The sequence below is a fragment of the Alnus glutinosa genome, chromosome 4 (genome assembly GCF_958979055.1).
Source record: "Alnus glutinosa chromosome 4, dhAlnGlut1.1, whole genome shotgun sequence".
NCBI lineage: Eukaryota > Viridiplantae > Streptophyta > Magnoliopsida > Fagales > Betulaceae > Alnus > Alnus glutinosa.
The window spans coordinates 18,167,948-18,240,036 of record NC_084889.1 but is presented as its reverse complement, the minus strand read 5'-3'; the positions used below and the strand labels follow the sequence as shown (position 1 = coordinate 18,240,036).

The following is a 72,089-nucleotide window of genomic DNA, read 5'->3' as shown; positions in this document are numbered from 1 at the left end:
TAGTAGAAAAACAAAATCAATCAAACAAAAACCAATTTTTGAACCGATTTCCCCGGCAACGGCGCTAAAAACTTCTTGTGAGTTTTAAAGAGTACTCGCAAGCGCACGAATCGTTTGCAATATAGTGTGTGCAAGTGCGAGGTCGAATCCACAGGGAAATGGTAAAAAATCAGTGTCTTGCTTAATCAACCTCATTCTAACCTAGTTCCAAGAGTTTGAGGGTTAAACATGCACCAAAAATGCTAAGTAAAGAGGAAGAAATGAAATATGTAAAAATGGACTAAGGCTAAGGAATTCACCAAACCATCTCCAACAACTCACACTCTTGGTTTCCACTTGAACATCGAAAGAACATTAAGTTTAGGGTGTCATTCAAGTCTCTTAACCATCTCCAACAACTCCAAAAGTTGGCACAGAACCTGCTGACAGCCACCAAGAAGCTGAACCCACCGCAAACGAGTTGGCCGATAGTCGCCAACCAACAACCGCCACCAAGAATCTCCAACATTAAGAAGGCCGAAAGTACACCCTTCATACGATATGAGAAGGGTATTTTTGGGTTTTTAGCCTTAAACGTCATGTGCCGTGCACATGTAATGTTTTTCATCCACTTAAACGGCATAAACTGACAGAGGGGGTCAAAAAACAAGCAATTGGTAGTTTAGGGGGCCGGACTGCAAGCACTGGTAGTTCGGGGGGCCATCCGGAGAACGAGTAGTAGTTGGGGGGGCTTTTTTGTATTTAACTCTTAAGAAGTATACACAGGAAGAAGCAAACCAGCCCACAAAAAGAAACCCAATAAATCTGCACGGACCTAAAGCCCTCAAGCCTGAAACCTGTATAAGATTTGCTGAATATTTGACCCACCATGAATAATGCTTATTTATGTTGATTTGATTACGTTGTAATAACTTTAATATTCATTTTCATAGAGGTATTTTTTATGTGATTTATCAATTTATAGTGTTAATTTTAATGAATTTGGGTTGGATTGTTGTGAATCAAAGAAGTTAGGAATTTGAGAAAATTCCAAATTTGGGTTGGGGTATATCCAGAAGCTGGGAATTTTGTGTCCCACGGGTTAAACGGAGGGGCAATAAAAAAATACCCATTCGCTGGACGGGCAAGCGGTTCCTGAATGCCATATGGTTTGCTATGGCTGGACTTTAAGATATTTGTGGTGGGTTTCTCGAATGCCATACGGTTGGCACCTGTACCACATACCTTGGCAAATATCATTCAACTGTGTATTGCTTATTTTGACTTACTTTTTTCACATCATTTTGTACTTGAGCATCATTTAGTCTCTTTCTTTTGGAACCTGTGTCAAAATCACATCATTATGTAGTAAAACCATACAACAGATTTCCCATTTCCTGTCCTGCTGTTGTCACATACATTTGAATTACTTTTGCATTGGTTTTCAAGACAAATGATCGCATAAATCCTATCTAGACCACATGATGCCCTATAGATTTTTAAGTTCGGTGAGCAATCTTTATATTTTTGGTCATATTTCAAGAAAGCACAGTATCTTCCTGATAGCCACTTCTCTCTGACGCTTGTTTCATATGAGGGAATGAATATTTTCTTTTTTCTTTTGGCTTGCAAGGGAAAGGATTTCTAGGTTGATTTTAGTCTCTAAAACGCAATGTTACAGCCCAAGACATTGACTCAAATTCTACAGCTTGCCCATGTATGCTACACCTAATTTGAATGAACTTATTTCTTTGTTATATTGGAGTGCAAAATTATGATGCATGTGACTTAATGGTGCATTATTTTAGTGGATATTAGCATCATGGTCTCATGAATATTGAGTTTGTCTGTCATTTTTGCAGGCGACATATTTGATGAGAATATGACAATAGATGATGAGATCATAAAGTCAAGCAGGTACAATGAAATTGAAGCATGTGATTTGAACTTGAAGTTACGTACGCTTTAGCTGAATCTAATCTGTTTTAGGCCCTATTGTGCATAGGTGGCCTTGTACCCGATCATACGCAGACCCACTGCAGGGTTTTGAAGACAAAAGCAACGGCGTTTCAGCTTATTCAGATGAATCCCCACCTAATGTCTCAAACCCCGTGAAGAAGAATGGCTGACGATTCAATTTGCTCACTCTTTTTTGCCTTACTCTCGGACCTACCTATATATCCCTACTGTATATCAATAAATAGCGTAGACCAACGAATTGTTACCGGAGGAAATGATCCAATTTTTTCAATTATCAATGCATTTGCATCCAGAGTCATCTCAGCCATCATAAACACTGTTGTTGGAGTGAAGGATGCAAACTGTTGGGAAAATGTCACGAATAATATTCAAGATAATGCGTAGGCACAAAAATGGGTACCCAGCTTAAGCAAAACATCTGGATGTGTCTTCTGATGGTCATAATGGCACGTAGGGGTATAAATGAGCCGATCTTGAGCGAGTATTGGCTGTTTAGGCTCGGCTCGTTTATGTAACAGTGAAGTTCAAGCTCGAGCTTGACACGAGCTTAAAATTCGTGTTCGAGCTTGGCTCACTTAGGAAAATTTACTAATCGAGCTCGAGGTCAGTCATTTTGGTTGATCTTTGAGCTAGGGTACTCGGCTTGAGCTCGGCATGTATCATATAATTTAAATTATTTATTTTAGCAATAAAAAATAATTAAATTACATTTATGATCATATAATATAAGTATTATCGCATGAATGTATGATCATATGATTCATACAATCAAATAATTCATATGATCTTAGATTTTGGATCACATGATGACGGTGATGTAATGATTCAGAAGTATCGAATGATAATACTTGTAAGTTATAACATTAGATGTAGTGGATTTTTACATGTCATATACTACAATGTTATATTATTATATGATCATATAGTCCTATTATATTACATAAATAATATAATATGAATCATATGATTAAATATCTGAATTGTTATTGTATTATATGATAGTAATTAACAATTAAGTATTGGTAGTATTCACTTTTATTATTTTATATACATATTTATATAACTAAACAAGTATAACCAATTAATATTTAATGACCATTTTTATTTGTTACTTAATTTATGCTTACATATAATATATTGTTTATTAATATACTATATTACAAAAATAAGTTATATATTAACAAATTTATATATAACTTATTTTTATAATATATATTACATATATACGAGTCGAGCCTTAATAAACAAGCCGATTCTTGTCCGAGCGGGTTCACGAATTTTAATTGAGTCAAGTCGAATTTATACGAGTTTGCATCGTTTAATAATCGAGTTTGATTTTGTGTTCACAAGTAATTTATTTAATAATCGATTTGAGCATGAGTCGAGCTTATTCGAACCGATCTCAAGTAAGCTCACGAGTAGTTCAGCTCATTTACACCTCTAATGGCATACACTGAACTCATATATAGTTGGCTAATTGTTCAAAATACCGATAGTGATGATGACAATTATGTCTTTTGAGAAACGAAAGGCAAAAATGGATTTTGAAGTTGTGTTCTTGATCTATTTTGAGCTATGAGTAGCTATCTTGGCAAATATAATGGTTTCGAACGCTCGAGCTGCCTAGAATTGTTTTGATTGGGAGTCAAGAATGAAAAGGCATGTAAATCTATATTTTATGTCTCAATTAGTAATTTGTGCGATGAATTTGCTAATCTTACATTTGTAATTCTCGTATGCAGATCGAGTACATCACATACCTTGCACATGCAATTGGTATTTCTGACTGATTTGGCAATGGGGTAATCTAAATATGAAGCAGATCACGGATGCAAATGTAATAGTTTTTGACACAAATACATGCACGGGATAATTATTCTTTAAATTTAGTATATAGTGTATATATATATATATATATATATATATATATATATATGTTAATCCCAAGTCTCTACTACAATGAAGTAATTAAGACATGCGAAACAACACTGCCTCTGGTATTGCAGTATCTGATATCAAACTGGATGATGAACACAACACTGCCCGGCCGGTGCTGTGGTTCCTTAATTCTTGATTCCTTCTCCTATCTCTAGAATATGTTGTAGGTATACAACGTTTGTTAATACTGATCAGTAAAGCAAACTGGTGGTGGAAGGAGTGGAAGTTTCAGCGGTAGGGCGATTGGCGTTGGATTTGCAAGTGACCTCGAGGAGTAATTGAAGGGAAGAGAGTTTTCCCTTTAGCTGAGCATTCTGTTTGAGGATCTGCTGGTTCCACTCCAACAGTTGGAAAAGCTTTTGGGAGAGCTGTTGATTGGCTGTTTGTGCCTGTTGAACCTGATACTGGAGGTCTTCCATTAGCTTCTTCTTCCGCATACGGGATCTCCGAGCAGATTCTCTGTTGGATATCATTCTCTTGAGCCTCCTCTCGTTGACGATGCCTTGGTGGAGCTGATCTTTTGCTTCGTCACAAGGGATTGTCGGAGAGAAGTCATGGAGTCGGCCGGGAAAGAATGCAGTGAAGGCAAATGGCAAGGAGTCGTTGGCTACAATAGTATGGTATCCTTGAGCTTCTTCGTCTGCCTGCTGCATGTTGAGGAGGCTTGAGATGGGGTTGTGTTTGTGGGTGTGAGAATGACCATGGAAATCATATTGTTGATGCAGAGCAGGGAATCCCTTCATCATCGATATCTCAGCATTTGGCTCCATGGCTTCAATAGTTTTCTATAGAATTTGTAATTAAGGAGCTTCTTAAATGGGAGTTGATCTGCTACTCGTCTTGCTTTCACAAATGAAATGATGCTTTTAGAGTTTGATCTGCTACTAGTGTCAATTATTAGGCACCTAAAATGTAATTAATTCCACCTTCAAACGCCTTGCGAATGAATTTGATATTTTAATGATATGTGCCTTCCCTTCACAAAGCTGGTACCAGGAGCTAAAAGGGCAATATATATATATATATATTACTTGCTCAAACATTAATTAATGAAGGAATCTGAGTGCTTGAAATCAATCCACCTAATTTACCTAAGCATTTAAGGAAGTAAAGCGACGTCAACCTGTGAAAGAAAGCTTAAATTTGATTAGCTACCTACATTCGTATTAGTTTGGTAATAAATATAAACTTGAAAAAGATTAATTTTGTGATTATTGCTAATCTCACAATTAATTAATACCTCCTCTCTACATACACAGTTACACACTTACCAAACCAAAAACAAAATATACGTAACTACGGCGGCACCACTTGGATAGTGGAGTGTTTACTAATTAGTAAGTAATTGGCGTCTAGATTTTTCCTTTTCTGTTTTAGGATTCCATCATAATTAGTAAGTAATTGGCGTTTAGATTTTTCCTTTTCTGTTTTAGGATTGAACAGAAATTTCTTACAAACCGGTTTGTAGGATATTTCCTATAACCCACATATAAGATTAACATGTGTTCATTGACATGTGAGAAACACAGTTATTTAAATAGCATGTACTTCTTACATCATTTTTTAATAACATTAATAAAAAAAAAACATGTGTTTCTCACATATTTAAATGATACATGTTCTTTTTATATGTGGGTTGTAAGAAATTTCCTACAAACCAGTTTGTAAGAAATTTATGTTATTTAGGATTCCATCATCGTGGTAAATGTAACTTATTTTTCCCTTTTAGATTTGGCTTCTTCCATCCATTATGAGCCCCCTCCCCCAAGGGGAAACGGACCTCTCCATTTCAAATGAAATGAAGAGAAGCCGGTCCTTATTTTATTAGAGGTAAAATAGTCATTTCACTAGGGGTAGGCGCGGGCCGGATTGGGTCAGATTTGCATGTTTCCCACAACCCGCCCCGCAGTGAACGGTTTTGAAAATCGAGATCCGCAACCCGCATAGTGAGTGGTCAACCCGTTGGGCCTCGGGTAACACGGATCGGGACAGGTTCATGCGGGTTCGGGTATTCTCTTTTTTTTTGGGGGGGGGGGGGGGGGGGGGTGGGGGCAAAACCAGAAAAATAATTCACAATCTTGCTAACCCAGTTCAAAATTCAACTGTAAATAACTTTTTTATTCTTTTCTGTATTGTATGTGTATGTGAGAATGTAGAGATGGAAGTGTATATGAGAATGGAATAAGAATAGAGATGGAATAGATAGTGCAGAACTGTATTGAATGAAATCAAAGGTACACAATCTGGGCAATTAATCGTGACTCTTATAATTTTTTTTGGAAAAAATTTGATGAAATCAAAGGCATACCCCTAGTTGTGACTCTTATAATTTTTTTGGGAAAAAATTTGATGGTATGAGTATAAAGGGATGTGGGGCGGGGTGAGTGTGCGGGTGGGAAAAAATTTAATACCGCAACCCGCCCCATAAATCACGGGTTGGCATATTTAGGGTCTGCATTTTTCTAGAAATGTTTTATACCCGTTATTGGTGGGGCGGGGCGGGTTCGCGGGTACGGGTGGAATCTGCACACCCTTACATTTCACCTTTTTGGAATATTTTACCCCTTATAAAATAAGGGATCGGCTCCTCTCCATTTCACTTCAAATGGAGAGGATCCTAATACCCCCTTACCAAAGGTATTTGGTTTATAATTTTTTAGGATATATTTGTAATTTAAAATAAGGAAAGATTACAATTTAACCTTCCAAACTACCAGCCATTTTACAAATAGCCTCCCGAACTACCAATGCTTGAACTTTGGCAACCAAACTACCAAAACGTTTGAAAAAGGCACAATATGCTCATAATACCATTGTCATATGTCATTTTCCAATTAAGAAATAATAAAAAAATAAAAAACTAAAATTTTATTTTATTATAATTTTTTTTTTAAAAAAAAATTAGAAAGTAGGTGTTTGGGGGTGGTTGCCACTTAGGGAGGGGGGTGGCCCGAAAGCCACCCCCGCACCACCTCTGGGGTGGCTCACGACCACCACCTAAGGCCGGGGGTAGCCCGAAACCCACCCCCAAGAGCTGGGGGTGGCCGTGCGGCCACCGATGAGACTACCCACGAGACTCCACTTGTCCAACCTCCCTTTACCGCCTTCGATGACGACCTCATAGACTAATGTCCACTGCTGCCATGGTAGCTCATTGAGCCTCCACCTGGGGTGCCTCACAAACACTCAGAAGTGGTTAAAACCCTTTACCACTATCCATTTCGTTCAATCTTCTCCCGTAACCTGAAGCCATTTTGAACTGCTCAATCTTCTCCCACTCTTCCTGGTCCATCGCTGCGCCAGGAGGAGGGCCCAAACTCGGCATACTTGTACCGGTGGAAGGGGTGGTGCAGATTAGGGTATTCTTTTTTCCATGAAACGGAGCACCTGGTCGTAGCCGAGGCCAATCTGCTAGAGCTCGTCGTTGGTGAAGTTGTCGGCCTGGTTTTGGCTATTTGGGTTCCTGTAGAGGCGGTAGAAGCGGGACTCGGTGAGCTTCTTGCTCTTGCGTAGCACCCCATCCTTCACGGCCCAGTGGAAATTGGCGCCGCCCTTGATGCGGCTTGACGATGCCCTTCTACCCTTCTTCTTCTTCTTCTTATTGCGCTCCACCATGCACCGGACACCATTTGGCCGCATAATCGGGGCTTTCGTGGGTTTGCGAAGGTGAGTTTGGCCATCCTGGGGGTGGCTTCAGGCCACCCTATAGGTGGCGCCGGCCACCCTGTCCTCCCCAAGGGGGGTGTAAAAAATAAAAAATAAAAAATTAAATTTTAGTTTTTTTAAGTTTTAAGTTTTTCTTAGTTTTTTAGTTTTATTATTTTTTTAATTGAAAAATGACATGTGAGAAGGGTATTATGGGCATATTTCCCCAAAATGGGCCATTTTCAAATGTTTTGGTAGTTTGGGAGGCCGAAGTCCAAGTGTTGGTAGTTTGAGAAGATATCCGTAGAATGGCTCGTAGTTTGAGAGGCTAAATTATAATTTTCTCTTAAAATAACTATGTCACATGGTGCGTACATTTGATAAGTGAGGTGGTGTCAAACAAGAATTGATTGGTTAATTAATTGGACGGTAGGTTGACAGAAGAACCTATTTGAAATCAAAGAAAAATTTAAGAACCTAATTATGAAATTAAAAATCCAAGAAGACAAAAAAAAAAATTGATTTTTCTCATAAGGAAACCTAGAGGATATATATATATATTGAAAGGAGATTTAAAATTTTCATTTGAAAAATAAAGACTCCTACTTAACGTTTGTGTGTGTGATCAATTGTTCAATAAAATATTAAATGCAGAATTTCAAAGAGACAAATATTTTGTTGATGAAGTGGAAACTCTTATCAAGAGAAAAATCACTCTGGGGCAGCCAAACCCAAGAAATCCACTATTCAGAAGACAAAGCTAGTTACAAGGCAGTAATACTCACATAACCTGATCCAGTAGTCGTACTTCTAACTCTAACACGTACTTTTACGTGAATGCTTCCCAACCAGACCTCCTATTTGAAGGGGTCTTCAATGGACTCCTTTAGTTTAGGGCTCCTCCATTGCTCAAGCCCTTTGGATGTGCACTCGAACTTTATTGTACTCGAGCCTACTTCATTCTGCGCTCGAGCCTAGATGATGTGCGCTCAAGTGTGTCTGGCAGTGCAAAATGCTGAATTGAATCTTGTGATGGATTTTAGCCTTTAAGTCTAAAAAATTGCTTTTTTTTTTTTTTTTTTTCCTTGGCTCTTGAGAGTACTACTAACATAAAAAACGTGCAAAACATCATATCACAATAAGACTAAGAGGCTAACATATGCGAGTTAAGAGCTTCAATGTGCAATATTCAATGCTCATCACATAGCAGCAAAAAAATTACTAAAAATTACATATGGAAACTATATACAACACACAGAGCCAAAAAATACTTCTATATGATTAAAGCTTGATCATTATATCTTTTACGTAACAAAAGTATAGCCATACAAAAGGTGTCACATACGACACAGTGCCATGAGTATACTAATGTATCTAAATACTAACAATAGATGCCAATACAAGAAGGGACTAAAGTTATAGCTTGACATTAGCTCCAATATCAAAAAATCTTAGTCTTGATAGCCCAAGTACGAGGCCACAGAGTCCTAATCTAAGCCCTCAACACCTGCATCAATAGCATGATCTGTGTGACCATAGTGATAACCACATTTATATAGGTAGATTAATAAATTCATTGTAACAACCCAAGGAAAAGCGCTAGCCACATCTACGCTATCACCCCAAAAGGACTAGTCAATTTAGAGCTTTCTTAGAATCCCTTATAAAGCCTAGTTTCACCTAGTAACTAGGCCATGTGGGACTTAGCACCCATGAGTATCTTTATAAACTATTCACTCTATGTGAGCTATTCATTTCTTCCCAATATAGGACCTAGGTGTTACAAACTCCCTCCCTTAAACCTCTGACGTCCTCGTCAAGGCCACGTCATGCGATGCTCTAGTATCACATGACTCGGCGTTACTAGGTGGCTCTGATACCATTTATAACGACTAAAGGAAAAGCGCTAGCCACATATGCGTTATCACCCCAAAAGGACTAGTTAATTTGGAGCTTTCCTAGAATCGCTTATAAAGCCATGTTTCATAGAAACTAAGCAATGTGGGACTTAACACTCATGAGTATCTTTATAAACTACTCACTCTATGTGAACTATTCATCTCTTCCCAATATGGGACTAGGGTTCTACATCCATAGTCTTAGTGAGTATAAAAATCACTAGGCTTTGCAATGAATCGACTTTTATTTTGTTTCATTTTTTAAAGGTTTCGTAGCTGATAAGGTAAACACTAGCTTCTCATAAATGCAAGGAATCATACTACTTAGTTGTAAATATATGTTTATGTTCCAGTCTTGAGCTTGGAAGTATATACATAAAAGCCCATCTATATCTAACATGTTTGTATATAATATATCTCAACTATATTCATATAGAAGCACTCCACGAATTTCAGGGAACACAAGCATGCATGTACATCTAAGCAAGAAATCATATAAATCATCATATGCAAACCAGCTGTAACGGTATACACATGCTCTGTTCCATTCAAACTCATGAGCATACCGATACATCTAACATGAAAATCCATATAAACCATATCATACATTATCATCATGCTATGCATGCTTTTCGTACGTTATCATCATATCATAGTTTCAAAGGGACTCTAACCCAAATGGTCTTGTTGCTTGATGTCAAAGGGACTTCAACCCAACAGGTCTTGCACGTGATGCCGATGGGACTCTCACTCAAACGGTCTTACTTGTGATGCTGATGGGACTTCACCCAAACGGTCTTGTTGCTTGATGCCGATGGGACTCTCACCTAAACAGTCTTACACATGGTGCCAATGGGACTCTCACCCAAACAATCTTAGTTCAGCGTTTCATGTTCTCGTTTTCGTTTCACATCATGCTTTATGCATTCATAAGACATACTTTTAAAGATCATAAGTCATCATCAAAATCATGTATCAACATAATTCAAGGTATTAAAAGCAACCTTAAATCACATAACATTAAAACATATTATCGGCTTGAAGCTAAAACATACTATTCTTGTAATTTCATTTAAAATCACAAAACATAGAATCTATTCTCAGTGAGTTAAATACTCACTTTATCCACTTGAGGAAAAGCTTGTGACGATAAGCCTTGAAATGCACCATTGCATTTCACAATGCAATAATACATTAAGACCAACTCATAATACTTTCTAACTCTAAACACCACATAGGCTCTTAAAGGTCTCAAGTGTTAACATACCATGGCAACCCATGTAATTTCTAGGGTTTACTTTTATTACTCATTAACTAATTAAACAAACACATAGAAAAACTCCAAGTTTTATAACTAAAAATCCCCAATTTATACTACTCATTATCATTAAGACCTAAACCCATAAATACCCATTATCCTTGGAACCCATAGACAACATGGGGTTAATTAACACTCTAAATGCAATTAACCCCACCAATTAATAACCTAGTGTTTAAACACCTAAAAACCCCAAATTTAACTCAAACTATAAAATTTAGGGTTTATGCCCATACTTCAACAATTGACAAAATTGAAATTTTAATACTTAAATTCAACAACCCATGGCTTAAATAGTGTGTACAAATCTACTATACACAAAAGCTCTAAGCAAATTTTAAGAGTTTAGTCCAACACCCAAAAATTGACCTAACTTTGAGAAAAATTAGGGATTATGAAATTACCTCAAAATGATCGGTAGATTAGAAGTTCTAAGGTCGATAAACGATACCCGAAGCTCAAAAATGATGGAGGACTTGATTTGAAACCAACCCAAGCTCAAACCTAGTTCATACATGGAAGAGAGAGAAGTTGTGCGAGTGAAAACAATGGGTTCCAACCCATGAAGAAAAACATGTGCAGAAGAGAAGAGAAGAGATAAAATGAGAGAGATGAAAAGTTGAGAGAACTTACGGTTTAGCTAGCTATTTTACATTGCCTTAACTACTTGAAGATCGAAATCCATAGCCAACTTTCATGCTTCACGTGGGAGAGGAAGAGATGAGAGATGAGAGGAACAAATGAGAGCCACAGTTTTTCCCTTCCAAGGGAGTGAGATTCGGTTCTCCCTTAGAGTATTCTCAATGGTTTATGTAAATTTTTAGGTAAAATCACTAACCAAAATCTACTTTTACTAGCTAACCACTTTTAAGTACCTCTATCAAACGGTTTATCTAAATTTTCCTCTAATTTATTTAAATAATCGTTTTTAAAATTTTTTATTCAACAAAAATTAGACAAAAAGAGCAACATTCTTCTCAAACCTTAGACGGAAACTGATCACCCACAATTCCACTTCTTCAAATTTTTTCTACTTTCACTTTCTTTCCAATCCGTTTATTAGCAACCAAACAGCACAAAGAAAGGAAAAATCACAAATCGCAAACACCCAAGGGACCAAAATCAGACAAAATCACAAAGAAGACAACAACTTGACCAAAATCACAGAGAAGACGGTAGCTTGACCAAAAACAGATGAAATCTCAAATCTCAAACACCCATTGGACCAAAATTAGACAAACAGGCAGAAAAAATCTCATACATCCACTGGACGAACAAGCAGAGACAAAAATTAGAAGAAAATCGCAAAGAAAGAATAAAAAATCAGAAAGAGCCATCCCTTAGAGCTAAATCTAGCGAACCCATCTCTCAGAGCTAAATTGAGGTGGACAAATCGGATAAACCCATCTCAAATTGATGGCTAGCTACCTAAACCTTAGCTTCCTTCTACTACCACTGAGGTAGCGTTACTAGAAGTGTGCTTGAGGGGAATGTTTGGAGGCTTTGAGCCTTACTTGTAGCAGATAGGGTTGAGTGAGTAGAGGCTTTAATTGCAAAGAAATGAGGTTTAGGAGGCACACGTGTTTTGGGTTTGAGGGAGAGATGGGAGATTGGAAAAGAGACGAGGATGCCATTGGACTGAAAAAGCTGAAGAGGAGCTCCTGTGGAGCTTCGACAAAAATGAGATAATGGGAAAAGACAAAATGAAAAGATGCATTGAGAAAAGATTAAAAAAAAAAATAGATAAATCTGTGAACAGTGTCACACCACTTGTAGTGTGAGACTGTTCACAAATGGAAGAGAAATCTGTTTTGGATTTTGTGTACGTAGTCGGATGGAGTCAAGTGTTTAAAATTTTGCTTAGCCATTCTAGCTAAAAGGGAGAGATGCATAAGCCATTGGGAGTGCTCTTAGAAGACTCATGAATGCTTTTGTTTTCTTTAAGTGGGGAGACCAAAAAAAATGTGTAAGTGAGGGTTAGAGAAATGAGTGGTCCCAAATGCAATCAAAAAGAGGATAAGGTTGAGTGAATACCAAATATGCCCTTTAAACTTAAGTGAAGACGAGAGAAAACCTAAATTTGTAATTCACACTTGGGCCTAAATGGGTAGCTTAATTCTCTTTTTCTTTTGGCCTTCCATTTCTAAGCCATACTAGCCCATAACATAAAATAAAGCTATCTTATATTATTTTACCACACTAATCCATAGTATTTTTATTTAATCATAACAAACCAATTAAATAATTATTCGGGCATTAGATTATGTATGGTTATGATATGTTTAGATGTTTGCGCTGCAATTTATTATCTTAGATGTGATATGTTCATGTTATGAGAAGTTATTAAGTATGCACATGTTATGATGATGATTGGATTAAAAAATAAAAAGTATTAAACCGGGTCATCACGATGAAGCAGTCTCCTCCCTTGCTTTGCGAGTAAGGCCAATTTAAAACATTCCAAATCTCTATATCTCAATCCACCCTCGTGTTTAGATAGCCTCATTCTCTCCCAACTCATCCAAGCAATTTTGGCCCCCACCAAAACATCTACATCATGGAATTTATATCCCTACATAAAGTTTTTGGTAATAAGAAAACACTCATCGCGCAAGTTGGAATAGCTTGGATAACCACCTTGAACAGAATCTCCTTTCCCGCATGACAAAACAATTTTTCTTTCCACTGGTTTATTCTTCTCCATATCTTCCCTTTGATACCTGTGAACGTACTTATCTTTCAGCGACCTACCAAGGCTGGTAGACACAAATACTTCCCATATCTCTGTGTTAAAGTCACCCTCGCTAAAGAAAGAATATCTTCTTTTGCTTCTTGCTTGGTGCTTCGCTGAAAAATATAGATGTCTTTTTTCTATTCAACTTTTCTCCCAATGCCTTCTCATAAAATTCCAGAAGCTTCTGTATTCTGTCTCATTCAAAAGCGTTTGCCTTGGAGAACAACAAACTATTGTCCACGAAAAATAGATGGTTTATTCTTGTACCACCCCTGGTGATTGGAATACTTGTTAACTTTCCTTCGCTCTTAGCATGAAGCAACATTGAGCTAAGTCCTTCTGCATACAGAATAAAAAAAAAAATAGGGTGACAGGGGATCTCCTTGCCTAATCTCACGTGTGGGAATGATAACTCCATGTGGCTAACCATTGATAAGTACCAAGAAAGACATTGTTCTAACACAAGTCATGACCATCTGTACCCATATCTTTGCAAAACCAATATTTTGCATGGTGGCTTCCAAGAAATCCCATTCCACTTTGTCGTAGGCTTTAATCATATCCAGCTTTAGAGCCATATACCCTCTATCCCTTTCATTTGAGTGTCCATTGTATGGAGTGCCTCGAAAGCCACCAGAATATTATTCGTGATAAGCCTCTCTCATTTAGAGATACAAAGTGAGGCAACACCTTCTTCAACCTATTGGCTAATACTTTAGCAATAATCTTATACAAGATGTTGCATAAGCTAATAGGCCTGTAATATGTCAGTCTGAATGGGTCTTTAACCTTCGGGATAAGCGCAATATACGTAGAATTTATTGCATCATAAAAAATTCCACCATTCAAAAAATTTAGAACAACAGTATATACCTCTCCTCCCACTGTGACCCATAATTTTTTATAGAAGCAAGCCGCAAATCAGTCTGGTACTAGAGATTTCAATGGATGGATTTGTGAGAGCATTGCATCAACCCTTCCAAAGTGAATTCTTTAAACAGCTGCCTATTCATGTCTGCAATCACATGGGCCTCCATGTTGGTCAAGCACCTATCCACTCCAACAGGTTCGTAGGTTGTGAAAAGATTTTTATAATATTGAACGAAAGCTTGACTAGTGTCTTCCGGCTTCATCCATTCTCTTTCGTCTTCATCCTGTATTATTCCAATGCGGTTAATTTTCCTTCGATGTTTCGCCCATGTATGAAAATACTAAGTGTTGTGATGTAGTAGCCCCAAATAATTATTAAGGATAATTAGGTCCTAATTAAGAAATTAGGATCTTTTGACTTTTTAAGTTGACCGAATCAGGAACAGTCGCGGTTCCACCAGGAACGTTCGTGATTTTGCCCTTAGGAACAATCATGATCCCCACCACTAACGATTATTGAAGTGTTGTACTGTGTGACGGAAAGTACATCTCACTCCTTACGCGTGTGTATTAGACCGAACCATGAACAATCGCAGCTGTACACCGAACGATCGTCTAACCCTAGCTTTTTCATGAACGTTCACGAAACTTTTGGCAAACGTCCACCAAAAATCAAATTAGGTAATTCTCATCCACTTCGACCTCTTCACCTATAAATACCCACCACCCTTGCCCTCTTCACCTCATTTCTATCCCTTCCAGTTAGTAAACCCTTGAGGGAGAGTGTGTTTTGGAGGAGTTTTGGAGAAAGAGAAGAAGCTCTCTTGGTTTTCATCTTCAAGAGAGGTAACCTCTTAACCTAACTCATTTCTTAAGTGATTCTTGCTTTGTTTAGTTAGTTTTCGTAGCCTAGTTTACTGTTTTGGTAATATCTCTAGCTAATTTTACATATTTGGTTAGTTTTTTGTTTTAATTTTATATTAGTATTTGATTAGTAGATTTTATGTACCTAGTACTGCATGGAGATGTTATTGAGGTTAGGACTCAGTTAGAGATCATGTTAAGACCTTAGGACTTGCTTAGAACCAGTTTTATGACTTTTAAGTTCGAATTTGGAATGCTGCCCAAGCTACGAACATTCACCCTTCAGTGGACAAACAAATGGCATCTGAGACGAACGTTTACCATTCATTGGATGAACGATCGTTAGATGGACAAAAAACCTAATTTGAGCTATTTAGGATTTAAGACCTGATATAGCATAAGCATATATACCCTATAACATAAGCATATATACCCTATATCTATATTAAAGACATCATCATCTTGTACAATAAAAGATTATTCTCTTGCATGTGATTTCAACTTAAACTGAGTACACCAAATGATAACCTGTGTATCATGCGTATTATTACTCACTAAGTCGTGGACTTACACTTTTATCTTTTCTACTTATGAAACAGGTATTATTTTATAGATAGTTTTTGTGATGACGAGTTCAGAGCAGCATTTGGTCCTGTTGGAGGGAGTGTTCAGGATCATCTTTGAGGAATTAGATCCCATTTGGCTGGCGCGGATGTAGCGTGGACCTAGTGAATCCCACTGTGATACGATAGATATCATCTTTATGTTGTATCTCGTTAAGTGTAGGCTTCAACTCTTGTTGTTGGTGACTCTTAAAGCTTTGGTTCTTGATCTGTACCTACTATTTTGATGACTGGTCTTTTGACCGTATTTTGGGGAGGTTTGGTTGTTAATATTTATGATGATGTTTTAGTTTACTCTGACTAGTCTTGATGTGATTGTGAATTTTAGAATGCTATCTTTATTCCTTTATGTGAAAGTCTTCGCTACAGACTCTTTTAAGAGAGAATGAGATCCTTGTGGTCTTGTTCTTCTTAGAATAAGGCTGGGAGACAAACCATGAAGTTAATTTCATTGGGGCGTTACATGTGATTTCCATTTTGGAACCAATAAAAAGCTACTCCTAAATGACTTATGCAACATAATGCTACAAATAACTAAAAGACTCTGACTTAAATGGTAACTATAATTATCCTTATTAATTAAACTATGACTACTCTAAGATAAGCTACAACAAAGATAACTTCAAGAGTTTCATTGGATACATACTTGTGAGTCATACCAATGTCTTCTAGTTGTTGTAGAATTCTACTTTCATAACATTCTTTCCTCCTTGAAAGTATCCTTGTCCTTAAGGACAAAGTCTGAAAATTAACTTTCATTCGCTTCCTAGGCAGGCGTTCACCCGGTGATTATACCTCTCCTCCACCAGTAGCATCTGTGTATATAGTGGTACATGGTGGTTGCTAGGTGGATAGATCTATAACCTGAGTTGCTTTACAATCGATGTGGCTCCATGATGATGGATTTGTCGATTCCTTGCATAAATAGCCCAAGGTGGCAGCACATCATATTGGGGTAGCCGGATCTGCATCATTTAGGTCATGGCAAGTGGTGCTCCATTGGTGTCAAGCGGTGCTGTTTGAAGCCTTTAGGTTCTGGTTGCTTGGTTTTCTAGCGGTGACGAGATGGATTGGAGTGACATTGTTTGTGGATGCTGAAGGCATGTGACTTTATTTTGTTGTGCATCCAACACTTTCTTTGAGAGAAGGTTGTCCACTTTTTTCTCCATCCGCTCATCCGATTCCTCCTCTGATCGACTATTCTCTGTAGGCACTCGGTTGTCTTTCCTCCATTCTCTTTTGTTGCTCTATTGAATTCTTGATGAAGTCTTCGAGCATTTTTTGGATACTAGAATACTGCTACTCAAGCCAATTGAACCTTGGCCAGCCATTGAGCAACTTGGCTCTAATACCAAAATGTTACGTGAATGATTTTACAAACACGTAACGAGATAGATTTTAGGTTCTGAAGGAATCTAGACATTTTAGATTTTGAAGGAACAAAGACCTTTTCAAACACAAGGTTTGTGATTAATTCTACTTACTTTTTATTAATTGATCACCCTTTAAATGGGGGACTACACGAATCAAACTGAATCAAATTAAAAGTGTTAGTTTTTGATTGGCTACATTCTGTTGACAAAATCACTAGTATGTAATGTTGCTGCTTTCACAGGGATGATGTATATTTCAAAGTGTTCAGATATTCAGAGTTTATTTCTCTGATATGGAAAGAGCCTTATTATGACAAGTTCCAGAGTCACAAGCTACAAGAAGACTATTTCAGTGTTCAAGGAAGATTCTGTGTAGATTCCAACTCAGAAAATACAGATCATTTGTTTCCATCCGGACAGTCTAGTAAAGCATCCGGACAATGTGGCAATACCGTCCGGACTCCCAGTGTATAGAAGATTCGAACAGTTTAAGGTTGCATCCGTCCTGACGCTTTTCAGAGTTCGAGAGGATTCCAGCATTCAAATGCATCCATTCGATTGGCATGGCATACCATCCGGACGCCAGTCAGTGTTCGACAAGTAAAAGAATTCCTTTCGCAGATACATATATGGGAAGACAGTTGCAACTGTCCGGACGACAGGTCTACACCGTACGAATGCTATCCTTGATAAGGCAAGATATGGAGAAGAATTGCAATCGTCCGGACGTCAAGGCAACACAGTCCGGACGTCAGGGCAACACTGTCCGGACACCAGTCCTTATTATAGAAATTGCGTGCGGCTAAAGTGCAACCGTCCAGACGCTAAGGAAACATCGTCTAGACGCGGCCCTATTCAGGAAAGAATATCAACAAATTTGGAAAGCCGGTTGCACAGTTGGCCCTCTAGACGCTCTCAACTACCGTCCAAACGCTGTCTAGAGAAAATCGTATCAAACTTGATTTAGGTCTTCTATATCCTATAAATAGAGGCCTCTAGGCATGTAATTTATAAGAATTCTGTATTAAATTCTCTATAACTTAGAGAGGGTGTGTAGGGAGATTTGAAGATACGCTAGCTCTCTAGCTGTTGCCAGTGTCTGATTTGATCAACTGTGAAGTCTATCTTAGGGATGAGCCCTAAGGTAAAAGATTCCATTGAAGACCCCTTCAAGTAGGTGACTTGGTTGGGAGGCGTTCGCATTGGGTTATGCGTCAGAGTTTAAGGTACGACCACTGCATCAGAGGTATGTGAGTGCTACTGCTTTGTAATTAGCTTTGTCTTCTGAATAGTGGATATCCTGGATTTGGCTGCCCCGGAGTGGTTTTTCTCTTAATTGAGTTTTCACTTCGTTAACAAAATATCTGTCTCATTTAAATTCCGCACTTACGATATTTTGTTACACGTTGTTCACACACACACACATCGTAAATTAGAAATCTCTTTATTTTTCAAAAAGACTTGGAGATAAACTCCTATTCTAACTTGGAGATAAACTCCTTTAAAGAACAATAGAAACCTACTACTAAATGACTTCTGCACCATAGTGCTACAAATAACTAAAAGACTCTGACTTAGAAAGACGACTATAACTATCCTTATTTAATTAAACTACAACTACTCTAAGATAAGTTACAACAAAGATAACTTCAAGAGTTTCATTAGATACGTACTTGTGAGTCATGTCAATGTCTTCTAGCTGCTATAGAATTCTACTTTCTTAACATCCTGTCTCTATAAGGTTTGAAAGATCTTCTCAAGCAATCAATTCGACACCAATTGTGGAATCAAGAGCATCCGGCAACGACATTCAAGAGAAAAACAGATTGCTGAAGTATAATATATATATATATATATATATATTCTCTTTTGTATTTTTGAAGCTCTTTGCTTCTTCTTCTTCTTCTTCCCTTTTTTTTTTTTTTTTTTTTTTTTGTAGTTCTGTGGAGATCGACCTTGACATTGATTCAATCTAGGGTTTCTATTTAATAGAAAATTTCGTTGCTTGAATGTATTCCTTGTAATTTTATGTATAAATTTTTCATTTATTCATTTGTGTTTTCTAGCCGTCAGCATGGAGTGTATAAAAGTGGGGTTTTGGTAGAATCGATTTTGGATGTAAAGGTTTTTGAATTGGGCAATTCCTCTTTGCCAACTGAGAATTTTATGGTTTTTTGTTTATCCAAATTTGATCGGTTTGGTATATTTCCATTGACAAGAGGCTACTCTGTCAGATTGCCTTGAGGTTATTGTCGGGTTGACTTTTGTTGAGGTGCTGATGAATGTGGTTTGATTTCTTTCTTCTAAAAATCAAATCCAAAATTTCCTTGGCTCTTTCCAAAGTTTTTCATTGTCTCTTGCTATTATTTTCTACGTGCGTTAACAGAAATTGTTGAAGACAAGTTACTCCTTGGAATTGCTGATGAAGTTATATATGTTTCAAGAAAAAATTAATTGATGTGATATAAAATTTTAATGTAGTTTTGAATTTTTTCATGAGAGAAATATTGTTTGGTAATGTGTAAACTAGAAGTTGACTTTTTAAGAAAAAATTCTGAAAGTCCTTTGCCAAACGTAGCCTAGGAATGCCTATTTTTCTTAATTAATTGATACTAATCCTTTAAATTTTGGTTTTGAATTTAGCTTTCTAGAGTTTCTGTTCACAGATACATTTTGGTTTGTTTGATTGTGCCACGTTGTATTTCCTTTCAATCGGGTGTTTAGTTGTGTAAATAGTGGAGAATTTTTATTGTCAGTAATAATTTATCGAAGTGATATTGCTATTTATGATCTGGATGACATCATCTGATTCTCATTATCCTAATTTCCTCTTGAGTAGCTTGGCGACGTTTTAAGGATTTGGAGTGGCATGCATATCATTATCGAAGAACAAAAAACTTTTGAAGAGGAAACTAATGTGCAAAGGGAATACTTTCTATTCAGATGGGTTGTAAACTCCCAATTTTATAGCAACCCATTATAAATGGACAAATCATCAAAAACCACAAAATACAATAGACATGAAAACACCCAATCCTTTGAAACAAATTAAACTCACCTGGTTTGTCTTGCCCATTCAACACCCTAAACCTCACTCAACGAAAACCATGGAAGCAAAAAAGAAAATGGATGGACTGATGAAACTAAACTAGACCAAGAAGATTTCCCTGATTAGCAACGCTACTATTATCTCAAGCCACGAACTCCTAATTGCAATACAGATGTTTTGAAGTTTACTGATGTGGATACAAGTTTGGCTGATGGGAAAACAACCAAGGTGAGAGAACAGAGAAGCTTTCCATCAGGAATTATGAGCACTTTCACCGCTAGAAGAACCATCTCAGAACCTGGTAAGAAAAACATCTCAATGCGTTATATTTTAGACATAAAATATAATATCTTAAAATAGAATTTAAGACCTAATAATAAGGCAAAAGAATAAATATGAATATTTATGAAATTTAATAAAAATTCAAACGGAACTTAAACTTTGAAACAACGAAAACAGGGTCAAACGAACTCCGTTTTAGTTGATTCAAAAACTAGAAAACTCTATTTGCAGCCCTCTATCTACTCTCTGAATTTCATAATTTTTGGACTCCGTTTAGGGCACGAAAATACCTGCGAAAAATACTGTCCCTGATTTGAACGAAAATTAATATCTAACATTAGTGGACCCAATTTATTCTTACATGAAACCAGCCCAACCCAGTGGAACTCAACCCAGCCCACGTTAAGAAGACCCACAGCCCAGTGTTGGCTTAATCACAAAAGGAGATAACAATTATTCCTTGGAGATGAGTCACGATACATCCCCATTTCACGATTCAGCTATTTCTCTCCCTTTTCTTTGATTTGTCTTATATATCAAAGCAAATATCTTACATCAAACTTGCTCCCCAAGTTCAATTTGCCGCCCTTGGATTAGATCAAGGTGGAGAAATCTCCACGGTTCAAACTTGTATAAAAGAGTGCACCCTCTTTTGTTATTCACGCTTCATCTCTCTCTCTCTCTCTCCTTTGTTCTCTTTTTAATTACAACAGCTCTCCTTCTCTTTGTTGTTCTTTCTTTAGCTAACAAGACAACAAGAAAAAGAAGCAAAACCAGAAAACTACTCATCTTTCTTTAAAAAAACTCTCTCTCTTCTCTCAAACTCTCTGTAGTTGCAGAAAAGAAATAGAATAGAGGAAAGGACTGCATCCAACTATAAGTCCCTCTCTCTCAAGATCTCTTTTTTTTTTTTTTTTTTTTTCCTATGGGTGTGTGATCGGTTGTGCAATAAGAAAGGAAAGAAGAAAGACCAAAGAAAACAAAAACGCAAAAAGAAAAACTCTCTCTGGTCTCTCTCTCTTATCCGTGTGTGTTGTGGAGAGTAGAATAGAAAGAACAAAGGAAAAGAAACTAAAAGAAGAGAAAGAAGGGTGCTCTAGAAGCCTCTATTGGAAATGGGTCTCTCGGTCAAAAAGAAAGTAAATGAAGAAAAAAGAAAAAGGAAACCAAAAGATGAGATGAGGGCCTTCTAGAAGACCCATATCTCTCTCTCACCCTTTTATTCGGTCCACTCAAGGGGAGACTCTCCAGAATCTATAAAAAAAAAAATAAAAAAAAAAATTAAATAAATTAAATAAATAAAAATAAAAATAAAGAAGAAACAGAAGCAAGAAGGAAAGACAAGAAGACAAAAGGAAAAAGAAAAGTAATAAAAAGAAAAGATAAAAGAAAAAAGAGCAAATCAGAACCTAGTCCCTTTTAACTTCTCAAAAAAACATTTTGAGATATTTGGTAAGTTTCTAATTAAGGCTTTGATTTATTTCTAAGTTATTAACTTTTTTCTAATATTTTGTGATTTTACAGTTTTATAATTTTAAATATCTAACGTTTTAAGTTGTGTTTTAACAAGGTATTTCAAGTAGCGTATTTAGATAATAAATTACATCGTTGTAATGCCCGAATAAAAAGTTATTATTTTATAAAAGTGTCGTTATGCTACCCAAATATTTTAAAGTATTTTTAGGTATTATTAAATAAAATTATTCCACCCAAATTTTATAAGATTAAAATAAGGTTATTTGTGTTATTATTCCATTCACTTGTTTTTAAAACGTAAAGCTCATTATCTGTATTAATGAAATTATTAAGTTTATTTGCTATAAAAATAAGCTATATGTTGACATAAATCTATTTTAGCATCTCACTATTTCAGCTATGCCTGCTTTGATATAATAAGAGTTCAATTATTTTGGGTTGCAAAACTCTGTTGTAAAAATAATGAGTTTTAACTATTATACCTATTTTTATAAAAATGATATTATGAGATCTATTTGGATAAATAGATATTTAAAGGCCTTAATAAGTAAAGTCCGCATAAAATATTAGTAATAAAATATAATTGGATTAATTTTATATGCCGAGATAATGTTTAACCAAAAATAGAGATTATATTAAGGTTTAAATGTTAGACATGAGAATAGAGTTAAAATGTATTTTTAGTGAATTATGTTAATTCACTATTATTTGTATTAAATATATATTGCAGTGAACGAATTGTCTGTGAACACTTTCTGAAGGAAGAAAGAACTGTGAGTATTTCTTACTCACTGGGATGATACGTGGTGATCTTTGATGATGTTTTGATTTCTGTTTTATTTAATCGTATACAAGTTGTTTGGCATTTTACATGTGTTGTTTGGAAAACAACATATATCACTGTTGTGAGTATTTCTTACTCACTAGGGATGATACGTGGTAGTCTTTGATAATGTTTTGATTTATGCTTTATTTAATCGTATACGAGTTGTTTGGCATTTTACATATGTTGTTTGGAAAATAGCATATATCATTGTTGTGAGTATTTCTTATTCACTGGGGATGATACGTGGTGGTCTTTGATGAAGTTATGATTTCTGTTTTATTTAATTGTATGCGAGTTGTGTGGAACATGTTTTGTTTGGAAATATGCATGTTTTATTGTCATATACGATGAACTTGTTGATAAATTGTCATTGCATATTAGACTATTGGAAATTTTGAACTTGTTAATAAGAAAGACTAAGGGTTAACGTCCCAAGGCAAAGACTGCGGGTGAAAGTCTTAAGGCACTAATCAATCTCTGAAAACCAAAGGTTAAAGTCCCATGGCAAAGACTGACGGTTGGAGTCTCGATGTGGTACTAATTTAGACCATAGGATCAAATAAGACCAAAGGTAGTTAGTCCCCAGGCACTGATTAGTAATCACCAATAATAATAAAATCAAAGTTTGAGTCCTCAAGGCAATAATTAATAATAAGACCGGGGTTAAAATCCTAAGGCAAAGACTGAGGGTTTAAGTTCCGAGGCAAAAATGAGTATAGGGGATTATACATACATATAACTGTCATTATTATATAGTATAGTGTACTTTTAAATGATTCAATACTTCATTATGTTATTGAGGACTGTTGACTCATTTGACCACAATATGAGATTGTAGTGATAACCATAATCATATGCGAGTTTATGCAGGTCTGGATGAATGACGAAACTACAGGAATTATTATGTTAATTTTATTTGAAACTTTTTAAGTTGATATGTAATATTTGATATGTTGGATGAGATAATGATTATGTATTATTAAGTGCCGCATGTGGCACATACGTTATTGCTTTGTGTGTATTTATGATATTAGAATATATGGTTCGTATTTTAATATAATGAGGTAATTCAGTCAGCTCTGATGTCTTATATTCCCAAATTGTTGAGAAAAAAATATATTCTGCTGCCAATTTCAACTTTGATAATGTCATAATGTTACGTGAAAATTCAAAATTTTCACTTACGCTTTTTTGTAAAAAGCGGAGCGTCACACACACACACACACACACACACACACACATAGAGGGCAAAAAACTTCACTAGAAATACGGCGGCTTTGGGTGGTGGCCTTCGATAGATTCCGGCGTTGGCTTTCGGTAGATTCCGGCAGGATTCCGAAGGCTGGGTTTGGCTGAGCAGGTAATGGGTTTTTTTGGATAGATCCGATGGAGGTGGTGAGTCTTTTGTCCATTGGTTTTGTTTTTTATACATAGAGGAACTCACAATACTTTGTTGATAAATTATAAATTAGTATTCTCTCTTGCTCATCTAAGTGAGCTTGTATTGATGTATATATAAAAATTAGAAGATAGACTTGTTTACAAGATAACTCTATCTCTAGTTCGGATATAAAATTGATAGATAACACTAAATCTGATACAAACCTAGATAGGATTCTAATTACAACTAGAACTCTTCATGTTAAACTTATCTACTCATCCTTATCAATCGAATGCTCTATCAAGAGATTCACTAGGACTCTTAAGTAGGTTAGACATACCAGAAATCTGTTGTGCGTTAATACCCCCCCGCAAGTTCAGCGGGGGAGAACAAACGTTGAGCTTGAAATAAATGAGATGAAATCTTTTGGAGACTAGAGGCTTGGTAAATACATCTGCCAGCTGGTTAGAACTTGGAATGAAGAGGATTTCCAATGACTTGGCAGCAACTAATTCCCAAATGAAGCGGAAATCAAAAACAAAATTGACTGATAACTAGGTGGCACCAATGTTGTCACACCAAAAGTTTTGGTGGAGAAGACAGTTTTAGTCCTAGATCCCGCAGGAGAAATTGGATCCAAAGTAATTTTGCTGCAGTATTTGCTACGGATTAGTATTCCTCTTCTGTGGATGATCGGGAGACTGTGGGCTGCTTCCTAGAACACCATGAAATTAAATCCGAGCCAAGGAAAACACAATAGGCTCCTGTAGAGCGTCGGCCATTAGGGCAACCTGCCCAGTCTGCATCGGAGAAGTCTTGAAGAGATGTTGAATGAGTCTTTTACAGTAGCAACCCGTGAGTTATGGTATGCTTGACATACTGAAGGATCCTCTTGACAGCTTGCCAATGGAGTTTGGTTGGTCTATGTATGAATTGGCAGACCCGATCGACAGCAAATGCCAAATCTAGACGAGTGAGTGACAAGTGTTGGAGTGAGCCAACCGTGCTGCGGTATAGAGATGGGTCTTTAATAGGATCACCCGTGAATGCTGACAAAACTGAGGATGATGACATAGGAGATGTGATTGGCTTTGCATCCACTATGTTGGTTTTGTATATAGGTCTCTAATATACCGCTATTGGGAGAGCAAGAGACCAGCCTTCACGGGTAGGACTTCAACTCCAAGAAAGTAGTATAGATTTCCCAAGTCTTTAACCGCAAAATCAATGCATAAAAGCTGTAATAGTTCATCAATGACAGTAGGAACTGAATAAACGATGATAATATCATCAACGTAGATTAGTAAATACATAGTCACGACTGCTGTGTGATAGATGAACAAAGAGGAATCAGCTTTGGAACCAGTGCAACCAAGCTTGAGTAATTGTCCACTAAGGCGAGAAAATTAGGCACGGGGTGCCTGTTTTAGACCATAAATTGCCTTATGCAATTTGCAAATGTGTTGAGGATGATTTGGGTGGATGAAGCCCGGTGATTGTGCCATATAGACATCTTCAGTCAAGATACCATGAAAAAATGCATTCTAAATGTCGATTTGCTTGATTGACTAGCCTGCAGAGTATGCAATTGACAAAATAGTTCATATAGTAGTCGATTTTACCATAGGACTATAAGTCTCACCATAGTCTACACCCGCATTTTAATGAAATCCCTTCGCAACCAGCCATGCCATGTAGCGTTTTACAGAGCCATCAACCTTTCTGTTGAGTTTAACAACCCATTTGCAGCCTACAACATTCTTAGCTGCCATTGGAGGAACAAAAGAATATGTGTGGTTTTTGAGCAAGGTGATGAGTGCCAAATATTGTGTATTTGGACCCCTTGATTTGCACTAGTCAGACCTTTAGCCTTGTTATTTTCTGATGTTTTGGTTAGTTTTTGTGTTTTTCTGTTTCTGTAGGTCAATAAAAGAGGAATGACAAATTTCATAAGGAAATGACTGGAAATTCGGAGGTCCTAAAAAGTCGATCGATCGAACTTAAAAATCGATCGATCGAAACTTTACCCGAAGTCGATCGATCGAAATTTTCCAGAACCTGCTTTTGCAGAGCGCGCTAGAACGCCCAATCAGAAGCTCCTCCATGACAAAAAGCAGCTCTCCATCTGATTTTGTTTGGCTAGTTTGACTTCGTAGCCTTTTTGACTTGAGTAATTAAGCCCTTAGGGATGTTTTTACATCTAGTGCCCTAAAACCATCTGGTTTGGGAGTCACTGGCCCAACACTCATTACATGAGTCAATTAGAAAGCTTGATGGAGTCAAGCATTGCACAGCCGACACAAAAATAATAAATAAACAATAATAAACGTAAGATAAGCCTTGGTTATTTGATGGAAGTCCTACGAATTTTTGGATATATGTGCTTTGAGGAAAATCGAAACCCCATGACTCTTTGTTATTCACACCTTACACTTTTGAACATGTGTTGTCTCAATTTTCCATCTATGAGTTGATCGATTTTTGATAACATGATAATATGATATACATTTTGTTAAATATACTCATGATGTGTGAACCATGTGTTTGAATGATGATTTTTGCTCAATTGATAGTTCAGTACTTCAATGTTTGTGGGTATCATTTCTGACAAACCCTCACGAGACTTCACTCGTCCACTAGGGAGTCCTAGGGGTTTAAAAGGCTTGTTGCATATGCTAAATGCAATCGTTTCTCCCACGAAAGAGGACTTATGTTTCATGCTTTGATGTTGTTTTCCATTTTGTTTTTGCTAAGAGACTAGCAAAATGTAAGTTTGGGGGTATTTGATGAGTGCCAAATATTGTGTATTTGGACCCCTTGATTTGTACTAGTCAGACCTTTAACCTTGTTATTTTTTGATGTTTTGGTTAGTTTTTCTGTTTTTCTGTTTCTGTAGGTCAATAAGAGAGGAATGACAAATTTCATAAGGAAATGACTGAAAATTCGGAGGTCCTGAAAAGTCGATCGATCGAATTTAAAAATCGATCGATCGAAACTTTGCCCGAAGTCGATCGATCGAAATTTCTCAGAACCCGCTTTTGCAGAGCGCGCCAGAACGCCCAATCAGAAGCTCCTCCATGACAAAAAGCAGCTGTCCCTTTGATTTTCGTAGCAGAACACGCTGGTTTCGTGTTTTTGGTTGTCTCTAGCAAGAGAGGAACCCTAGAGGAGGGTAGAGGAGTCATTCTACATGGGTTTCTAGCCCTAGTTTTCTTCTATAAAAGCCATAGCCATGCCTCCTTGTAGGAAGAGGGAGAGAACAGTAGATAGGTTTAATTTCGTGCATTTTGTAGTGTATTTCAGTAGCTTTTGTTCTCAGAAACTTCCTCTTTGTAAATCTTTTCTTTTATTTCCATGGTTGTTCTTCATTTTCTTGTGGTGTTCTTAGTCATGGAAGGCTAGTAACCTCAACTAAGGTTGAGGATGAAACCTTTCAACTGATGACACTCACACTCTTGTTGTACCACTTGCATATTTAATGATATATCATATTTGTTGTTCAAGTTCCATTTATTTAATGCTTTATCTTTTGCAATGAATGTGGTTAGTGGTGAAAATAGGACATTTGATGTGTTTCAACCGATGGATACATTATTTTATCGGTTTGAATGATGATATCCATTGTGATTGAATTGGTACTCTTTGTGATTTGTCTTTGTGTTAGATTCATTTAATGGTTCTAGGGTTTATGGTTGAGAAACTTGAATGACACCCTAAGCTTAATGTTCTTTGGGTGTTCAAGTGGAAACCAAGAGTGTGAGTTGTTGGATTTGGTTGGGTGGATTCCTTAGCCTTAGTTCCTTTTAATTTGTATATTTCATTCCATCTCTTTTATTTAGTTTTTTGTTCTTGAATCAATCCTCAAACCTTTAGAACTAGGTTAAAATGAAGTTGATTAAACAAGACACTAATGTTTGACCATTTCCCTGTGGGATCGACTTCGCACTTGCATAACACTATATTGCAAAACGATTCGTGCACTTGCGAATAACATATTAAAATTTGCACATCACAAGGCATTGAACTCAACTTGCATTATAATGCGCCATTCATTGATCTTGACAGCATTAGAGAAGCAAGTATGTTCTATAAGTGCAGATTCTGATAGTAAGGCCCGAGGGAGAGGATATCTGATCATGCCATCTGGGAGTTGCTGTAGCTGTCTAACATTATTCTGAGATCTTGTTCGCATACGGTGTAGTCTAGGAGGTGCCGAGTCCAGAGATTAGACAAGAGGAACATATGGCTCTGCATGAGTTGAAGAAGAGCTAGTAGGAGATTGAAATATGCTAGAATTAGTAGGTAAAGGTAAGGGGTTTAGAGGAGTAGAACCCGAGACACTTATAGGGTTTATTGGAAGAGATAATGAGCTGTCAGAGGGAGGAGTTGGAGTAGATGGAATTCACTGTGATGAGTTTTGGACAAATGGAAAAACAATTTCATGAAAAACCGCATGACAAGAGATATACATACGATTGGATTCATGATGATAACATTTGTAGCCATTATGATGTGAGCTATAATCGAAGAAGACGCATTGTTTGGATCAGAGAGAATTTATGTGAATTGTATGGTCCAAGATTAGGAAAGCAAGCATATCCAAACACTTTTAGGAAATTATATCAAGGCCCGAGAGAAGAGTTTTTCAAAATGAGAGATATTTTTCAACAAAAGAGTAGGCAACCGGTCTATCAAATAACATGAAGTGAGACAAGCTTCACCCCATCTCACTAAGGTTGTGTCAATGAGATGTCGATGTTTCATTTCAACGCACCCTTGCTGTTGATGTGTGGGAGGGCAAAATAAACGATAAATAATTCCAATTAATTGAAAATATTTATTGAGGTTGCGATACTCGCCACCCCAATCAGTTTACACACTTTTAATTTTAGCATTGAGTAATCATTCAATCATGGTTTGAAACTTGATAAATACGGACATAATATCAAATTTAGATTGAATAGGACAAACACAAGTAAACCGACTAAATGCATCAATAAAAGAAACATAATAGTGATTGCCATTAACAGAAAGAGTTGGGGAACGACCCCAAACATCTTAATAAAATAGTTCTAAAGGATTATAAATACTTGTAGTTGAAATTGAAAATGACAATTGATGACCCTTGGCCTAGGGGTAGGCAGTGCAGGGTTGTAGTGCCTTATGATTGGAGACTGGAGGTTGTAACGGGATAGAACAAGATTGACAATCCGAAAGGCTGGATGTCTCAATTGTTTGTGTCAACAATGTGATGTAGTCCTCTCACCAACAAGTGCCTGAGGGGTTGATGAATGCATATGCGAAGAAAAGAATTGGTAGAGGTCATTGTTAAGTTGGCCTGAGTGGAATTGAGTCCCGGTCTAGCAATTCTTGATAACAAAGTGAGAAGAATCAAACTCAAAGAAAACAGAATTATCAAGAGCAAATTGACATACTAAAAGGAGATTTCTGCACATTAGGGGAACATGAAGTAAATGTTTCAGAAGGAATTTGTGACGAGAGATAGATAGAGATGTAGAACCAGAATATTTAATAGACAAACATGTACCATTGCCTATGCGAATCTGATCTTGGCCAGTGTATTCCTCTGAAGACAGGTTAAAATTTTGTAAATCATTGGTGATGTGATGCATGACACCAGTATCTGAATACCAATTTTCCTTAGAGGGTAGCGATGGAGAAGAGAAATACGCTTGAGGATTTGGTGCAGCTAAAGCTGGATTGGGACGTTGATAGCACCTAGGAGCAATATGGCCAATCTTTTCACAAAGTTGGCAAATAGGTCGAGAAGGGGATGCTAGATCTTGTGAGAAGTAGGAGCCATAGCCGCGACCATTGGATGGAGAGCCTCTCCCACGGTAAGAGTTGAGGCCACCAAAGGAAGATCCAGGGCCACGAGGCATGGGAGCCCAAGCAAAAAAATGAGTTGTTGGCAGTGTTGGCTCATTGGAGGAAAGGTGATGTTTAATCCTCACCTCATGGGCAAGTAGATGACCATATAATTCATCTAAGGATAGGGGATCCAACCGAGTGGTTATTTTTTTTTTGATAGGTAAATAACGAAATAGCATTAAAAGCGTAAAGGCGCCTCAAAGCATACACGGAGTATACAAAAAGGACACCAAAACAAAACAAAAAAGAGAGCAAAGAAAGAAACCCGAAAAACCTAAGAAAAATTACTTTAAATCCCCATTCTCTTGTCTCTAAACCTGCTAGATCCCACACCTCTAGCATCGAAATTGATCGAGCATTCTAAATTCTTGACCTCTCTATTCATTTTTTTTCTACGGAGTAGATACCGAGTTCTGCCCCTCATCCACTAATGTCAAGAAATCTAGAAAACCCTCCTCAGACCTCATATAAGAAATCCCCATCATGCTAAAACACAACTTAGCATCTTTCACTGCCTTGGTGTGAACAACCCCACCCTCCAGGCCATCCCCCGACAAATTCTCACCCAACTTGCACTGTTTATCCCTCCAAGACATCCCAGGTAGAAACTGGGGAGAACACTCAACCACCGAGGAGAACGGTCTTGGAGGAGGCACAGCCCAATTATACCCACCAAAAAAGTCCTTCTGCGACGAATTCGGGAATAGAGGGCCCTGACCACGATCCACGCTAAAACACGAACCCGGACCCGGACCCGAATCCTGGGCAGTGCCCACCGCCAACTCCAGAGCAAGCCCACCGCACATAACCACCTTTTCCTTAGTGACCAGAGCCACCAGATGAGAAGCCTTTGGCGAAGGAGCAGAACAGTTCCCAGCGAAAGGAAAGAACTTAACCTTGCGTTGATAGGAGAGCAAAAGCTCAAGCGACAGAGAGAGAGAACCCATCGCCATTGCCTGAGAAGAAAGCAAGGTAAGCTTCGGCCGACTCCCATTTTGTCGAGACCATGCAAGAGCAGACGCCGCTGAGGCCGGCCGCTGAAAACGACGACTCCGGAAGAAAGAGAGGGTTGTGAACATTACCCAACCTCATGCTCGAACCCAAATTCGAAACCCGCCTCAAAGCCTCACAAGGAACCAGCGACCGCACGGGCCTCGACCTCACAACAGCCCCCTCAGCTATGGGCTTACGCGAGTTTGCCCCAACCCGCCTTGGAGTAAATTTACACATTTTAAGTCTTAGGTCGGCCAGAAAACCAGCCCTTCGAAAAAGCCCAACATAGGGCTTAGAGCCCAAACCCTTTGAAGACCCACAAGCCCGAGAGAGAGACTTTTTTGAATTAACCCGAGAAGTAGACTTGGTGAAGCGTCGTAGGAGCACCAAGATCTGATTCAACACGTCAAGTATGCTATCCCACCGCAGAGAAACATCAGCCTCAACGACATCTTCCCTAGACACGCAAGCCGTCCTACTGCCAAAATCTCAAGAACTGGAACGTTCAGCGGTCCGGAGGACCTTACCCAATGGATCAAGTGCCTGTTTCTCCAGAACCGGACAATCCGGTTCCTCGTGGTGAGACCCCCCACGAGGATCCAGGGTCTGACCCATCGGTCGGCAACCCAAAACCAAAGCACCAGTAGCTGCCGAGCGAACCACTTCCGCAAACGACAGAAATCCTGACTCCTTACCCATCTTAAAGGTCGTCGGAGGACCACCTGCAGACGGAGACCCTACCTTGGCACCAAAAAAAGCCAAGGCTTTGCTCAACTCCCCAGAGACACGGCCCCAACCCCGCCCATCGCGACCTTCAGGGAAGCAAACCCGCCCTTTCCGACCTCCCATGGCAAAGACCACAACCTCCAAGAATTGACCGGATCTATTTTCACCTAACTGAGTGAAAGTAGCCGAAGAACCCTCCTTAAACGTTTTAACGAGGTCCTCGACCTCTGGATGACCCAAAACCTCTTCCACCACAGACAGCAACCAAGCAGAGCATTCAGACCCCAAAACAGCAAACCCAGAGAACCCTTTCCTCTTTAACGAGTGGTTATAGAGGTAACAAACGGATCATACTCTGATCCGAGACCAGCAATAAGGTAGGACACACTTTCAAAGTCATTCAAATGATGTCCGGCAACAGCTAGGTCGTCACTCATTGCTTTAATAAACTGAAAATATTCAGTAATGGAGGAATTACCTTTCTTAGATGTGACAAGTTGGTAGTGGATCTGCATGACACGAGATCGTGCTTGAGAAGCAAACATGGAGACTAATGTTGTCCAGAGATTATGGGCAGTAGCACATCCTACGGCATAGACGACGAGGGGCTCTGTGAGCGTGGAGATCAACACGTTGAGAATCATTTGGTCCCATTGACACAAGGCAAGGAAATCCGGGTTTGTCATGGTTAAGGGTGCACCAACATCAATGCTAGTGTTCGGGATGGTTTGAGCTAGAGGTTGAGAAGTGCCGTCTAGGAGGCCATACGCATCTTGGCTTTTGATGTAAGCTAGAATCTGAGTTCTCTAATTGGTGAAGTTGTTGTTGGAGAGTTTAATATTCCAGTTGTAGTTCATGTTGGGGACAGTGAAGATAGCATTAGAAAAGGAAGGATTGGAAGAGGACTGTTTCACGGATTGAGTTGGTGATGAAGCGGCGGAAGGAGTGGAACCGGACATATTGATGGAAAAAAAAAAAAGAAAAAAAAAAAGAAAAGAAAAAAAGGAGACGTTAGTCTATGAGGGGCTCTAATACCACGTAGGAACTCCAATACTTTATTGATAAATCAGTATTCTCTCTTGCTCATCTAAGTCAGCTTGTATTGATGTATATATAGAGATTACAAGATAACATTATTTCTAGTTCGGATATAACCTAGAGAGATAACACTAAATCTGATACAAACCTAGACAAGATTCTGATTACAACTAGAACTATTCATATTAAACTTATTTACTCTTCCTTATCAACCAGATGCTTTATCAAGAGATTCACTAGGACTCTTAAGTACGATAGACATACTAGAAGTCTGTTGTGCGTTAATAGTATAAAATCCGGTATTTTCATATCTATTGTTTATTGTGTGTTTAGATGATGTGTCACTATCTCATTGGAGACTGCAAAAGTTGAGTTTTGCAGCCCATCCATATTAAAGGGGTTCTCATATGCAAAATAATAAGGAACTTATCACTCTTCTTTAATATATATATATATATATATATATATATATATATATATATCGAATTCAATTTAAATGAAAATAGAATTATCATATTTATAGGATTTCATTACAATTTTTAGTTACTAAGAGCACAAGGAGCAGCTTCCCTAAGTCTCATTCTTTTCTCTAGATGTAGAAAAAACTCTTAAAAAAATCACTTGAATCAGATTCACTTGTTGTTCCCTCTAGATCTAGGAAAGTAAAAGTAATTCACTTAACATTATTTTAATATAAAAACGAGGTTTAGTTCTCTAAATTGAGAAAAAGTTTAAGGAAAGCTGTTGCTAGTATTCTGACCAATCAAATCAAAAGATTGTAAACCTGCAATAGCCCAAATTATATATATAATATATTAATAATGATACTTAATCTCCTAGCCTTAACTCCCTAGTTTCTTTCAATGAGTAATTCCACACACCAATCTATTTTAACAGTCTCCACCCTATTACCTTCTCACAATCTTCTTGTTCTTGATGAGAACATGAGCAAGACTCTCACCTTCCTAAGCTCCATTAACTCAACTAAAACCTCGGCCAATTTAAAGGAAGCCAAGTCCTTTACCCTTTGTGATATCTGATATCATCATATCAGCTTAATTATGTGGAACATTTAACTCCAAGGAAGTAACCATCATACTTAATATATATAGCAGATGTAGACTAGGCATGGTCTGATGATAATTGCAATGCAATTAACCATGCTTCATAAAAACAACATGATTATCCATAACATTTATCAGACAAAGTTACATTCTCATATGTCTGGCTATTACTGCAACAACAACAGTATTTCACAATAGAGACTACATATTCTATAATACTAGATGAGAAACAAGAAAACAAATCTAAGATCTGTTTGTTTCAAAATAAAACATTCTCCGGAGGATATTTCCATATTTCCTGGGTCTAGTGCAACTGAAAATTTTTACTCAAAGAAAAAAATTGAACAGAAGTCATTTCCCCGGAAAGTAATTGGCCCAAGGGCAGTGAGAAGGAGCGATTCAAACTAGTGAAACAAACAGGATCCTAATGAATTCTGCTGATACCTCCTCATACACCACAACAAGCTCTATGTCCCTATATTTAATTCAAAACTAATAACCAGACCTAAATTAAAATGAGATTTACAATGAAGAATATGTCCTCAACAGCTGAATTTCAAAGTACAAGCAATATAGGTTAACAAACTTAAGATTCTCTTGGTCGAAACATATAGTAATATTGCCCAAAATCCAAAATATTCCTAATTTTCCACCAACTTAAACCAATTGCAGGGTACAAATTGTACTCCACAAACAAAACTATCCAGATTGCGGAATTACGGTAGAAAGGCTGTGATGCAAAGAACTAAATATCACAAATTTAAACTAAAAAGAATATTATACACTACAAAATTGGCACCAGTTTCCAAGCACGAAGACAACCAAATGCATAACTTATTGAAATTGATTAATACGAACAACCCAAAAAAGTACAATTCAGCAATAAACACTCTTATACACTAATCAAAACACAAAAAGTAGTCAAGAATCTCATTATCCTCACAAAGAGAAATGGACTCTTTCCAAAACAATATCTACATTTTTAACAACCTAATGCTCAATGAAAAAGATTTTCAAAATCAAATTTGACAATAATTTACCATCATGCGCCACGGCTAGCCCTTTGTGCCCTCCTACGCTCATAATCAGCATCATCCGTGGGCAATTCATACCGACAAACAGGGCATGTATTCCTAATCCCCAGCCACGGTACAATGCAGTCACGGTGGTATCGATGGGCACAGGGTAACAGCTTACCTTGTTCCCCAACATTCATGTCATCCTTACAAACTGCACAAAGCGCATTGTTATTGTCGACATCCTCCTGAGTCATAACCACCCAGGGCAAATTCTGAACCACAGATTTGGAAGCCGGAGGCTTTCCTGTTATATCATAATCAGCAAATTGCCCAAACAACATCTCATACTCCGCATCCGCATTATGAATATAATCCTCATGATCACCAAAATAAGGTTCACCATCATCATCCAATCCCGGGTTCGTCTCCAAATTGTTAGCATTCAACAAAACTTCCCACCCCAGATTCTCCAACCCTCCAACTCTCACTACACTCCCTTCCTCTTCGGGACCAATTACCTGTGAAACCAAGACCGAGACTGATCTCTCATCCTCAGCTTCGACGAACATGCTAAGAAACTCTCTCTCATCGACCCGACCGTCCACTTCCTCCCACTCGAAGTCTTCATTGGCCTCCCTGTGATTCTCCAATTGAAAAGAATCCCAACAGAGAGGAACGTTCACGCTTGTATCATCGTCATTATCACCCTCAAGTACATGATCCAACTCACCATAATAATCATCGTTCTCCGATTGCAAATCAATCCCCAAAACGAGGTCGTTCTCATCCTCGTCTGAATCATCGGATCCGAACCCAGCAAGCCAAACGCGTTCCGCCGCGCACACCGTGGACCGTGGCTCACCGGATTCAGACCTCGAAACCCTCCGCCCCACAAAAAATCCATCATCATCATCATCATAAGCAGTGGAAGCGGCACCACCCCCACCACCACAGTTTTCAACCATAAAACCACAATTATCGTTCTCGTCCCCATCCAAACAATGTCTCTCTACCCCAAACCCTAAATCTAGCCCTAGCCCTAAATCGAGCTCCAACCCATCAATACCCACATCGAGATTCCCCTCAATAACCCCAAAAACTGAATCGCTAAGGGCTTCGCCCACCAAATGGGCGTCACCCATTACCTGGGACTGCTCGACGCGTTGCTGGAACAGATCCATCACGAAATTCACCTGGTTCTCGCGGCCGTAGAGGTCGGCAGCGTTGGCAATCGAATCTATGTCGGAAACGGCGTCGTCCTCTTCAAGGGATCGAATCAGGACCGTTGATCTGCGGGTTGGGTAGAGATCGTTCCGAGGAAATTGGGGATCGGAGGAGAAGAGGTGGTCGGAAAGGTTAGACCAGTAGGGGAGGGAGTCTAGGGTTGTTAGGGTTTGGTGAGGGTCGTCGTTGGGTTCTGAGTCGAGGAGGTTAAGGTAGGAGGAGACCTCCGCCATATTATTTGTTTTAACTTTCAAAGGTTTGGTTTTCTCAGGTGGTCGTGGAGGTACAGGTAGTGCTGTGCATTTTTAGGAGGTAAAGGTGTAGATTTACGAAAAGAGTAATACGCTCCACGTTGTTTTCTGGTGTAGACTTTTCTCATTCGGTGGGGACTGGGGGGGAGGGGGGGGGTGGGGGGGGGGTTCAGGGGTTTTTTGGCCATTTCGCGCAAGTTTTAGCAAATGTGTTCCGTAATCGGAGGGAAAAGTCTTCACCATGGTTCGTTATATCGAACGGCCTGGCACATGCCACGTGTATAAAATTTTGAGTTTGAGACGACAAAAACCACTGCTCCCAAAAAGCACTCAGAACCCCGATGCCCGACAAAACCAGCGACCTCCGACGGTTATCTCTGGTGCGCTCACCCTTGCAATATTATTATTATTATTATTATTATATCACCCTCTCCTAGAAGCATAAGCATCGTTAAACTTCCAATCTCAGAGACATCCCGGCGCCCGAAAGCGATTCGTCAAGAACGGCAATTGTGACGTTTCTGCAGAATGCGGAGGCAGGCACAAGAGCTTTCAGAGGATAATTTCGTGGTCGTGAATTTGGCCATATTTTTAGTAATCATAGATCAAAGAGAATGGGGTTTGCTAGATACTATCTGACATGGCTTAATTAGGAGATCTTATTCTTGATAGTGCCCTGCCTGCCCTGTCGTGTTTGAATTGGGTTTTGGGTTTAATTTGTAAAAAGGAATGGGGGTTTTTACTTCTTATTGAAAAATGACTCCATTTTCGGTACGTAGGAGCTTCACCAGCATATAATATGTTCGTAGAAATCACTCAACGACCCCCTCTGTTCTTCACTTACCACTCTTCTAGTTCTAGAAAAGGACTAAACTCAAGTTTCTAATGGTGTTAACATGGTGGCCCACGAATTTTTACTTCTAAACTCAAATAGTGAAGGATCCTCTTAGTGGTGCTTTTCTCGGTTCATTCTAAAAACAACATATCAATGTTTAGTCATGCCATGTCATATGTTCGTCCACACATAGGGTAGACATGGCATGTGCGTTATATCAGATTGGACTGAATAGAATGCTCTCCATCTCTACCAAGAACTATCCCACATCTTCGATCTTAGAGGAAATATTGCAGGAATATTTCCTAAATGAGTAGAATAATTTGGAATTAATAAAATAAAGAAGAACACTTTGAAAATTTTAGTAAAAGTCCATTTTTCAGTCTTCGTTTCAAACTGGGAGGTTTGTTTCAAACGGGTCTTTGAAGTTTGAAATGTACAGAAAAAGTTTTCCGAGTTTCTGAGAGGTCCATCCTTTATTCGTTCCAAGCTGGTTCGAACTGGAATGTTCCCAAGAACTCTGTTCTAAGTTAGTTCGAGTGGAGGGTGTTTGGAGCTTGGTCGTGAGGTTCGTTCCAAATGTATTTCAAGTTAGTTTGAACATTAAGTTTTTCCACATGGACGTCTGAACAGAGTTTTGGCAGTTCGAACGAGCAATTCCAAAGAGGTGCGTACTAAGTGCATTCCAAATCATTCCGAACGGAACTGTGTTATGGTACACAGTTCGAACGGGAATTTTTCAATTTTCGAATTGCGTGTGTTTTTGAAGGATTTATGGGGGTTTTATGAGAGGGGTGTTCGAATTGGGATTTTATCAGTTTCGAACAGCAAACCACAAAGACGACTATATAAGGACTAAAATCAAATTTTCAGCTCATTTCTCTCAAATTTCACAATCATCTGTCTCTCTCATTTCTCTCATAGGGTTTGAGACCAAACCTTAGGGACTTGATTCAAAGAAGTTTCCTACGCCAATTCTAACACTAGAAACGAGATTCTTGGTGTTAGAACTATAATTTCACCGATCAATTTGAGATAAATCCATTAACCCTGCTTTTCTTCAAGTTAAGTTACATTTCCAAATTTGATAGGATTTTGTAAGGCTTCTGCATATCGGAGGGTTCTAAGTTTGGGTAAAGCTTCGGGTTAGAGTTTTGTGGACCGAAACTTCAATTTCATCGTTTCATTCAAGGTAAGACCCAAACTCTATGTGTTTCTAAGTTGTTGTGTATAATTGTGGTTTCTAGTTATAAACCTTAGAGTTCCTCTATGGTTTGATTTAATTAGATAATGGGTAGAGTAAAATGAACCATAGATGTAACACCCCAAAAAAATAATTAGGGTTAAGAGTGCGCTAGTATTGACCTAGGATATTTGGAGTTGGGATAAGTGTATTATTTTGAACTTTTGTAAATTTTGGGTCTTATCTAGGACTGGTAATTTTTGACACGATTCGCGAATCTGACACGAACACGACAAAAAATTATAGGATTTGAGTTTAGGTTAATCGGATTATGTTCCTAAACGGGTCAACCCACTTGACTTGTGGGTTGACCTGCCATCCCTTTAAAAAAAGAGTAATGTTTCTTACACAATTTTTGTACAACTTTTACACAACTCTAACAACTTTTTTTTAAAATCAGCCATTGAATATTTAGGACCCACATGTTGGAAAACAAATCCAATGGTTGATCATAACAAAAAGTAGTTAGAGTTGTGCAAAAGTTGTGTGAGAGTTGTGTAAGAAACATTACTCTTAAAAAAAAACACGCACACGAAACCTCTTAAGTCCTAACCTAACATCATTTCACATTTTCTAATTTTCACACCTCCTAACCCTTTAGTGGCACTATCCAAGATTCCAACTCCAAGTCCAACTTGTCTCCACCTCTACCACTCTCCAGACTCCAACGCCGCCCGTGAGGACGTGGCTCGTGACACCTCTTGGTTGATTCTATTGACCTTGCAGATAGAGAGCACTTCATTATTCTTGGTTATGATGGCCTCTAGGGATATGTGTTCAATTTATAGTTCTTCATATTGACACCTCTAGATTATTATTTTCACTTCTATATTCGGATCTTCTTGTTTGGATTCTATTATTATGACAGGTCATTTTGGGTCGTGTCAACCCGGCACTACCCGTTAACTAAACAAATCAGTAGCGTCGTGTCGTTCGGGTTACCCAACAAATTAACATGTCGTGTTTGGATTTAGGGTGCCAACCTGTTTAACTAATTATGTCGGGTTTAAATTGACCTTAACAGGCCTGTTTAACTAATCATGTCGGGTTTAAGTTGACCTTAACAGGTTGGCGGGTCAACCTGAACCCGACATGCCAACCAGTTTTGCTTGCCCTAGTCTCACCAACAATTGGTCGAATGTTCGATTAGAGTTTATTTACTTATCAATTATTAAATTAAGAAAATTCTTTTTTTTTTGTTAAATATTATTTAGCCCCCCTAAACAAATGGTTATTCATGATGTAACACCATGAACTGACAACTCACATGATATAGTCCTCTAAACTACCAATTTGATATGATTTAGCTCACTCCATTAGTCTTGACCGTTATCTTGGATGAAAAATCAGATTTGACCAAAATGTTTCGAAAATACACTTATTTTGACCATTGAAAAACCAAAATTACTCTTTGTATTTATTAATAGTAGAAAAATATTTTTTTAAAAAATAAAAATAAAAACAAAAACAAAAAAAATCTATTTTTTTTAAAAAATAAAATAAAATTTAAGGATAAATGCAAAATCATTCTTTGTGGTTGGTCGAATTTACAAATTGCTCGTAATGGAATAAAAAATAATTTGGAAGTCCTCGGGATAGACTGAAATAACAATTTAGTCTCTACAATCAAATTTCGTCAAAGCACTTGACAGATTCATTAGTGTACCACATGTCAATGATAACACATGTCACTATTTTTTTTTTTTTTTTTAAATATGAATAAAAATATAAATCTATAAAATTAAAAACTTAACAAATTAATTTTTGGGATAAATGCAAAATCAGTTTGTGGTTGACCTAAATCATAAATCACTTCTTGAGGTATAAAAAATAATTCAGATATTCTCGGGGCAAGCCAAAATAACAATTTAGTCTCTCTAGTCAAATTTCATCAAAACACTTGACAGATTCCATTAGTGTATCATGTCATCGACAATAGAATAATGACATGTGTCATTCTTAATAAAAAATAAAAATAAAAAAACATATTACCATATTAAAATATAATATATAAAACCTAAAAATTTAGAACTTAAAAATTATTTTTAAATAAAAATGAAAAAGCAAGGGGGCGGCTGCTAGAGGTGGTGCCGGCCACCTTTGGGTGACTCTTCGCCACCTCAGGCACATGGGGGTGTCAGCGCGCCACCCTCGACCCCATCTAGCCACCCCTATGCGCCTGGGATGTCGGCGCACCACCTAGAGGTGGCCTCTGGGGGTGGCTTGCAGGCTACCCCATTGTTTTTTCAATTTTTTTTTTCTTTTTTAAAAAATTAACAAGTTAAAAAATATTTTTTTTTATCCCCACAAGGGTAAAATTGGTATAACCAAGTCAAATTGGCCACATGCCACGCACGTGGCCAGTCTTCTGTCCAAGAAGACAGAATCTCCTACGAAAGTGTCTATGTTATATCAAATTGATAGTTTAGAGAACCATATCATGTGAGTTGTCAATTCATAGTGTTACATTACAAACTGTTGTTAGTTCAAGGGGCTCAATAATATTTAATCATTTTCTTTTGTAAATTAATAACACAAGTATATCTTTCTTTTTCTTTTTTTTTCTTTTTTTTGTTAAAAGATCACTCATTATGTGTCAAATACCATTATTGTAAATTGGAATTATATATACTTTTATTATTTAAAAATTATGATTATTGGGTTATGACAGAACCACGTTAAATTCTAGTGTTTCTTTCTTTATTCCACTTTATCTTTATTTTTGTATTTGATTATCTTTTTTTTCATTGTATCAGAGCCAACAACTAATGCTAGTGTTGGATCCCAAATGTTCCTGTGAAATTTCTTTTTTTTTTTTTTTTTTTTCACTACAAGCTTCGCCTTTTGATCTTTTGGTTCACTAGTTTTGTGTCTCACCGTCAAAACCAAACCTTCCTTGTTGGAAGGAGGAAGAAGGCAATTGTTAAGGGCCCGGTTGTTTATAGGATGATAATTGGGGAATAAAAGAAATAGTTTTGACACTTTAAGGAGTCAATCCCTCCACTCTCTTTAAATCACAAAACTGATAGCCCACTAACATATTTACTTGGCCTAAATATTAATGGGATGCTTGGGTGCATTGTTTTTCTAAAACAAATTATATTGGTATTCGCAATTTTTCAAAAACAAATCAGATTTTATCCAATTTTTTCTAATTTTGTCTTAGGAAGTCAAACCATCCAAATTTCTTTTTCAACTTTCTTTTGCCTCGAAATTTGCGCAGTGAGCAAGTAAAGTTTAGGAATAATAGTGTGACCTGGCACGGGACAGAATCTCCATTGGCCACTTTAACTATCAGTTTGGCTTTCCTTACTACTTTTGGACCTAGGAAGCAATAAGTACTCCCTATGTCGATGAGAATCACTACCTCTAGGTTGTTGATTGAACCAATCAACCTCATAGTTTTAGGTGTCGAGGCTTCCACAATCGCATGAAGAGAAATTTCCAACAATTCTCTTTCTTCCCTTTATGCTTCCAACGCCTGTCCTTCCTGAATCTGCCCCTCCTGCTCTACAGGTGCAGCGACTTCTTCTACCTCCAATCCCTCTAGCAAATAAACTTTGGGCCGGTTACAGTTAAGGCCTATGTGATATTTACCATCACAATAATAGTAGAGCCCCTTCTCCCTCCGCTCTTGCATTTGATTAGAGGAAATCCTTCTAATAGGTAGATGAGTTTGTCTCACCACATTAGTTGCGTAAGGTGTATTGTGGTTAGGATCAGGGGTGTTGAAACCAACATTTCGGTTTTCTATGGGAACAAAGGGACTTGGTAGTTTGGAGAGGGTGAGTGGGGCAACAAGTTTAGGATAAGATGGCTTACTGTTTGAGTAATAGTAAAAGCCCAAGGAGATGCTCTAGAACTTCTGTCTCTCCTCCAGACCTCTCATCTTGCAGCCTGGCCAATCCAACTGTTGTGGCAGGGATGGTTGTTTCAGCATGGTAACAATGATCCTCACTTCTTCTTTCAATCCACTGATAAACATGCTCCCTTTGAACTCCTTTGTTAACTTGAAAATTTTGTTTGACAATACTTCAAATTGGGACTGGTACTCATCCAACCGTTGATGTTTACAAGAGCTTAGTGAAAGCTCCAACAAGATCATCATAGGATGATGGGGCGAATTTGGTTTTGAGTGCTACCACAAATTCTTCCCAACTATTCACAGGACCAAACTCCATTAACCAATTATACCATTGTAGGGCTTTTCCCTCCATATGGAATGCTGAAATAGGCACTTTTTTATTGTATGGAATTTGACCATATGAAAAGAATTGTTGAGCCTTGAGGATCCAGGCAGTTGGATCAGTCCCATCAAATTTGGGAAAGTCCAATTTAACGGCTCTAGCCTATATTCCTCGACGTACAGGAAAAGTAGAATTACGGGTTTCACCAATAGTCTCCTTGGAAATGTAGTCTCTATTGTTGTTTTGACCACTAGTTTCTCCAGGAACAAGATCGTTGTTAGGCTGAGCAAGTTGTGTGGCTAATGCTCCTAATTTTTTCAGGAGTTGGTCTAGAATGTAGTGGTGCTGGCTTTGAAGTCTTTGCACTCATCATGAAACTTAGCTAGAGATTCAGCTAACTAGGATACTCTTGTACCTTCTACCATGGTCGCAAGAACGGTGCTCTAATACCACTTGTTATGGGCCTTGTTGTTTCTAGGATGATAATTAGGGAATAAAAGAAATAGTTTTGACACTTCAAGGGGTCAATCCCTTCACTCTCTCTAACTCACGATTAGGAGTTGTAATACGTGGTGTAATTTTCTAGATACTTCATTAATCTGAATGCTGAAATAAATACAAGCAAGACTCTATGACTAATGGCCTACTAACATATTTACTTGGCCTAAATAACTGACCCACTAATAAAGATAACCAACCCATGGCCTACTACTTGTGTAGCTCACCACTCCCACTACCCCATCTTCTGGAAACCAGGAGAATGCCAACCATTTACTGCCTCCACGTCTTCATTTACACGCACGAAGCTAGCAGGTTTCCATTGCTGGAAACTTATGCGATATCAATGCTGAGTGGGACACGCGACAGTCATTCGGCTTGCCTTGGAAACATCATGCGCGTCAAACTCTGCCTTATCACTTCATCCCTTCATCTTCAGACCAGCTCTTAAGCATTCACAACACCTTCCCTTTGATTTTCCCTAAATTTAGGGAATAAAATTATTTTTTGCTCCCCTATCCAATTACACCACACAATAGCTTCTCTTATCTTTTCCTATATCAATTAAATATTATTTCTTTACAAATATAAGTTCTTACCTACCCTCACATTTTTCACAAAATTCCAGCACCATCCCCAATAAAAGGCAAAGAGATGGGAGATGAGAGAGGAAAGATAAATATTTTGTATTAAAATAATAGATAGGGAAGCTCTTTCCTGTGGGTGGTTTCTTGTGATTTTTTTGGCATTTTTCCTATATGTAGGGAAGGGAAGGGGCTATAATAAAGCTATTGGGAATGCTCTTACTCTTCAAACCAGCCTGCACTAACAGCAGTTGTTTGTTTCTGACTAGTGAATCAAACACATCATAGTAGCGTACCTTGTGGTAGGGCTGGCAAAATGGGTACCCGACACGACCCGTTTACGACCCGCGACCTGTTTAGGCTAGACCCAAACACGACCCGTTTATGTTAACGGGTCGGGGCTCTAGACACGACACGACACGACACGGCTATTTCACGGGTCACCTGACACGACCCGTGAAACCCGTTTAGCCTAACGGGTCTTGTCGGGTCGACACGACCCGTTTAACCCGTTTAATTGGTCTTTAAAAAACATTGGAAAAAAAGAAGTTTGAACAATCGTGCATGTTCCTTATCCAAAGGCCGATGTTGCTTCAGGAAATAAATAAGAAATACTAGCTGCTTCTTTGAATGCCAATAAAAATAAGAAAAACAAGGCGCAGAGATAAAATAACAAATTCTTGAACAACCAAGATAATAGCAGTGCTTAAGAGGATGATCAGAATTGCTTACAGGTTGGTAGCTTTGCATGTACAAGACTTGCCTAGGGTGCCCAACAATCATCTGTGGCCCATACTGCAATGGAGAGATATTAAGTAATCACTAGCAAGATTTTAATTTAAAAACTAGGATAACATCTTCACAAGAATTCTTTAGCAGGCCTCCAACAGCAAGTTGTGAATAATGTCGCACCTGAGGTCCATTAGCATGAAAATACAACGGCGACTGCATTGGTGCAACCTGTGGATTAAATATAATAGGCTGGTGCCCGGGATATGAGGGAGAATCAAATAAGGCAGGCATAAGCAACACAAATATTATTTCATCGAAGAAAAAAAAATAACCCTTTTGTAACATTTGATTGTTCACGCCTTTGCAAGCGCTGTGGCAGCAAGTGCAGGAGCAACACCACTAGTAGTTGACCTAAAAAGAACAAGTAGACACATGTCATGATTGACTTCCTTCTAATGAACTATTCAAGTATGTTAGAGAATACAAGGAACATAGCAAAGCAAAGCATAAATTAATCTCAGCAAATGCAGGAAAAAGAAACTTACAGCCCAAAAGAAACTTTGACAGCATCATAAATTCCCCATTGGGCTCCCGTGAGGGTTCCAATCATGACTATACGAAGAGGAAGGCCACGGGTACAAAGACCCCACAATCCCATCTTCTTCACAGCCTGCAACAGACAAATACAAAAAACAAAGTGAGCACATGAGAAGAGAGAGATGTGCAAACATGTATATGTGTGTGTGTGTGTGTGTGTGTGTATCCTTGAAGTCCTATGCAAAGAAATCACACACATTACCGACAGTTGCATCCTTGGCATTGTTGAGGAAAGACACCAGATTGTCAGCAAGGTGTGAGACGATAGCACAGAATACACCAGCCACATATCCGCCAGCAAAGCTCACCCCAAGCTGCAAAGTTTTGCTGCACTGTTCTTTTGGGGTTGGGATGGCATACTTGTACATCATCTCCACAATAGTCTCAAAGGATACAAATTTCATCATGGTATCTGCAGAACACCCACGCTGATCATCAGAAACCTCCTAATGAAAGGAATTAATAAGATTCAATTCTTCCTACAACCAAACCAATTACATAAGTGTAGTTTGATGGAGACAAAGAAAAAAGACATATAAAAAACTCTACTTGCTGCGGCTGGACACTTTTCACACAATAATCACTCTTGGATCATGCATCACATAAGAAACATTTCTTAAACCAGATAACTACAAAATGTTTCAACCAATCACAGAACAAAAATAGCAGTTGCACATATCAATATGTCCAAAGACCAATAAAAAACCAAAACTTTCTTGCATTCTTGAGCTGATAGATAGGATAAACCAGAAAAGTACAAGTAACATGAACCAATGGAAATGCTTCAACTTACATGGAATCTGATGACCCCAAAGAGGAACAAGCCCTTTGTACAAGTTGCAAAATCAAACAATGATAAAACTAAAATTCCAAAAGCGAGTAATTCCATACACATAACAAAGCCAAAAAGTTTTGCATAGTTCCATACCCAAGAACTCCTTCAGACTTGACGAACTTGGGAAGCCCATCTGATAAACCTCGGGCGAACCCAGGCTGAGTTTGGACACGAACTTTAACAAAAAGTAAAAATGTATGCAGTATGAGTACAACCTACTGAACCATGTACCCATATTAAATTATTCACAGATCCTACATGCTGATTTTCCAGAAAATTTAACCTAATTACACTACCAGAACAGCAAAATAGAAGCCAGTCAATATAAAAGATCTGGCCAATAAGGCATATCACAGAAAACCAACATCCTGCAAGGCTACAACTAACTTTATAACCTTTCTAGCAATTAAGTGATGCTGATTGCTAACAACCTTAGCAAAAAGGGAAATACAAAAATGAAATATTCTAAGAGTTTGAAGGGATCACTAAGCAAGTGATTCTGCAATGAATTCAATATTGGAGAGGATGAAGCACACAACAGCTTTGACCCCATTGAAGCAAAGAACTATCAATAATTTCTAAAGTAGCATTAACATTTAACAATTAATCTTTTGGCAATAGAGAACTTCTCTGATAGTTCGAAATTTGGAGGTTAGAAAGAGTTCTAATAAGTAATAAGTAATAACATAGAGCCCTTTCTATCGCAAAAAATTCTCAAATACAAAAAACCACATCATAATTGTCCACTCTTGAGTCTTGATCCCTTGAATGAATATGCTCATTGTCCATCAGATTGGGTCCAACGCAAGTTAGTTTGTCATGTCCATCTTTGTCATTCAACTCCAATACCTAAAGGAATAAAACAAAATAATTACATTGAGATGTGAAAAAGTTTGGCCATTCTACCTCAAATGCTAAAACACAAACAATAACATAAGAACAAAAGAAAGAACATGGGATCTCACAAGAACTGCTACTATCCAATGTCAACACATCCTCTTCTTCGTTATCCACACTCATTGAAGTTTGTTCTATATCAAAAGATAAAAGAAATTAATGTCATTAAAGTAAGATAAAAAAAAATACAAGTAAATGAATAAATTAAATATGCAAATAACTAACATTACCTTGCTCTCCATATAACCAATCTCTAGTGCAAACCAATGCCTCAACAATATCAGGCTTGAGTGAACTCCTATACTGATTAATCACACGTCCACCAATACTAAAAGTGGATTCTGAAGCAACAGTAGAAATAGGAATACTCAAAACATCACGAGCTATGGCAGCTACTTCAGGATAACGAAATTCATTTCCTTTCCAAAATGAAAGGATGTCAAATGTCGTATTCTTCTCCAAATACTTGGGTTTATCCAAATAAAGTTCCAATTGAGTCTTTTGTGCATCAGGATCGACTCCATCAAATGCTAGAAAATCCTACATAAAAAGAGATAATATAAACATAAAATTAATAAGTGATTATGAGTATATATACTAAGTTACTACTTACTAACAAGCTAAGAAAGTAAGAAACTTGTGATATTATTTACCTTTTCCCAATCTGAACCTTCTTGAGGTTGAATAACTGTGGAGCTTGAAATTGCAGGAGCACTAGCCACACTATACTTCATAAAAAGTTTGGTTAACGTTTTGGTCACATTATACTCTTGAGATTCAGCTCCATAAATCTTAGTATAGTAATACTTTACAAGGCGCAGCTTGTAACGAGGATCTAAAACATCTGCAATGGCCAACACTAAACTGAATTCTAACCAATATTTCTCAAATTTAGAGATCATTTGACCTGCCATTAATCTCTTATATCCATCTTCACTCACAAGCTCTTGCTTCAAATTCACATAAATCAATGCTTCCACGAGAAAATATAGATTGGCTGTGGGATATTTGGTACCAGAAAAAGCACATGTAGCACGATAAAAGTATCCCAAGAAACTACTAATATCAATCACTTTTTCCCACTCAAGTGCATTAGGACAACATATAATTTTTGTCAATCATCTCCAAATAAGCAAAAGCACGCCTATAATGAATTGCACTCTCAAGCATAAGATATGTCGAATTCCATCTAGTTGGCACATCTTGTTTTAATCCCTTGTTACTATCCAATGGCATTTGATTGACAGCTTGAAGAAAACTTTGTTTTCTCATTTGTGATCCTCTAAAATACTTAACACTATCTCGAATATTTTGGATAGCACCAGTAATCTCTTTCAATCCATCTTGTACAATCAAGTTAAGAATATAGGCACAACAACGCATATGAAACAACTCACCATCACAAGGAAGGGCTTTCTTCATGTTTAATTTGGGTTTGAGATTCACAACACACAAATCATTCGCAGAAGCATTATCTAATGTTATAGAGAAAACCTTTTTATCAATCCCCCACTCTTCTAGCAAACTACATATCTTTTCAGCCAAAGATACACCATTATGTGGTGGGGGCATAAATGAAACGTTTAACACCCTTTTAGATAATGCCCAATTCTTGTCAATAAAATGTGCAGTGAGGCAAATATACCCATCGGTTGTCAAAGAAGTCCACAAATCTGATGTCAAACTAATCCTCCCTTGACAAACATTTAACAAAGACTTAACCTTTTGTTTCTCCAATATATGCATCTTAATCAAATTAGCCTTGGCAGTATTTCTACAAATTAATGGTACATCACTACGCAAGTATCTATGCACTTTTCTTACACCATCATATTCAACATATGAGAAAAGCAAGTCATGCTTTATATATTGTAACAACCAACAATTCTCTATATTTTTTAGGACAAAATTTTGAGCCACTTACAAATAGAGTTCCTTGATCTCTAGATAGGAGCATCTGCTGAATATCATGATCAGTTTTTCCTCCACAAACCTTCATATGCTTCTGTAGATTTCCAGTTCCGTGTGAACTGTTAGCTATATACTTATGGTCACAGAACTTGCATTTTTCCCATATTCTTGTGTCATTTGGATCTGTAGAAGGAACTTCATCAAAATGGGTCCAAACGTTGAGGTCTTCCTACGCTTCTTCGGGACAGTTTTTGTCGTTATCGGATTTGTATGAATAGAAGGATCCTCCCTTGTATCTATTTCAACCACATCGTCATCGAATATAACCGAATCTTCGTTAATCACCTACACACATATGACATATTGTTAGTAAATTAGAATGAAGAAAAAAAAAAAAAAAAAACCCTTTTAACCAAATTGAGCTTAACATATAGGCAGTTAAAATAAAGGGGGGAAAAGTGGAAAACAAGATGTACTTAATTACAAATTACAAGACAGTGGAAACAAGAATCCCAAACTTAGTATAGCAATAGAAAGAAGATATTCAAATGTAGGCACTCACTTCAACAGTGACAAATGACAATCATTTCCCAAAAAAAAAAAGGTTCCTTTCAAGTTGAAACAAAAATAACTTATAAAGAGCCTACTTTTTAAAATTTGTACTTGTCATAAACCAACTTAAACCAACCAACTTAAAATTTGTACTTGTCATATATCAAATAGATCCTATAAATAATCTCATAATTGCCTACTTAATTTCTCTTAAATTCAATCAATTAATTATAAAAACTCTTGATTCATTTATCATCATCGACTAGCTTCCCACCTTTTATGAGTGCACATAAACAAGATATTTGAATTCAACGCCAAAAAAGATATTGGTGCTGAAAAGTCTAACATCTTTTGTCCTTTTTATAAGTGCACATCAAAGCTTGTGACTTATATCAATGATCTTTGATTTTTTGGATCATGCTGCCACGCAATGCTTTATTAACCAAATAATATGAGGTCGACATTTACAGACACATTAAACTATTAAAGTATACTGTATAGTGAGAATGGACTAATCTGTTACTCACTTGCCCCATACTAACTTCGCAATCTATTGAGGAAAGTTTTAGGAAGCCTCATACTCTTCTTTGAATAAGCTTACATCAGTCATAGTTAACAACCAGTTCCTGCTTGCTTAATGGACAATTTTTTGAGTGAGAAATTTATAATATAATCCCTAGGCAGGGCATGAATCAATGAACCCTTAGAACCTACTTAAAGGTCAAAAACTTCAACAACAATTAATCAGATAAATTACACATCTGATTGGCTTAAATAAAGAAACAAAGATTTTGCATGAATATAAAATTCTAATAATATAAGGTAAGATGATGGTCCAAGACTCCAGGGCCTATGATTATACCCGCAAGTCAAGGTGAAGTCTTCTATGCAACACCATTCTAATTAGCCTTAAATGGAGAACGGAACTGACATTGATAATGTTTTAGTTTTTCGATTATTCTAGGTTTTGGAACCACCTTCAAGACCCACGTTGTCCACTTGAGAAAGTGACTTATTGTCAGTGGGTGCACATCTGGTGTGGAAGCCATAATATGTTGATCATATAGTGTTGAATGGGTGCATGTGCGAAGATTATCGGACTATGATTTTATACCACAATAATCATGGCTATAAGAAATAAAAAATGGAAATCAACTAACATACCCGCAGATCCGGCGGTACTGGATGCGACATCGGCCGGAGAGACTGGGAGAGGCGGAGAGCAGACTGCACTCACTGTCACTGCAGAGACTTGAGAGAGAGAGAGCGTCGAGCGCGGGGACTCGGCAAGGCTGAAGGAGAAGAGAAGGGTGGCGGCGCAGAGCTGAAGAAGACGAGAAGGACGGTGGCGCGGCGACTCGGCCAGGCAGAAGGAGAAGAGAGGGTGGCGGCGTGGCGAGCTGAAGGAAAAATCCAAAAAGAAAAGGGCAAAAGGCTAGGGTTTTCACTTTTCACCGTGTTCTACTTTTCTAATTTTCTTTCACTTTTATGAGTTTTCTCACTTTTTTCCGGTTTTGTTTATTTTTCACTGTTTTGAATTTTGATTCTTTGATTTTTCAACTTTTCACCTGTTTTCAGTTTCACTTTTCAGATAATTATTTCCCCCCCATTCCCAGTTTTCCCCCCAAGGCAATTTCCCATTCGGCCATTAATTTCTGCCATTCTCCCTTTTTTTTTTCTTCTTTTTCTTTTTCTTTTTTTTTTAGGAAAAAAAAAAACTAATCGTGCTGGCTGGTCACCCGCGGGTGACCCGCGACCCAACCCGCCAAACCAATATAAACGGGTCGGTCTGTTTATGACCCAAACCCGTTTAAGGTGGACCCAAACCCGCTAATTTGGTGTCGTATTCGTGTCGGATTGTCGGGTCGTGTCAAAATTGCCAGCCCTACCTTGAGGCTATATCGCATACTAGACTTTCCTCTCTAGTGGTCCATTCATGGATGTGTGCCTTAATTAGGCATTGGGTTGCTACACATACAGTTCCACAAAGGATAATTCTTGGCAATAATCGCTATAACCATCTCCAAGGTAAATGAATCTTTTTCTTACCACTTTCAAAAACAGAAGCCTGGATTTGGTCAATCACTAGATCCTTGCAACAGTATCATATTTGGTGGTTTGCCTTTATTCACGAGCTTCACCATATTCCTACTTCGGCTATTGATTTTATTTTATGGGTCAGGATATTTGGTGGTGGTAATGGGCCTAGATATTTGGTGGTGAGATTTGTAATGAAATAACAATAAATGACAATAAAAGTAACAATTTGGCACTTAAAGGGGCCAAGTCTTCCTATAGCACACGGCTATAACCTCACGGGTTTAATGCAAATACTTTGATATCTTTTCATTCATTCACAATGATTAAATACAACAAACTAATAACTAAACGTACTAACCCACTTGCCCATCTATAGGCTACATGATAATAGCTACTCCCCACATAAGTGACCTGCTACTCTATAAACTACCCATGATTGACGTAACCCAACTAGATGCTCAAATAAATGAAATACATGCTGAAATAAAGGAATACATGACCCATGATCATAAGACCATTAGGCCCATAACAAACTCCACTTCTTCAAAAGACCTTGCCCACAAGGTCTGGAAACCAATTGATCCTGCCAGTACACTCCTTGCAGTAGATTCCTATGACTAGCATGAAAAACTTGAAGAAGGCAACCCAAACAAAAAAGAAAAGACCAAACTCTTATTCAAGAATAGAAAAATGTGAGTTGTATCCTTTTAACTATCATTTTATAACCAACCCGTAAGATGCTTGCTTGAACCCTTTGAATTTGGTGGCTTAAGAGACTCTTTGATTTTACCCAATACTTGAAGCACATGTCCCACTGCACTCCAAAATTTTTTGTCACTTTCAAGCTGTCACACTTGCTTAGAAAGGCACACGTTACCCTCTGCAATGGACAATTCATGAGCAAGTAAAGGCTGCGTTTTGTAGTACACATGTTTGTCCTCTTCACAAAATGGACTCATTTGCACAAAGATGAAACCACCATCTGCAACATCATTTCCTCTCCCCAAGGCCCATGCACTACTTGAGATCATCTCACTCATGCTTAAAGTTTGTACTTTCTTGGCTTGTCTTGCAGCTTCAAGAGAAACGAGTAGTACTAGCATGGAGATAGTTACTTCCCAAAAGAAGTGAGAACACAACTATTGTATTGAAGAGAAAACAAGCTTTGTCATCATTTCTATATCTCTTGTAGTTTGGTAATGGAGCCACTACAGAAGGCAATACTGGTGCATGTACTTGATACTCCCGTTACACACACATGGGTACTGAAGCGGGTTCCTTCCGTCGCCTGGGTTCCAGCAGATCCGGCACACATCCTCCTCCTCATCAGCTTTATCATTTGCAACTTTAATATTCATAATTGCCCACGCCTCATGTTTTGTTTTTAGAATCTGAAATTTATGTTGATCCTTATGCCACATGCAAGAAGGCTAAAGTTATTCAAGCCTACAAAGTGCAGGACAAAGTCTCCTAGGAAAATGGTTTTAGAACGCCATTTGTGCCTTAAGAGCTCAAAAATCTGCAACAGCTTGAAATAATATGTTGAAAGAGAGATTGATTCAAAACTCTCCAGTAAACATACTACTACTTTGATAAACCCAAAAGGATTTGAAAACTATTACAAGTATTCATACTGAGCTGGAGTTAGTTACATGACATGTATTAGATACACCCAAGTAAACCTAGAATGATCATCAACAATTGTAAGAAAAAATTGAGAACCAATTATTGAATTGACAGAAAAGGGCCCCCAAATATCACAATGAATGATATCAAAAGAGGATTCATTACATGAATGGCTTACAGGAAATGAAAGTTTGTGTTGTTTAGCCATAGGACATACAATACATATGTTATTGGAATGTAAAGAAGCATTAGGAATCAAAGATTTTAACAAAGCTAATCTAAGTTGAGATGGATGACCAAGTCGGTAGTGCCAAATCTCAGTAGATGGAGCCTTTATTGAAACAGCAGAAAATGCAGAATTGAAAAGGGATGGATTGTCTGAGTTATGCTGCAAGTAAAACAGCCCATCTTTCTCCTTACCCAATCCAATCGTCAACCATGTGAACATGTTCTGTATGAAGCAAAAAGAAGTGAAGAAAATAAGGCAATATGAAAGAGATTTAGTGAGCTTGCTAGTAGAAATCAGATTAAAAGAGAATGACGGAATGCATAAAACATCCGTAAGAATCAAATAATTGGAAATCTTAACAGTTCCAATATAAGTTACTACAACAAATTGTCCATTAGGCAATTTAACATGAGTGGAGACAACAATAGTGATAGTTGTGAGAAAAGAAATTGAACCAACCATATGGGCAATTGCCCCAGTGTCAATGATCCATGGATTATGATCATGAGAATGGTTAGATGCAACTTGAAATGATTGAAAATGAACAATAGAGAAAACAGAATGCAAGAACTCAAAACTGTTTGATGAAAGATTATGAATACCTGACATAGTTGATAAAATTTGCCCTTGATTGACAAAATTGCTACCTACTTGAAAAGCAGATGCATGATTGTCAAGATTAGATGGCTTTAGCAAAGCCAAAATTTGTTCACATTGTGTTTGAGTGAAGGATAATGAAGGAGCTTGAAAAGGTTGGATACTTTGAGAGTTTTGATTTTCAGAATCAAATTGATTCCCTTGCACCTGATGTGCTGATGAAAACTACAGCTTAGGTTTGTTGGATTTAAAAACCCAGAGGAAAACCATGTAACTTGTAACACTTGTCCACGGTATGCCCCAGAAAACCACAATGTGTAAAGAGATGTCTTTCCTTGCGAAAATATTGTTGAACATTATGTTGAAAAGGCCGTTGAACATTTTGTTTTCCAAATCGATACTGCTGTTGTGACTGTGAATTGGTTCTTGCTAACATTGCAACAGTTTCATGGCTAGGAGGATTGATAGAAATGATAAGCTGTCTCTCTTCTTGAAGAACAACAGAGAAGACTTTGTTGATAGCTGGTAGAGGATCAATAAGCAGAATTTGTCCCCTTATATGTGCGTAAGAGTCATTGAGACCAACAAGAAACTGAAGAACATAATCATCATGATTATGTTCTTGAATAGCCTTACATGAACCACAAGAACACTCCAGAATTGATCTAACTAAATACATTTACAGCTGTATATCTAACTAATTTGTACACGTCATGTAACTAACTCCAGCTTAATATGAATACTCGTAATAAAAACCTCGACGTTTTGGCCGGGTTGATAGTTATGGTGTTGACTCGGCGAGCTTGCGCCACAGTAAAGGCCATCCTGGTACTGGTAACCTTCGGGGCTGCGGACGTACTAGTGAGCAGGCAAGGTTGAAATTCTAGGTAATCGTGAATAAATGGCTACCCTTGCTCTAATTGGTTCAACGGCTCTTCAAGAAATTCTTTGCTATTGGCCTCTAAATGCTCTTCAGTTGCAAAAGCGGGCTCTAACTCTTGAATTTCTTCATTTTGTGGTTGCACTTCTTGTTCTTCAAGCGCAATTTCTTGGCTTTCCTCACAATTTTTTTGGGGCTCAGGTTCTTCTTAGAAACTCCTCTTCTTGAAATTTTGCGAAACTGAATGCTGCTTTCAATGAAGTTGGCTTTAACTTAGTGACTGTTATTTTGATATTCTCTTTGATTCCACTTACAAATCTACTCTCCCAAAACTCTTTAGTCAACCTTGTGAGGATTCTGATAGATAGTACCTCGGATAGTACCTCAAACTGTGATTGATACTTCTCGACTGTTGATGTTTGTTTAAGATTGATAAGCGCCCTAATTGGGTTATCAAAGGCATTGTCTTCTCTGAGCTTAACAATTGCTTCTACTAACTCAAAAATTCGTGTACCTTTCGCCATTATCGCAAGATCGATGCTCTGATACCACAATAAACCATGTTATGTCGCAAGATCGATGCCCTGATACCACAATAACCATATTCCTATTTCGGCTATTGATTTTACTTTATGGGTCTAGATATTTGGTGGTGGCCGGATTTGTATTGAAAATAACAATAAATGACAATAAAAGTAACAATTTGGCACTTAAAGGGGCCAAGTCCTCTTCTAGCAAACGACTATAATAACCTCACGTTTTTAATACACATACTTCGATATCTTTTCATTCATCACAAGGATTAAATACAACAAACTAATAACTAAACGTAACTAACCCACATGCCCATCTATAGGCTACATGATAATAACTACTCTTTACATAAGTGACCCGCTACTCTATAAACTACCCATAACTGACGTAACCCAACTAGATGCTCAAACAAAGCAAATACATTCTGAAATAAAGGAATATATGACCTATGATCATAAGACCATTACGACCACAACATTTTATGTTGTTTTTAAAAGTATATATATATATATATATATATTGGTTTTGTGTGGAGAAGATGTAAGGTGTAAAGAGAGAGAGAGAGAGAGAGAGAGAGAAAAAAAGAAAAAAAAAAAAAAAAGAAGGCATGTTGCCCATATTATTTTGGCCATTTGTTAGCCCATTATTTGGTGTATTGTTGGTCTTGTTGTTGACCCATACCCATCTTTTAGCCCTTTATTAGTCCACTCATTTGGCATATGTGGTATTGTTTGAAACTCAGACCCATTTAGGACCCATAGTTGGCTCAATCTTTTCGGTCATTTGTTGGCCCAATTTCTAGCCTTTGTGATATTGTTTAAATACCCAGGCCCATTTAATGTCCATAGTTAGAATCAATTTCAGCCCTTTGTTAGCTTTTATTTTGGTCCATAGTTGGTCCCCATGTTATTATTTAAGGCTCATGTCCGATCACCGTCACCATCACCTTTGTCGACCACTCCATTTCCAATAAAAAGCAAAAAAATTTTAAAAAAAATTTTTTTAAAAAAAAAAAGAAAAAGAAAATTCAAATTCAAGCTTTTAGAATCTTCCAACTTGAGTTTGAGAGGATGTTAGAATCTATTAAAGAATTTGATTTATTGTAATTGTTTGTAATCAAATCAGATTTGAATATATTAATATCTTATTTGATTTGATTTCTCATACCATCTTTTATTCTCTGCATCTCCCTATAAATAGGGACTCTTTGTATTATAAAAGTATCAAGGAATAAGAGTAAAATGTAACTTTTTGGAATTTATTACGTGGGCGTAGATCATAAACCTAACCACATAAAATTCTTGTATTTATTTATTTTTATTTCGCATTGTTTTTATTTTTCTATTTGATTGTCTTTTCTTTCAAAAGATACAATTTTCAAAACATTTTTATAATCTATGGAAGGGGCAAGCCCCTCGTGACAGAACTCTTTCACCCTATACTTAGAAGTAGCTGAATGAACGCCATTGGTCTTTTTCTCTTCAGAATAAAAGCTGGATGATAACCTATATATATAAAAAAAAAAAGCTGGATGATAAATCGTTATCAGGAAATGCCAAAAAGGTTGACGGTAGATAACGGCTAGTGCCAAAAAGGGCAACAAATTCGACCAATTAGGCTTATTTTCTGTTATTTTCAATTCGCCAGCCAGTCTCGAGTAATAAAAACTGTATGGCCGTGGCAAGCAAAGGCTTATTCTTTCTTCTCTTCCTAATTGATGGAGAATATTTTTCACGTCCTCAGTTTCAATAACCACACTTGTCAATAAGATAGTCCTCTCTTTAACTACTAACAATTATCAATAAGATGCCACCATATGTTCAGAATAATCATTTGTGTTAAGGATATTGAGAACTGGAGACAGATCAAATTGCAAATACAGCAGGACTGACAGAATTCATTGCAATGCTCCTCTCAAGGCTCAAAGTAAAGATGCTCTTTGTTTTCCCACAAGGTGCTTTTCACCAGAGACTTGGGCATCTTCATCGCCGCCATATGATTGCTTAATAATTTGTATCAGGTTTCTGAGTTTCGATAAGATATTAGTCGCTACACAAGTAACTACATTACAATTAATATACAACAATATGATTCTTGCTTGCAATAATGCAATTAAGCCACGCATTGAGAAGGACAAGAATGAATCCCCTATATCTCCCAAATGCATAATTTCAGAACATAATCCATGCTACTCCATGTTACAGCGCCTCAGAAAAGCACACCAAAGATTTTCCTCCATGCATGTTGACAAATGCTGGACTGGGCCACGGGGGTTTAGCCATCTACCATGGTTCAATCTTTATCCTTTACCCGTGCCTGCAGTCTTCCTGTGGTCAGTTGGAAGGATAAACAGAAAGGACTTCACCTGATAGAAGACTTTAGAAACGGATTAGATGGGCGATGAGATTGTACTTGATTCTCCTCTACTCTCTTTACCTCCTGCTTGTCTGATGACTTCATAAATGCAATGGATGATTTGATTGTACCTGAGACATTTCCCCTATCTTCCTCACCTTCCCTGCAATTTTTATCTCCATCTTCTTTTCTTCCATCTGGCACAAGAGTTTGGTTTTGCTCAGTTTTCTTTATTCCAAATTTAGTTCCCTCTTGTGATTTGTTCTTCTTTGTAAACAGAGGAGCAGTCAATTTTGGTGATGCCAATGGAATTACAGTTCCTGATATTTCCTTTGTTTCAGGAGAAGTAAAGGTCTTGCTGAGTGCAACATCAGCCATGATAGGTGCATTACCCCTTGAGTTTGGGAGAATAGTTTGCTTAGTCCCTTGATTTTCATCAAGCAGTCTTTTCTGTAAGTAAAATAAGCATAAGAAGCCAGAGTGAAAATGAAAATGGCCAATCTGATTAACCAACAAAGAGCTGCTCACCCTTTTTTGGACAATGAAGGCTTACCTCCAATTCACTGTTGAACCGTTCGGCCAAGTAAGGAAGCTTCAGTGCAGTAACAAGCTTGATTGCACCCTTCACAGATTTTTCCATTGATAAAAGCTTCACGAGTTCAGTAGCCCTCACAAGCTTATCACCTGTCATAACCACCACAAGTAACCATAACTATGATATATCATATTATGTTTAGAATCTAAATTAGACAGGCGGAAAAGAGGCTAGGATATAAATGATACATCCCCTCTTTGGATGTAACCATAAACAGTTAATATTCACCATTGCAGCAGGATGCAATAAGCCTCAAGATGCATCTATCTTGAGCTGCTTCCATAGTAAAAGCCTCGTCATCAAGTGAAATGGTCTCCAAACCAGCACCAGCCATTTCTTCTATTCTCTTTTGAATCTGCAGGTATACATAGAATAGCCTCAGTCACTGAACAGTACTAGTGACCACATATAACCTTCTGAATGGAGAAAAATTTGAAGCGTTGGAAATTAATTGAACGTCCACATAGGTTAGTAGAGTTAGAATCCAAATTGAGTTCGAAGAGTGAGTGAGGTGGTTATTTGATAACTCCCTACTACTCACTCTGGATTGGAATAGAACTCTATTATTCTAATAAAAAGGGAAAGGACTAGGTGTCCCTCTGAGTTGCCACTACAAAGTGTCCCTATTGTATGTTATCAGAATTGTCCTAGATTTAACAATTTTCTTTTCGTTTTGCTATCCTATTGTGTTTTTCTTCTTTATTTTCTTTCGTCCCATCTGCAACAATGCTGGTGTTATAGGCTTTGGCCCGATACCCATGGTTGGAGGTCGATGGCCATGTCATCAGTATAGATGTTGTTGCCATCGACTTCATCAGTGTGGTGGTCTTCGTTTGTCACCGTGGCTATTGTGGTGATTTCCCTCAAGTGGATGGTTGACTCAGGGCAATCAATGGGGTGTGTGGTGGTCAGAAAAGTCTACCCGATTATTTGGTGAAATTCTGTGTTGCAGTGGTCGGTTCTGTGGTGGTGTTGCCAGGCGTGTTCATGTTATGGTAACTTTCGGTTGTTTCTTAACAGTCGTTTATGTATTGTAATAATGGTCAGCCATGTCTGTAGAGAGGTGGCCGGTGGTTGCAATGGTCGGTGGCTATACGTGTATCGCCACTGGTGGCTATACGTGTATCGCCACTGGTGGCGTTTTGGTTGCCGACAATGTTTTGTGTTGTTTGGTTATGGTTAACGGTAGCAATGGTGTGAGAGGCAGTGAACCGATCTGTGGTTACCAACAATGAGTGTCTGTGGCTACAAGCAAATCTGTGTTGAGTTTGGAAGAGAAAGGGGGTGTTTGGCTATAGGTGTAAGCGGTCCTTATCCGGACAATGTTATCCCCCAGTTTGGTTTAATTAGATTTTCAATTCAACAATTATTCCAGCTTAGTTTTCAACCTCGGGCCCAATCCATACCATATTCGACCAAGTAAACCCTGATCAAGTCAACCTAGGCTCAATCCATAACCCAATCCATTTATAAAATTGGGTCAACCCAGTTTACAACCAGGTCGACTTGTATTAGAGACCAATAGAGTCCCATTTCAACCACCAAAGTTTCATCCCATTTTGTTCGTTTTGGGTCAGTACTGGTGGTTCAAGGTTAGAAAGTACTAGAAAGGGTAGTATTGTAACAAATAGAGGAAAAAACCAGGGGTCCCTATAAGTTGTCACTATGAGTTGCTCCTATGAGGTGTCCCTATTTTGCCTCTATAAATAGTAACATATGATAAGGGTCAGAATATAGAGCTCCTATCCTTAATAACGAATATAAAACAGGAAGTTTATTTCTCAATCACAACAAACTAATACAAATTTAAAATTACAACTGGCAAGCCTGAAGGGTTGTACAATATTAAAAACAGAGGCTGTGAAATATGAAGGGGCAGAAAGAAGAACCTGTAAGAGATGCATGTTATTCAGTATAAATTCATTTTCAAGGGCTTCTGCTGCAAGGTCAGACGATGCAAGAGGAAATGAAAGATTCATCAGAGTGAGGACTGGTTTGGGCATCACCTGAGAAAGGGGAGAAAGTCGATAAATATATCACAAAAGATTTAGCAGAAGGAGAAGTCATGAGCTATCCTACCTGCGGGAATAAGTATGGACTTTTGCAAACAATACAAAACAGCTTGCTTGCACTCAACCCGACCACCCAATAGTTTTCATCTGACTTCTCTTTACTAGCACTGAATAGCAAATCTATATTAAAGAATGCACTGGACTAGCAAGTTATGACAGGAAAATTTTAAATTCAGAAAATAATTCCATATTCTTGGAAGAATCTTGAACCTGAAGAGTGGAAGCCAACTGCCACCATATTGGCTGGTAAACACTCTCAGCATGCCCTACAAGTTTTACATATTCAGATATCATATCAAGAAGCAATATTCAGGGTCATAGAAAGTTAAATGGCTTGAAAACAGAGCTGATAATACCTTAGAATCATAGGAACTTAATTGGCCTTCTTCACTAAACCCAAACCATGTTAGATGTGAACCGGGAGTTAATGGCAGACGTCCTCTGAGAGGCTGAGTTCCATTAGCTATGTTGAATACTCTGAACTCTAACATCTGCATGTTACGGATGGGCGTACATTTCATTTTTTAGCAAATAGCAATAATAAAGAGACAACAAGTTCAAACCATCAACCCTGCAAGTGTTACAGTGTCTTCAGCAAGCAGATAGGTAACTATTTTGTCCAGAAAACTTTTGACACAGATATCATCATGGACTTGAGCATTCTTGGTTATGGCCTTTGTAAATGTATTTGTCCTAAATTGTACTAATATGAGTCCAGGTTGAACCTTGGACCAATCAACACTATGAGAAAATGAAACAGATTGTTGAAAGTTGAAACAGGACCTGATCATTTGAGGGAAGACAGTCAGACACATGAGAGACAACCGCAAGTTCGTCCTTGAAGCCTGATGCAGTCACCACAGGCCCGTCAAGGGAAAGAACATGTTTCTGAGGCAGAAAATTGCTTTCAGCAAACAGAGATGCACAGACAACTGCTCAAATATTATGAAAATTATAGAAAATTTTATACTAATATATTAGGATCTATGTGAAATCATATACTCAGGAACCACAAGAACCCATTAAGGTATTGTTTCAATATGTTTTGTTCACTCATATTCAGATTCACAGCTGAATATGAAAGGAGACAGATTTTCCCTTTCATTTTTCAGCTGCATGAACCCAAAAACAAGTATCATTTTCACCAGAACTGCGACACCCCTACTCTTTCTTGGTATAATGCAAAATGTCAGCTATTGTTTTAGTTCCTAGAGTTGCAAAAACAATACTGTATCCATAATCAGGAATTATTTATCGTTAAGAAACCCGAAATTATCTGAAGAACTGTACATTCTATTAGTGTGTTTGATGCAGAGTGAAACAAGAATAAATTTGTCATTTTATTTTATTTAGATTATTAGTTTTATTGTAGTTCAATTAGAGTTATTTGTAATTCAATAATGGGCTTAGCCCAAAAGTGAGTCACATTAGGGTTAGGATTAGGATTTAGTCTATGAGCCTATTTAAGCATAATATTCTATTGTAATAGTTAGTTGATGATGAATGAAAAATTGAGCGTGAGCCGCCATTATGTTTCCTTCAAAGCAATTTGATGTAAGATGATTAATCGGAGAGATAAAGCAAGAATTTAAGAGGAAAAAGAAGCAAAAATAGAGGAAGAAGAAGTAGAAACTAAGAAGGAAAGAGAGAAGAAAGCCAAAGGAGATAGGGAGAATAGAGAGGAAATAATGGTGGCACACGCTCAATTTTTCATTCATCATCAACTAACTATTACAATAGAATATTATGCTTAAATAGGCTCATAGACTAAACCCCAACCCTAATGTGACTCACTTTGGGCCAAGCCCATTATTAAATAACAAATAACTTAAGCTAATGTGACTCACTTTTGGGCTAAGCCCATTACTGAATTACAAATAACTCTAATTGAACTACAATAAAACTAATAATCTAAATAAAATAAAACGACAAATTTATTCTTGTTTTACTCTGCATCAGTGTTGCTAGAAGATTATATGAATATCAAAGAATACAAATTTCCCTACATGTATTACTCTTTCTAGTTAGGAGGTTACTACAACTACTTATAAGTTTTTTCTTCCCTATTCCTATTTGGCGCTGCTTATCTAAAATACCCTGCCTACCTTAGGAAGGCAAATTACATCATTGCCATTGGTGCCATTGTTGTATTCTTTCCAGCAAAGTTATGACCCTCGTAAGTTAATAGATCAACCATCATGGTCAAAGCACTCTCAATATCAAATATGAATATTATATATTTCGCAGACATAATTTAGAAACTACTTTAAGATGACCACTACAAAATGAAGGCATAAATCATTATCCATAATTCAAAAACTAACAATGTTAGACCACCACCTCCTTCCCCACTCCACCCCAAAAAGGGATGGAGTAATATATTAATGATATTTATTTGACAAACCTGCAAACCACCCTCAGTAAAGATGCGAAGAAAATTAAAACTCGTAATTGCAGCTACCCAAGCAGTACCAAGAGCCACAACCTTCACTTCTTCCCCTTCTAATCTCATAGACCACTGTGTTTGCAATACAAATCCAAAGTCAGCACACGGTAAAACTTCACATTCATTGTGCAAAGACAGTTGAACATTAGCAGGGAAAGTATGTGCATGTCTAAAAAAACCACTGTAAGTTAAATCATGAACAATTTTAAGAGGTAAATGATCGTACCTCACTATTATTTGCCCAGGTACTGAACGGGCAATACATAAGAGTACTCATGTTCTTCTCACCCTTACAAGGGTTTGCAAAAACACTTCCATTCTCATTTAATGCAGCCATTGTAAAGCCAAAATGATCAGTCATTGAGGGAACTCGTGGACCTCTGCCAGTATCATGAAAGTCTATCTGTATCCAAAATCATTGAACTATTAGTACATTACCACACCCTCCTGCTACATACATGCTTCTAACTAAAAGTTGAGCCTGCAAGAAAGAAAGAAAGAAAGAATAAAGGACAGACTAGAAAGTGAACCTAACTAACCAAAGACTTGGATTACCTCTATATGGGAGTATCCATCATGTTCAATTGTGGTTATACTTCCAACCATATTGTAGCACAAAAAGCGCCTTTTTGCATCCTTGACTGGAGTTGCACCAGGCTGAAATGCCTCCTGCATTTTTGGACTAGCAGATGTCGTTATTCTTCTCAGCCCTTCATTCCTATTATTCAAGCTTTCCTTGTGAATATGATTCACTTTCTTACGGGATTCGACCTTCGGAGGCAAGCTCCATTCATCACAACCATCCTCATCCAAACTTCCCTCATATGCAGACTGCTTGCGTAGCCTTTTCCTGGTAGAAGGTTCAGATTCACCATGGCTATCTTCACCAAGATCACTTAGACTACCAGATACACTAAGACCTTGTTCCTCTTCATCAAACAAAAGGAGCCCATTACTATTCTTTGATTGTAAATTTGGAACATCCTCAGTAGGAGATTTCATTGACGAAGGAACAACTGATTCCCACACGCCATACTTTCCCATAACATCAATTACAGCCAGTGCATTGCCAATTGGCTTCCATACTATGCAACTTATTTTATCATCAAATTTATGTCTATCAATATCCTGCTTCCGATCAACATCCCAGATCAGAACCTGTCTGTCTAAACCAGACGTAGCCAAGTACTTACCATTGGGTGACCAAGACAAGAAACAAATAGGTTGCATGTGATCACCTCTCAACAAAAACAGCTTTTCAGCTGTATCTCTGTCGTACATCACCACATCATTTCTCAAACCAGGGACAGCTAAGGTCTCCCCATCAGGACTCCAGCTAACTACATTCATTACAGAAAGGTCAGAACCAGTGTCAGGAGCTATACCTTTAAGAGTGTGCAATGTTCTTCCAGAGTGGAGCTCCCAATATATGACAGTCCCAGATGAATCAATAGATGCCAAGTATTCACTATTAGGGTCAAAAGCTAAGCCAGTGACAGGTCCTCTATGTCCTTTCAGAACCCTTGAAATTGAACCGTCAATTGTGTTGATTAGCTTAATACCCTCATCATCACCAGCAGCTGCCAACATGCTCCCTGATCTATTAAATGCAAGGGCACGTATTGGCAATGTGAATCTAGTGATATTAGTCTCAAACTCTCCACCTGACAAGAAAAAAGAGGTTCTTAGAAAATCGATCAAGCTACATAAACAAGCTAAATGGAGCTTTAAGATGATTAGACATGGCTGAAGTCTTCAGGACAACAGTTGACCATTATGAAAAACGAGTAGTTCAAAAGTCGCTGGACAACCATCGGCTCTAGTGACTATAGATCGGAAATTAGTTAGGTTCCAGTAAGCATTACAATATAGTCATCTAATATGCACATATGAAAGTAGACTAATTTGCTCAGAAAAAAATTAAAGTAAACATAAAGAAACTCAAAGGAAGAGTAAAAATGCCTTCAACTATGAAACCAAAAACATATATAATATTTTGAGATATCTGGATCACCAAACAAGATAAAACATATGTGCATACATCGACTTAGAATTACTTCACAATTGATCTTAGTATCTCACCAAAGACTTGAATTTGAAAAATACAACAAAGGTTATATAACACCCATTTAGTCGCAGAATATAACTAAAAAAGTAACCCCCCATTAAACAAAGGAAAAAGAATACAAATTTCCAATTAGACCTAATTTTGCCCTAAACCCAAAATCAAATCCAGTAAATCCAACATGCAATCATTTCACACATCTAATCAATATCAGAGAAACATACTTAAGTTTTCCAAAATGCCAAAATGAAACCCCAAAAATTTCCAACATTTCACAAATCAGGTCTATAACGGCAGATCTACATTCCCCAAAAATTAAAGCATTTCACACGTCAAACCTAATACCTAAAAATATTCCAAGAAAGCACGAAACAATTAGCACACAAAACAAACATCTGAATCGACAAATGACACCAAGGGGAAAAAAAAAAAAAAAGAAAAAGAAAAAGAAAAAAGGCCCATCAAACAAAAGAAACAGGCAAAAACAAATCAAAACCAGTTCTCCCGAAATCCCACAAACCCCATACTCAGCACAATAAATGAGGAACACCCGAAGAATACCCGGAAACTTGTAGAGCTTGACAGAGTGATCCACGGATCCGGAAGCGAGGCACGTCGAGTTGGGACTAATGGCGAGGGCAGTGACGCCGTCGCGGTGGTGGCGGAGGATCTTAGGAGCGCTGGAGGGAAGAAGAGGGTCGTGGATGGAGATGGATGGGTCGGAAGAGGAGGCCGTCACCAGGTGAAGGGCTTGCTGGTCCCACAGGACGGAGCAGAAGGAGCCGCGCCCATTGTTGGACGAGGCAGCGGCCGCCTTGTGGGCCTCACGGAGCTTCACTGACCGGACTTTCATGGCTGCTAGGGAGATGGGTTTGGCTCGGTTTAGGCTTGGCTCCTGTTTGGGGGTTAGGGTTTTGTTTGGGTGGGGAGGTTTAGATTGGGCGGGAAGTGGTGAGGAGGTTTGGATTTGGCGGAGGGAAATGATTTGGACTTTTGAGAGGAAACCGGGCGACTGTGCAAGAGGGCATAGAATTGCAAAAATTTACTAGGGAGCCATTCGTAGTTCTACTTGTATAATTGTATTCGACTTTTTCCTATTTTCTGAGCTTATCTGCATTTGAGAATGGCCTCCAAATTTCTTTTACTAGTAATGCGAGTGTCGGCCGTGTGGGCTCGGGGAGTAGCTACAAGTGGACGTGAGCTTGGAGTCATTCATTCTATGGCGGATATTAACCGCTTTTATCGGCTATCATCACCTATTTACTATCTATTATTCGCATAGGTGGATGCATATTGCAATTTTAAGGTATACGGATGTGGTTAATAACCATATCTACATACTCTTTATATATATATATATATATATATATAGACCTATTACCTAATATGATGTGGATAACGGATAATAACCATATTTAATAAGTGCAATAAACGCATGGATGAAGTTAGTGAAATATGATGTGGAATATGGATGCGGATGCGGATATTTAAAAGTGATATCCGCATTTTACGGATACGGATATTGCAAATATCTGCATCCGCATGTACTTCCGTAAATCATAGCTAGCTAGTTTTTTAAAAAAATTAAAAATTAACTACCCACTTTTTAAAAAAAATAAGGGGTAATTACCTTTTCCCCCCATGAACTACCAAAAAATGCGCGATGCTCCCATGAACTACCAACTCGACCAAAATAGAGAATTCAACTACCAAAGACAACCCTTTTCCCCCCTTCCGTTAGTCAAAGGAGTTAAAACAAACGGTCAACGGGTCACGTGACCGTCACACGCCGTTTTACCCTCATTTTCTTCATCTTTTCCCCTCATGAACTACCACCATCTTCCAACATGCCCCCATGTAAAACGGCACATGACCCGTTGACTGTTTCTTTTAACCCCTCTAACTGACAGAAGGGGGGAAAATGGTTGTCTTTAGTAGTTGAATGCTCTATTTTGGTCGAGTTGGTAGTCCATGGGAGCATCGCGCATTTTTTGGTAGTTCATGGGGGGAAAAGGTAATTACCCCAAAAAATAAAAATAAATAAATCAATTTTGTAACACCTAAGAAATAATTAGGACACTTAGTAATTTAATAATTAAGTTAAAATTCTTAGAAAGTGAGAAAAATGCCAAATACCAGAATTGGCAATTCAAATTGGAGCTTTTTGAGTTTGTTTGGTAGAGGTTTTTGAGGTGAGTTTTGTTTTTGCATAGTAATAAGAAGTGATTGATAAGTGTAACACGCCGGTAAAATTAATTAACTGGTAGTTAACTTCTTGATTCGTCTCACAGTCTTCTTCTAAGAAGAACAAGACCATGGCGACCTCATCCTCTCTAAAAAGAGTCTGCAATGGAAGACTTTCACTTAAAAGAATAAATATAACATTCTAAAATTCTCAATCACATTAAGAATAGTCAGAGTAAACTAAAACATATATCATCATAATAAGTTGAAGCTTCTAAAGTACGATCAAAAGACCATTCATCAAAATAATAAGTATATATCAAAATCTAAAAGTCTAAGAGTCACCAGTAGCAAGAGTCAAATCCTACACTTCATAAGATAAAGCATAAAGATGATATCTATCATATCACGGCAAGATTCAGTAGGTCCTCTCCGCATCCGCCCCAGCAAAATGGGATCTAACTCCTCAAAAATGATCATGAGCACCCTCCAATAGGACCAAATGTTGCTCCGAACTCATCATCACAAAAACTATCTATAAAACAATACATGCTTCATAGATGGAAAGATACAAGTGTAAGTCCACAAATTAGTGAGTAATAATAAACATGATACACATGTTATCATATGGTGAACTTAGTTTAAGTTGAACTAGTTGGGGATCATGCACTATACAGAGTAAGCGTAGCGGAATGTTGATTCCAAAAAAAAAAAAAAAAATCACGATAAACAAGGCTAGATCAATTAAATATACAAGTTCAGGATATTTGCAATCGAATTCGACTTCTCCTAGGCATTTAGGCTATTTGATTTTGGTTGAGTTGCTCCTTGCATGTTGAATGAAGAACGTGTTCTTAATGTTCTTTGTGACGACCATTTTTTTTTTTTTAAAAAAAAAAAAAAACATACAAACGGATCTTCACAGTGGCACGACTACATGTCGCTCAGCCAACATATGGCATATGCCCCATAACATGCACCTGATAATCAGAGTTATATCTATGCAGTAGAAAAACATAATGATACAATCATTAACTCAATGGAAAAGCATATCTAAAAATAAACATGTTGTTTACACAAAAGAGCCATACATAAGTCTATATGTTTAAGGCTTGACAACATTACAACTATTACAAAAGAATGGCTTTACAAAGGAATACGTGACACATACGTCACAAGCCATATACAAAATATACCAAAAGAGAGGACACCATTGTCCAACACATTTACGACTGTCACTGTAGGTTTCAATCGTAATATCCCAAATACAACGCTACAGGATCATCGTCCTCCTCAAGTGTACCTGCAACCAAAGGAACATCATTTATACGGTTGTGGTGGTAGCCACATCCGTATAGGTGAAAGAATGGGTTCACCACTTCAGTAATAAATTACTAAAGTCTCAGTGATATAAAACTGACTGAGTTTTCTCAAAAAAATTGACTTTTCTTCTAGCCTTACATACATTATAACAACTACCAATTTTATAAACTTCTGTCTTTGAAAACACTTGTAGCTGATAGAGTAAACATCAACTATTAAGAAAACATTTAAAGCATACTAAGCAGCTAGGAACATATATAGAAGTTCCAATCCTTTGGATGATCCTACATATAGACCAACCTACAATAATACTTTTATGATCGGTGGCTCAATTGTACAAAGACCCAACGTTGCCAAATATAGATAACAACATGCCTCAGGGAATTACGGCTTGGTGCCTTTGATGCGACAGTTTGATCATGTAAGTACTAGAGTGAAACTCTAATATGCAAGTATGTCTTTGCTGAAGAACAAATAGCATTCCGCTTACCTACTCCCAACACATGCATAACCCAATTCGATAACGTAAACATCTAAGTACAACGAAGCTTAAAACAAAGACATCCTGCTCATTAATACAAAGACATCCTCATTTCCCAAATACAGGTAACACCGAATCCCAGGGCATTACAACTTCGTGCCCTTGAACGTCAGTTGAACATGCAAGCACTAGAGTGAAACTCTAATATACAAGCACGTCTTTACTGAAGAACAAATGACATTATGCCTACCTACTCCCAAGACACTGCATTACTCATAACTGGATAACTTGAACATCCATGTACTTATAAGTTCAATGCCTTTTTAAAACATGCAACCAATCAATAGAAATATACATATGTTCTTTGCCATTAAAACTTATATGCATATTAATACGTCTAGCATAAAAATACAATATTCTATATCATGAAAACATCACACAATTTAAACAATGCTATGCATGCTCATGATAGTCTTATTATTCTTTGCGAGGCTTACCCTCTAGTTCGTTATGAGGCTTACCCTCAAACTCTTTATGAGGCTTACCCTCGAGTAATCATTATTATGGGGCTTACCCCCGAGTTATCTTTGTTATGGGCTTACCCCTAAGTTATTCTTGTGAGGCTTACCCTCGAGTTATATGCTTATGCTTTATGCTTTACTGTTCAAACTCTATAACCTACTCTTTGCAAATTATGCTTTCTTCAAACAATAAATCAATCAACAAGCAACTTTATCAATCTACTTTGCATAATTCAAATCCCAACCGCAGCACACATTTAAACACTTTAAATCAATTTAACACCCTTCATTCATGCATCATTTCATAAACCTCATTGATATAATTTGAACATAATCAAAACTACTCAAATCATCAAAAAACATATAATTAACATAACTTTGGTTTGGTTATGTAAAACAATATAATGTTTGCAATTCTATTATTATATAAAAGTAGTTTTCTCAGTGAGTAGAATACTCACCTTAGGCCGCTTGTACACCAGCTCCAATGACTCTAAGTTCAACTCGCAAAGTGCCGCTAAAACACAACATATTGCACCATTTAGTTTCCTAGCTGTTAAACCACACTAAGTAGCACTTTGAATCGCTCAAAGGCTACATCACAAGTTACCCATAAAATTATAGGGTTTCTAAACACATACCCATAATCATAAAATACTAATCTAACCATAATAATGTTAAACCATAAGTATTTACTTAGGGTTAATCACATAAAATACCACTTAAATAAAATACCCAAAAGTTAAGGTTTGTAAGAAAACTTGCCAAAAGTTCACCAAACCAATGCCCAAGGTTTGGGTAGATTCAAGCAAGTTCCAAATAGCCAAATACCTAAAGAACACTTATGATTAAACTCACATTTATAAGATTTTACCCAAAAATCTCCAAAACATGAGTTTAGTGATTTACCTCAAAACAATCGGTCAAAATGTAGATCCACACGCATAGATTATGTTCCCAAGTCGGATTTGAGTTTGGACGGTTGGATCTTCGTGGATCAACGTTTTTGTGTGAAAAACTAGAGGAAAATCATGAGAGAGTGAGAGAGATCCAGAGAAAATGAGCTAAAAGAGGTTTTGTCTTGAATTTAAGTCCATGGCTGTCCGGAAGGGATAAGTGAACGTCCGAACGCGCGCTCATTTGATGCTGCGTGATTCACTGAGGCAGCCGTCCAGAAGGTAGTTGTGATCGTCTGGACGCCAGAAACAGCAACTCAATTCTAAGTGTTTTAAGCCATTTTCTGACATCCTATTAATCATGCTCATTTTATTTATCCAATTTTACATCTAAACATTAAATAATGTCTCGGACATTACATTCTTCGTGTTCTCGACTCAACCTCCAAATCTTCTCTCTAATGATTGAATATGACGGTGAGTATGGACTCATAAACTTGAAACATTGATGGGTAAATAATACTTCACTATGGCCCTATATTTATAGACTTAAATTTACAACTCATGATAAGGTTATGAGATAAACTGGAGTTGTATAAGATAAAGGACTAGAGTTATAGGAGAACTAGAACTCCAAGTCCAAACAATCTAGGATGCACGGCCAAGGGAAAAAACTTACTGCCCTTGCCCCTGCATCACATGGCCGTGGGGAGAAAGTGTTCTCTCCATGGGTCTAGAGTTAGGGTTTTAACCCTAGCCCACTATTATCAACTCTTAAGCATGGCCTTGAGTTACATCCCTACGGCTCAATGCTCCTTTAACTCCACTTAAGCCTTCTGGACTTAATTCCAAAAGTTCAAAGCTCTTTAATTGATTAAGCTCTTAAGAAATAAATTCTTAAGCTCATTTATCTCTAAGTAATGAGCCACTTAGGAATCAAATTCCTTTGGCTAATGTTTTATCAAATAAAGCAATCCAAATAAATAAATGCATAACTGGTGCTCAAAACAAATGGTTAATTTCCATCAGCTCAAAGAGGGATCTAAAGGAAAAAAATACAATTAACTTTAAATAGGTATGCGACAATACACACGACACTATTTAATCACAATTGATTCCACTAAACAAATGTGACTACACTCTAATAAGTATTTTCAAATTAATGAATCAATCCCCATGACGTACTTATTTATTAGATATTACCCCTCCATAGAATCATTCCGTAGTCTATCCAAAGTCAATACACAGTTACTTGGTTCACTACCCTTTTTCCTTGATAACATGCTTTAATTACATGATATATCTTTTTGTACGTTGTTAGATTTCATCTCACCTTACACAAAATAATGTTTTAGTAAATATCACTGAAACATTTAAGCCCAAGCTTTAGGATAATCATTCCCATTAAATCTATGTCAAGGGGAATATTCCTTATCGCTTTGTTCCATGACAAATGATTTGGATTCCTTCTTGAAGAAGGTGTTCCCACAATGCTACATGCGATTACCCAATGCACATATATGTTGACCACTGATTGGATCTCATTCTTATACATCAAAGTGACCTACACTTTACATTTGAGTTCACAATCTTCTCAGGATTTTGAGTAATTGTTCTAAGCCGTTGTGCACGTACATCATTTTTTATCACAATGTTGAAAAAATGACGAGTCACATAGTCCATTTAGTACATGGCACTACCTTACTCTTACACCAACAAATCAAGATAGATCGTTAAGGTTTACATGTTATAGTCTAGATGGATTTCCCAATTCCATTTACGACTATGAAAAATCTTTTATAAATTACAAGGACCTATGATTATAATCTTCTGTGTGATAATCCGATTACTCAAACCATATTCAAATACAATGTAACTTAGGGACCTTACACGTATATAATATGAAAGTATTCAAACATATATATACATGT

General features: G+C 37.6%; 5 protein-coding genes and 1 long non-coding RNA gene across 6 annotated transcripts in view; 1 reads left to right on the top strand and 5 right to left on the bottom strand.

Moving 5' to 3' along the window:
* The window catches only part of LOC133865527 (uncharacterized), a 16,845-nt gene extending 14,594 nt beyond the window's left edge, over nucleotides 1-2,251 (top strand). The window contains exons 5-6 of the mRNA XM_062301950.1: nucleotides 1,842-1,896; nucleotides 1,985-2,251. Coding sequence (XP_062157934.1) covers nucleotides 1,842-1,896; nucleotides 1,985-2,108 — 179 coding nt within the window. The 3' untranslated portion in view covers nucleotides 2,109-2,251. The remainder of the gene's footprint in view (nucleotides 1-1,841; nucleotides 1,897-1,984) is intronic.
* A 1,837-nt stretch (nucleotides 2,252-4,088) lies between these two features.
* LOC133866191 (basic leucine zipper 4) lies at nucleotides 4,089-4,755 on the bottom strand. Its single transcript, XM_062302733.1, has one exon. The coding sequence runs from the start codon at nucleotides 4,665-4,667 to the stop codon at nucleotides 4,089-4,091; it is 579 nt and encodes a 192-aa protein (XP_062158717.1). The 5' UTR covers nucleotides 4,668-4,755.
* A 30,020-nt stretch (nucleotides 4,756-34,775) lies between these two features.
* On the bottom strand, nucleotides 34,776-36,551 carry LOC133866764 (uncharacterized). The gene has a single exon (XM_062303394.1). The coding sequence runs from the start codon at nucleotides 36,423-36,425 to the stop codon at nucleotides 34,992-34,994; it is 1,434 nt and encodes a 477-aa protein (XP_062159378.1). The 5' UTR covers nucleotides 36,426-36,551; the 3' UTR covers nucleotides 34,776-34,991.
* Nucleotides 36,552-45,295: 8,744 nt separating this feature from the next.
* On the bottom strand, nucleotides 45,296-46,107 carry LOC133866190 (mitochondrial phosphate carrier protein 3, mitochondrial-like). The gene is made up of 2 exons (XM_062302732.1): nucleotides 46,048-46,107; nucleotides 45,296-45,531 (listed from the first exon to the last, which is right to left on the bottom strand). Exons 1-2 carry the CDS (start codon nucleotides 46,085-46,087, stop codon nucleotides 45,296-45,298), a joined length of 276 nt encoding a protein of 91 aa, XP_062158716.1. The 5' UTR covers nucleotides 46,088-46,107.
* A 608-nt stretch (nucleotides 46,108-46,715) lies between these two features.
* Nucleotides 46,716-47,175, bottom strand: LOC133865781 (uncharacterized). The gene is made up of 3 exons (XR_009899810.1): nucleotides 47,082-47,175; nucleotides 46,920-46,985; nucleotides 46,716-46,803 (listed from the first exon to the last, which is right to left on the bottom strand). It is a non-coding gene; the product is annotated as an uncharacterized LOC133865781 (long non-coding RNA).
* Nucleotides 47,176-57,311: 10,136 nt separating this feature from the next.
* LOC133865211 (protein ENHANCER OF LHP1 1) lies at nucleotides 57,312-65,852 on the bottom strand. The gene is made up of 12 exons (XM_062301576.1): nucleotides 65,315-65,852; nucleotides 63,244-64,352; nucleotides 62,915-63,091; nucleotides 62,647-62,760; nucleotides 61,026-61,130; nucleotides 60,599-60,733; nucleotides 60,453-60,508; nucleotides 60,250-60,349; nucleotides 60,060-60,176; nucleotides 58,399-58,525; nucleotides 58,129-58,259; nucleotides 57,312-58,025 (listed from the first exon to the last, which is right to left on the bottom strand). Exons 1-12 carry the CDS (start codon nucleotides 65,604-65,606, stop codon nucleotides 57,582-57,584), a joined length of 2,907 nt encoding a protein of 968 aa, XP_062157560.1. The 5' UTR covers nucleotides 65,607-65,852; the 3' UTR covers nucleotides 57,312-57,581.
* Nucleotides 65,853-72,089: the final 6,237 nt, after the last annotated feature.

Bases quoted from the DNA above. Each gene is read 5' to 3' on its own strand.
- LOC133866764 (XM_062303394.1), bottom strand. From the start codon at position 36,425: ATGGCGGAGGTCTCCTCCTACCTTAACCTCCTCGACTCAGAACCCAAC.
- LOC133866190 (XM_062302732.1), bottom strand. From the start codon at position 46,087: ATGGGCTTCCCAAGTTCGTCAAGTCTGAAGGAGTTCTTGG. The intron at 45,532-46,047 runs GTATGGAACTAT...GGTGTTCTGCAG, and splicing joins AAGTCTGAAGGAGTTCTTGG to ATACCATGATGAAATTTGTA.
- LOC133865211 (XM_062301576.1), bottom strand. From the start codon at position 65,606: ATGAAAGTCCGGTCAGTGAAGCTCCGTGAGGCCCACAAGGCGGCCGCT. The intron at 63,092-63,243 runs GTAATCCAAGTC...TTTTGGATACAG, and splicing joins ATGGATACTCCCATATAGAG to ATAGACTTTCATGATACTGG. The intron at 60,177-60,249 runs GTAGGATAGCTC...CCCCTTTCTCAG, and splicing joins GTCCATACTTATTCCCGCAG to GTGATGCCCAAACCAGTCCT.
- LOC133866191 (XM_062302733.1), bottom strand. From the start codon at position 4,667: ATGGAGCCAAATGCTGAGATATCGATGATGAAGGGATTCCCTGCTCTG.